Below are 72,089 nucleotides of genomic sequence, written 5' to 3'. Positions count from 1 at the left end.
AGATACTTCCTTCATTATCAATCCTCCTCGACTAGCATTCGAACTTTCATATGTCAACCACATTTCCGTTCTTTGTTGAGCTCTTGTGCACACATAAAATCTGAGAGCAAATATATCAAGCAAGATCAATGGAGATAGGAAGAATGGAGATCCAAGCCCTATTGGACATGTGATGGTATAATCTTTGTGATTTCTTTGACTTGCATTGTCTTAGGTAATCTTCATATGTTATGGTGGATCTTTGTTGTTGTTAGGCCAGGGTTTTGTAGTTGAATCTATTCAGTCTTTCAATATTGTTGTTTCCATTTTTACCATAAACAGTTACAATAGCTTTCATGTAAAGCTAATCCACCTATGGTTTGCTTCTATTAAAATGATCATTTCATTCATGCATAAGTGTTTAAAGTTCTCGCATAATAGAGTTATATACACAATCCACCACAGTGAACTTACTCTCCTTATGAGGGAAGTATTCCCTTAATAGCATCGATAGGACTTCTTCAAGCCCAAAATGAAGTCATGTTCAAATCTTAGCAAGAGGAAAGCAATTAATGTTGGGGCATCACCCTATTCCCCCTCTAGTCTCACAATCTTCCTATTATGTTTGAGATTCCCAATATTCTCCACTTAGATGACTCAATACTCATATACATATTTGTCTATTATTGTGATTGAAGTAATTGTCCCAAACTAATTTATATTTATTCCTATACTATTTAGACATAAATTATACGACACTTTATTCAATATTTAGTAACAATAATTTCAAATATTTGTCCACTCATTATCCTTAGAAGGATACATTTATTCATATGCAATTTATATGAAAAAACTTAAAAACAATTATTTCATATTCAATTTTGATAATTTCAATTATATCTCTCAACTCATTATCATTACAAACATTCGTTTACTCTTGTACATTTACATATAAAATATACCATATCTAATTCAACATTTCCTATTAACAATTTTAAGATATCTGCTTATAACAAATTTATTTATCCTTATGATTTGCTTATTCATCCTAACTAATTTGTGAAAGAGGATGATGAAGAGTAAAGTGAAGATGGGGAGAAGAGTGATCATCGCGAGTCATGATCATCACTTGGAGGAGCCCAATAGCGAGGAAGACCCAAATGCATATGCCTAATGTTCTCATCACTACCCCAAACTGTATTCAACACTCTGTATACAGATTGCGCATATATATGCTGCCTCATCGCCAATGTCATATTCTGTGGCCCAGGGTTTTCCCACCTAACAAAAACAGCATCGTTTGGATGGGGATAGCGAGGATATTCATTCTCACAAGCCACCACATAAGTTACACTCAAATGCTCCCGTTCACGATGTGCAGTTTTAGAGTTTCTCAGCAACGGATGAGTTGGACGTGTGTTGCAGCTCGGCTCCAAGCTGCGAACTGCCAATCTCAACATAACTATCATTGCTTCTCCAGTCTCTTCGAACTCCTTTAGTTGAGGAACACCTCTTCCCATTTCATTTTTATAATCAGTCACATTCACCCACCCCATTTGCCTCAACGTTCTTTCGTAGGGTGCTACTCTTTTCATACTTTCTGACGATGTCTGGATTGCCTGGAGTGAGAGAATGTAAGACCAGAAATCGTCCTTGCGAATCCCCTCATACTTGTGGACGATTTCCAGAGGTATAACATTATTCTTTATTACATTCCTCTCCATCTTTCACCTTTGTTTTGTTTGGTTTCTCATCAATCACTCAATTGTATGTAAAGTTATACTACCATCTCTCCGTGCCCTTTCGCTCAGGAGTCGTCTCATTTATTCGCTCCCACTACTAAACAAGATTCATGCCAGCTTCATGAATCTTAGTGAAAGTGAATGTTAGTAGATTTATATAGAAGAGTGTATGTTTATCATTTTCATATATGGAAAACAAAGCATTCAAACAAGTAGATGTTTCTAGTTGATTATCATATAGGTGCTATCATACCGATAAAGCTTTTGCAAAAGTATCTCACAACTTCAAAGCGTTCTCATTTATATCGTCTTTCAAATAAAAGAAAGGAATCAAATGATATTTTGTAGCAATTAACATAGGTCTCATAGATTGCCTCTAGTTTCTTATAGTAATAATGATAAACTTGCGTTGCAACGAGAGTCATAAGACTTAAAATATATATATATATATATATTCTAAATGCCTCATTTCTTATTATATATTTGTACTTCTTTCTTAAGCAAATGAACAGAAATTTGATTATTTATATTTTAAGTGTATATATAATACTTGTTTCTTGAATCTTTGTTCTCACATTCACTCAGATTCTTGGTTAATCTAGCAAACACCACATGATAAATTATCATGTCAAAGGGAATTTTGGCCATTGTAATGCATGACCTTCAACAAAGTTATATTATGAGGGGATAAAAGAATCTATGTTTCTTTCATTAGCTTCATAGTAGATTGGATGAGAGTGTAGTCACATGACATGCACTATGATCCAATCTCCATTTTGATGGTGCAAATTAATGAAAATGTAAAATACTATGCAACATAAGAATTATACTGTAAGACAAATATTCCATTAATCTCTCATACCAAAGTTAAATAAAAGACTCAGTTTATGGTGAAAGGGAGGCCAAATAGAATAGCGTCTACTATCTAAGATGTAGGCATGCAACCAAGCAACTATAAGTCTTAAAGAAAATCCATCTATGCAAGGTTATCTTACAAGATAGATTCCTATGGAACTATTATAAAGCTAACGTCCACTTTTAGTTACAAGTACAACACTAAGAAATTAATGTTCACAACTATTTATGCTAATTATTTCTACTACAATTTTACAAAAATAATTTGGACAACAAACTTCAGATATAGCTCCATAAGAATGATAAAACAAAAAACATTTGTTCTACTATATGAGTGGACCCCTAAAATAAGGATACATGATAATTGAAGGAACTACAATGATTTTGTAGACTATTTTTTGGCTCCGTTGTATAAAGAAATTATATATACTTCAATGCCTAAATTTCCCAAGTCTTGTAGAAATTATTTTAAACTAGGATTAGAAATGTACAATTGGCTAACTAATGCTTCATGGAAAAATATACTATGCTAATATTTTATGGTTCAAGAATCTAGATCCCCACAAACTTCCAATACATGTGTCAGAGAGGGTTTTTGTATTAAAATATATATAGAAGATTAGTATAGATCTACTATACATTGTTAGTCAATGAAAGAAGATCATATTTCTTTCATTAAAATTTTCATGTGGATATTTCACATTCAAGGAGAAAATATTCAATGTGGTAGATAATTTTTTTTTTTTTAAATTGAATTTGATGTTGTTTGTCATTAATAGTTTAACCCACGTGATGTAATCAAAGATATATTTTTAGCCAAAAAGAACATCGAAAGTAAATTCCAGCATCAAAGTAAACCTTTATTAGAAATATTAAAGAATAAGAATTCTTGGGATGAGGTCAAAAAGATGATGGAGGAATCTGCTACAAAAAAAGGTATTTCTTATGAATAATTATCAACAAAAATGATAGAATTGCACCAATATAAAACAATAGAGATTCCAATCAGGATCTACAATATTTTTAATAAAAGAGATGATAAACCATCTAGTAAAAAAAAATATGAGACTATCTAATATTAGCTTGTATAAATATATAGTAGGAATAGTTAAAATTAAATGTCTTTTGGCCTATGAGGAATGATGTAGTTCAACTAAAAACTACTACACCTTATGATGACATCCAAAAGGAATAAAATTTCATCAAATTGTGGAACATAAAGCATCCCATTCATTTTGATGGAAATAGTGATGAATGTGTTCATGATGGTTATGGGTAGAGAAACCCTCAAATCCAAATCCTACTTGATATATTATTCATACAAATTTTGTTTGAGTGAGACCACCAAAAAAAGATGCACTTAAGGGGTAATTATAATGGAAGAAATGAGTTATGAAGGTAGTGGTTTCAGATCTATAGGACAAGGTATTTTGGTTGTACCAAAATTAAAGCCTTAGAAAATATGGCAATTTTGGAGGCATTGGAGTTGATAAAAATGCCATGAAGAAAAGAAGGGTAAATGATATAATTTAATTTGTTCTAGATAAATATTCAATTTCACATTCTTGCACCGACAACTAGATACAATCACAACTAGCGCTACAGTAACAATCTCTTCAAAATAGGCCAACACTAGAAAAGCCTAAACAACTATAGGAACTCGTTGGCTAAAAAAAATTTAAGAAGCAAAATATTATGCCAACTCAATGTCTAATTACCTCCATTTCTACCTCAAAGGAATTATTACAACAAATCATCCCTCTAGTTCATAATGTGACTAGGACATGAATGGATAATCCTCATCATCCAATAGTTAGAAATTTCCCCAACACCGCAAGTACTCTTTGACCATTCAAGCATTCAATTCTATTAGTAATCCTAGGTTCTAATTATGAAGTTGAGTTTAAAAAGAAAGTAGAAAAGTATAAAGAATACAAAAATGAGTATTAATAGAAATTACTATAACTTTAGACCCTACAACACCTAGATGATATTTTCAACATTTGACCAAAATAAAAAAAACCACAAAGTGCATGTGTCTTGTGCCCAAAGTTGAAAATATATGTATTTGTATATATATAGGTATATGTATATATATGTATATGTGTGTGTGTGTGTCAAACCAACACCATTTGTCCTCTCTTGTGTGTGTTGGTTTCATGTTTCATGTTTGATGTAGAAAACCCTTGATAGTGATAACTACTATCAATGTCTAACGCTTTTCCTATGCAATTTGAGGGAAATATTTAGAGCAACATCTTGATCTCAAATCTATTTTTATTATCTTCATTAGACACCTTGAAGATAGTGACACCTATGTTGAATGGTTGAATTGATCGAAATACTGAGAGGGGGGGTGAATCAGTGCTACCACACTTATGAAACTTTTACTAATAAATTAACCTTATCAATTAATCTCATCAACATGAATCAAAAAATGCATAATAAACAACATGACCATAAAATGAATGTCGGATTGTTATATGTGGACAACCCAAATGGGAAAAAGCATAGAGAGGGTTAGCTCTCACTGTAATATAACTAGTTATATGGCACTGTTTACAAAAAGGGTGGCTCACTACCAAATTACAAACTGGATAATTGTCAGAATGCTCACTACAATAGAAATAAATGAACTGAGGAAAATTGCATCTCCAAATGCATGAATTCGGTTCAAAGAGAAGCTCAAATATCAACTCACAAAAACTCACAGTAGATCCAGTAAAGGATCTTCCCAAACTATCCTCAATCACCTGCAGTACATCCGATAAGGGATTATTGCAACATTGTGACTACACTCTGCTAATCCAACTGCTTGTAGCAAATCCGGTAAAGGATTGTTGCAACATTGTTTGCACTCTAACTCTTCCACACCTTCACTCATACATCATATTCCACTGCTCTCATGTCCATAACTCTGTCACTTGCACACTTCTTACTATGCCACACAACACACACATACTCTATTGTTCTACACACTACACATCCACACAATATATATGTGTGTGCGTATGTATGTATGTGCATGTGCATGTGTATGTATGTATATGTATATGTATGTGTATGTGTATGTGTATGTGTATGTGTATGTGTATGTGTATGTGTATGTGTATGTGTATGTGTATGTGTATGTGTATATATGCATACATACATATATACATACGTACATATATATATACACATACACACACACATATATATATACATGTTAACAAGTTTTGATTCCAATTGTTAGAATGAACCGGAGGAAAACTAAGAGGGGTGAATCAGTTTTTCACAAGTTAAACAATTATTACAAATTATAAACCTTCTATCGAAACACAATGAAAACAGCACAGTGAAAGATAAATCATGAAAGTACAGAACACACAACACCAATATTTTGACGTGGAAAACCCAGTTAAGGGAAAAACCATGGTGGAAAACTTTACCCATGGTCAAATAATACTTCTGCAGCTGTATGTGAAATATTACAATGTTGGGATTGCACTTGCAATCATGCCAACCACCTAGAGCTCACTGCTCATCACAAAAGGGAAGTCTCATTGACTTACATAAACATTGGACTACAATCCAGAGGAAATGAACTGTGGAAATAGCATCTCCTAATGCTTGATACAGTTCTGGTTAAGCATAGATGTCTTCCCTATAGTACCAAACTCTCTTCAAACCTTCGTTGAATGATATAACCTTGTTCACACATAAACCACTCTCTAATAATGCAGACATAACCATACCAAATTTTAATAAGATAAATAATTATAGATTAAATTAGTTATAATAATTTTTAATTATTATAAAAAGACATAAATAATTAAAATAATTTTAAACTTAACGAAAAAAGAAAAAGAAAAGAAGAAGAAAAATTAGAATTAAATAAAGTTGTTCTTTCTTTTTCAATATTTTTTCTTCTATTTTTTTAGAAATTTAAAAAAGGTAATATTCTAATAAAAGAAATAATGATATAAGATATTTTGACTAAAAGTAGATAATAATAAAAGATAGATTTTTTTAATGCATATTCTTTTTATAATAAATAATACTAAAATACATATTTTTATGTCGATGACATTCCTATACTACCTACTTACTAAAATCAACGGTTCAAAATTGAGAAGAATGCAAGACTATCTCCTCAATTTTGAACCATTTATTTCAATAAGTACATGGTTCACTTCATATAGGGAATGGCTTTGGCATACTGATTATAATATAATACACATTTTATAATGAAAAATATTTTTCTTAAAAGTATAATCCTAATTTAATTTTAAAAATTGATATAATTATAATTGTAATAATAAAATTAATCTCAAATTTAATTATTAATCATTAGTGTAATATTATATTATTTTTAATATTTATGTAATATTAATTATAATTAGTTTTAATAAAATAACTAATAATAATTATAAAAGTGAAAATAATTTTTTTTTGAATAACTTAATGAAAAATATTTAAATTTATGATTTTCAAAAAGTATTAAAAAATAAAATGATTTCAAAAAAATATATAAAATATAATTATAAGAATACATATAACAATTATGTTTATTTTTTAATAGAAATATTTGTATTTAATTTAATTATGTCGAAGGCATGCCCTATATGAAGTTTTCAGCTTACTTATTGAAATCACTGGTTCAAAATTGATTTGAAGGATGCAAGACAATTGAATTGATCTCAATCGTATGTTTACATTAATATTAATTAAAAAAATGATAAAAAACCAAAAAAAACATATTTTAATATGATTATTTAGAAAAGGAATGTATATAAAAGAAAAATCTACTATTTTCCACTTTTAATAATAATATATTTTAATGGTATCTTCTTTTATTTGAATATTTCATATTTTTTTAAAGTTTCAAAAGTGGAAAAGACAAAATTATTAAAAAATAATAATTAGCTATTTTTCCTACTTTTTTAAATGATTACTTTCTTATTAAGTGAAAAATTTATTTAATTATTTATTATTTTTAATAAAATTACAATTAATAATTCAAAATTATTAAAATTCATTTAATTTATAGTTATTTGCCTTGTTAAAACTTTAATTATTGTAGAATACTTATTTTTTAATTAGAAATCTAATTTTTATTTTTATTTTCTTTTGATAAGAATATAGTTTAATTTAATCTTCTTTTATTAGGATATTCTATCTTATTTTTTATTAAATTATCTAATCATCATCTTCTTCTTTTAAGGTTTAATTTACATTAAGTTAAAATTTAATTTTAATATTTTTGTCTTATGAAGTTAAAAAAATAATTTTAAAAGATAATATAATTAATTTAATTTATACATTTGTCTTATTAAATTTAAATTTATTGTAAAATAATTATCTTTAAATTTTTATTTTTATATCTTTCTCTACTTATTCTTTCTCTCTCTCCAACTCATGAACACACACTCTTTGTTTCTCCCTCCCTTTCTCTATCTTAATCTATCTCCTTGTTCATCTCTCTCTCTCTCTCTCTCTCTCTCTCTCTCTCTCTCTCTCTCTCTCTCTCTCTCTCTCTCTCTCTCTCTATTTCTCCCTATCTCTCCCTCCCTCATTCCCCTTGTATCCCATTATCTATCTCTTTATCATTACCTCTCTCTCTCCCTTTCTCTTCTTGTATATATCTATATCTTCCTCTACCTCCCCATATTTCTCTCCCTCTCCCTTCATATCTATTTGTCTATCTCTAGTTCTCTCTATATATCTATATATATCAATCTTTCTATCTCTCTCATCTCTCCCTCTCTCTGTGTCTCCTTATATGATCTCTATATCTCTATCACTCTATCTCACCATCTATATATCTCTTTATCCCTCCATGTTCATCTATAGACCTCTTTATCTCCTTATCTTTATATCTTTATCTCTCACTCTAGATCTCTTTATCTATCTATCTATTTTATCCTCTTCCTCTCTCACTCTATCTTCCTTTCTACCTCTACCTTTCTCCCCCCCTCTATCTATATACATGTCTCCCTCTATATATCCATTTCTCTCTCCCTATCCCTCCTTTTAGACCTCTACATTCATCTCTCTCTCTCTCTCTCTCTCTCTCTCTCTCTCTCTCTCTCTCTCTCTCACACATTATTTTTTTGAGCTTCCACATCTATCTCTTCTCTCTCTTTTTCCCTCCATATTGAGCTCTCCTTTTATCCATATTTCTCTCCTCTTTCTCCATTTTCATATTCATCTCATCTCCATCTCTATCTATATCTCTATATTTATCTCTTTACCTCTCTCTCTTTCTCTCTTGTTTCCCCCCCTCTCACCTGATTGCAAACATAACATAAGCTTGTTGGTTATGGAACTTAATTATCTTCCTAATTGAAAAGTTTTGTTTCAATTATAATTAGAACCTTGTAAGAGGATGCAAAGTGGATTTGAAACTATCACTTCTCCATTGAGACCTTTGTTGCACAAGCAAAATTATTTTCTAAACTTGGCCTACCAATTGATCCCATGTACTACACAACTTTATGCAAAAAATTGACCAAATTTAGCCCTAATTGACTTTCCACACCTCTTCGGCATACCCATTGCACACTAAAGTGCAATTGCTAGTTTAAATTAAATCAAGTCCTTATAATTGGTTTTATTATCTATATTTTCATATAAAAATGAATTATTAAAATTTATATGTCTATTTAGAAAAAAACATTATTTACAATATTAAAAATAATAAAAAAAAAAAAAATTAAAATAGATATTTCAATTTTTAAAATTGAAATAAATTTTTAAAAAAACCTAAAAAATCTATTATTCCTAAAAATTTGCTCCTATAACACCAATTTTTTTAAACCAGTCATAAGCTAGTTAAATAATTTTTATAATATCTTAAATTTAAAAATATAAATCTCAAATTTACAAAATCTAGATTTATTTTTAAAACAAAAATAATTATCACTTTTGATTAGTGCAAACTAATTGATTAAAACACTGTAATAGTATTGCTTAAAACAAATATTATTAATAATAAAAAAATAATAATTGAAAAGATATGATACCATGAATGTGATACTATTCCCTATCTTCAAGATGATCAAATGATATGGCATAATTATTCACTATCTTATACATGTGGGAGGACTAAGTTTTAAAAAATAAAAAACGAAAACGAAAATCCAAATAATAGCTTGGTCAATTATAATATACGTAGCTGGCAGAAATGGATGTTAAGGTTTATTATATAAGATTCTCATGAGAAATAGGAAAAAGATACAATGAAAGTAATATTGTTATTATTTTAATTCATTATTATGTTCCTTTTTCCGATTTTGTTGCTCGGCATCTCTATCTACTGCCTTTTCTATGTTCTCCCTGTTTACAGCTTTAAGCCAAAAGTCACATTTAATGGAGAAAAATAAACAGTGAAAGTAATATTATTATTATTTTAGTTGAACAACATGGAGTCACTCTCATCCTTGACTGGTGAGATGCTTTGTTATTAAAAAATATGATACTCAATGATCAAATTGGAATTATGTAATGGAAAAACTAAGTAAAAATAACATATTATTAGTATATTTAACTTTAAAGGAATATAGGTAATATTATTATATTGTAATTAATATTAAATTATTATTAAGATATGATTATATTATTATTTTTAATATATTTTTATTATTATATATTTATATTTTCATTAAATATTTTAATTAATATTATTTTTAATATATTATTACATTATTATTTTATATATAACTTGATTTCTGGTGGGTTCATTTGAAGCCATTCAACTTCACAGCAAGCCAAAAGCCTATTGATATATATTATATATTTAAAACAATATAGAAATATTTTTTTTGTTTTTATATATATCTATTAAGAATATTAAGGTATTATCTGTAATAAAAATAATTTAAAATATAAAAAAATATAATTAAATGATTTTTGTTTTTCATGCATTTGTAATATGCCTTTGGCGTTATTGTTATTCCAATTGTGCAACTTTCTCACACACAACCTTTAGTAATAAGATGTTTTGCTTTTAATTTTTAGTACATTTTATTTTAGAAAATTTAAAAGTTAAATATTAAATTCTAAGTATTTTAAGAATAGAGAAAAGGAAGTTGAATTTTATGACAACACTACTTTCAAAGTGTTGAATTCATATCGTATTCAAACTAGTGAGACTTGGCATGTTGTATTCTCATTGCAATAGAAAATATGAATTTTTTCGTACATGTACACCAAGTATACGAGAATATGAGTACAAGAAAAAGATTAAGAGAATATACTTTTAGGGTTAGGGTTAATTTTAGTCGATTTTGTATGTTGTCTTAAAATTGTTTGTTATAAGCCGTTGGAATGTAAAAAGACATTGTAATTGTATTGTAGCCCATCTTGGGTGAACCACATTAAATATCTATGTTATTTGTGTTTTGTGTATTCTAATCTACATATAATTGTTAATTTGTATTTGCTCTGAATCTGCCAAAACCTTAACACGTGTAGAACTTTACAACCTCCAATGAAGCTCCTATTTTTCTGCATAAAACACCTTGCACAATAGCATTTAATTATACATGCTTCAAGCTTTCAAAAATAAAAATCTTAGATCAATCATGAGAATTGATTGAGAAAATTTAAGAAACAAAGTTCTTAAACATTCCATTTTACCTACATAAATAAGTTGCATAACCAAATTTTGTCTACTGACACAACTTACAAATGCAACCCTTCCCTCCTTCACTGGAAACCTATATCAAGAATCTAGCTATGTTTAGAATGACATGTCTTCTATGCTTATTTTTAAGCCCTAAGTATATGATTTCTAGCATATAGAAAAAAATTAGTGCTAGTACTATTGTAACCACTTTCTCGTCATTGGGATCTTCAAAGAGTGAGGTGAGAGCATGGAGACTTGTATAAGCATTGAGAAGACAAATAACAATAATAAATATTAAAGAAAACTTTTTTCTTTAACCTTAACAAGTTCCTTTTCCTAATTTGAATGCAACCTCAAATCCCACATTCATTCTAAATTAATTATAAAATTATAAGGAATTAGCTTTAATTGATTTAGTCAAATTTAACAAGTAGACAAAATGCAACATAGTAAAAGTGCTGTGGAAGGCTAAGCATAAACCCAAAAGATCAAATATTGCAGCCAAAGAAATATTACAGAAAATAAGATGAACTAATAGAACAACACAGAAAAAGCTGATTTATGTGGTACAACCTTGACAAAACATCAAGGAAACATCTATGGGACAAGGGTATCGATATTCTTATTGTTCATAGAAAACAATTACAATCCTTACAGCTGCTACTATCATAATTGCTCTGGCAATTATACAAATCAATTGATCTCACAATTTACAATAACATTACAATTGCTCTAACAATCTGCAATTCAACAATTGCTCTTGCACCTGCCAGGCAACCAATATATTTAATATCATCAAGATAATCACAATCACTAAAAGCAATTATACAAATCAATAGCTCTCACAATTTACAATAACATTACAATTGCTGTAACAATCTACAATTCAACAATTGCTCTTGCACCTGCCAGGCAACCAATATATTTAATATCACCAAGATAATCACAATCACTAAACATAGATAAAACCTGTTTTATTCAGAAAATTAGGAATTTCCTTTAAAACTGTTTACTTTAAAAAAATAAGATACGATTTATTTTTATTTTTTTCTTGTTTTATCGTTTTATTGCTGAGCTGTTGTCACAATCCAACAAAAAGGAGCTCGTCGGTTTGGAGTTATTATTTCTATTTACTACTTGCACAGAGGAGAGCCATTTTGATCTATATACGAAGAATTATCTACTTTATTACTTAGGTTGCACTGTAATGGGGAAGGAAGTGATAGCAGGCGGTCTTCCATGTAGTAGAGATTTGAGAAGTGGGTTTTGTAAGGAAAATGGAGTGTATTACAGCAAACATAAGCCCAGATCGATTCCAGATGAGCCATACCTAGATGTGGTGTCTTATGTGCTTTCTCCCAAACACAGAGCTGCAGAAATAGCTCTGATTGATTCTTCAACTAATCAACAGATTTCGTACAAGGAATTGCCCGGCAAGATCAGATGTGTTGCAGCAGGCTTATACAGAATGGGTATAAGGCAGGGAGACGTGGTGTGCATAGTTTCTCCAAACTCTATTCACTTTCCTGTCATATTTTTGGGAATTCTGTCCATTGGAGCAGTCGCCACCACCACCAATCCCCTCAACACAGCGGCTGAAATCATCAAGCAGGTTAGCAGCCATAAAAAAAATTTAAAATTTAATAACTGGTGAAAGTAAAGTTTTTCCATTTTGTAGATGCTTTTAACTTTGCCCTCTTATTATTACAAAATTTGTCATTTTAGAAATGAATGATCAGTTTGTGATAAGAGATTTCTGCAATTCATAATATCAAGAAGTAATGTTTGTTTTTGGATTAAATTGTGTTAAAGATGTTTGAATCAACGTTTCAGATCATATTTAATGAAGGAGCTTTTTGAATTTAGGTTTTAGATCACATACCATAATCCATCATAGAATGTGATCCCAAATGATGATTTAAAAATCTTTAACACAATTTAATTCAGAAACAGAATTATCTAATGAATGATCAGGCTTTCCTGATAAAGATATTAAAAAAAGTAGAGTTTTTTTTGTATTAGCTTATTTGGGGATCTGGGTTAACATTTTATCATGATATTAAGAATCCAGTATTTCTTAAAACTTGTGATTTTATTTTCAAAGTAATGATGATAAATTATCAAGTATGATCCAAAAAAAAGTTAATGAAATTGAAATATATATACAGTATTTTGAAGTTCTTTATTTCATTTTTAATTTCTTTTTAATTTCTACAAATTAAATTTGGAAGAGCAGTTTCTAAATTAGATTATATAGTAATTTTTAAATCAACATTTCAAATCATGCTTCATCCATCATCAAAATGATTGAATGTTATCAGAACACTCAATCAGAAAACATTCTAATGATATTGATGATGAATCATAAAACATGATCTGAAATATTGATAAAAAACTATTACATAATCTAATCCAGAAACTGCTCTTCAAATTTCTTTATAGCCTACAAAAGAAAACTCATATCCCTGAGATTTGGATGCAATCAGACAAGGGACTCCAAAGCGAAGCTTGCATTCGCAGTACCCGAATTGGTAGAGAGAGTAAAACCTACGGGTCTTCCATTAGTGGTGATAACACAAGAATCCTACAAACATGCTGCACACCATTTTATCACCTACGGGGAACTGCTACAATCCGATCCCTGCATGGCGCCCACAGTCAAAATAAGGCAAGAAGATACAGCCGCATTGCTGTATTCTTCTGGCACAACGGGTGTGAGTAAGGGAGTGATCATCACTCACAGAAACGTCATTTCCATGGTGACTTTGCTGCTGGGTGTGATCATATCGGAATCAAACCTGAATGCCTGGGAAATGGTAAGTCTGGCGGTGCTGCCCATGTTCCATGTGTACGGCCTTACAATGCTGGTAGCAGGGATGCTCGCGGTGGGGGCCACATGCGTTGTGATGGGTCGGTTTGAGCTGGAAGAGATGTTGAGAACCTTTGAGCATTACAAAATTACATTTGTGCCGCTGGTTCCACCCATTATTCTGGCGCTCACTCATCATTCTGCCGTGGTAGGGAAATATGACTTGACTTCAGTAAGGCATGTGGGCTCTGGAGCAGCTCCTCTTGGTAAACAGGTGGCCCAGGCCTTTGCCAACAGATTCCCTCACATTCAACTGCTCCAGGTCAAATCTCCCTCTCTCTTCCATTTATCTGTGCTGTGTTTTTGGAGGTACATGCTACTTTTCTGTAGTAAATAGAGAACCCAATAATGTTAAAGTAGTGTATTTGATTATCAAACATATTTGTCTAATTTTTTAATCAAATTTATTGATTCATATTTAATGAGTGAGTGGTCTGTTTATATTAATTTTTTTTTTTTCATAGGAATGAATAGTCTATTACTACTCATTGCATTTGAGTTTTTAGTCAAACTTATTGATTCATATTTCACAAATGGACAATTCATTCATATTATTTTAATCCAATATGTATTTAATATGTAACCCAATACTTTAAACAGTGTATCAATATTGAGATGCAACTTTTTGATTTTTGAGTCAAATTCATTGACCTATATTTCATGAGTGATGGTTCACATGAACTGTTCTCATGAGAATGAATGAATCGCTCTCTTATTGGAGTGTAGTTTTTGAGTCACTTGTTGACCCATGTTTCATGAGTAGCAGTTCACATGAACCACTCTTCATTCATTACAATTAGAAAGTGGTTCATGTGAACCTCTATTCATGAAATATGGATCAATGATTAGACTCAAAAACTATGCAGTTGAATCTGGATATTAATATCATAACTTGACACATTGAAAAAATTCAAAAATAGCACCCACTTATTGACTGCACCCCTCGCCCCTGGTTTCAATGTTACACTTTTTACATGTCTTGCTGAAAATACTCAAATTATGCAGGGATATGGCATGACAGAAACAATCGGTGCAACATCAGTGACCACGGGAGAAGGATATAAAAGATATGGCTCTGCTGGTTTGTTGATTCCCAATATTGAGGCCAAAGTAATAGATGTGGACAAAGCGACTCCTTTACCTCCCAATCAAAAAGGGGAACTTTGTCTTAGAGGTCCTATCATTATGAAAGGTAAATATGTTTAGAATATTCCCATCAAATATAGGCACCCATTGAAGTGAAAATGAGTCATGAAATTTTTTTCTAATAAGATTGGAGATTAAAGGCTCTATGAAGTATAAGAAATTGACAAAGTTGAGGTGCATGTAGGCTATTTTAGTAATGAAGAAGCTACATCATCAACAATTGACAAGGAGGGATGGCTTCATACGGGGGATCTATGCTACTTTGATGAGGACGGGTTTCTTTATGTTGTTGATCGTTTGAAAGAGTTAATCAAGTATAATGCATATCAGGTACTAATATACATTACAATTTATCACAGTAATAGTAACATTTTTACAGTAATAGTAACATTAAAAATATTTTCTTATGTATTTTTCTGAATTCGATTGTATGTATTTTATTAATTTACAATTATATGCCTACAGGTTGCTCCTGCAGAACTAGAGGCGTTGTTGTTGTCTCACCCAGAGATTTTGGACGGAGCAGTTGTACCGTGAGTTATAAGTTGTTGACATAGCCTTGAGATTTCTTACCTTGCTTTATTTGAATATTTTTGTTTATTATTAATGTTTACAGATTCATTCATTAACATGGTGAATTGTGAAATAATGTACAGACTTCCAGATGAAGAGGTCGGGGAAATACCTCTTGCGTATGTGGTCAAAAAGGCTAATAGTCTTTTAGCTGAACAAGATGTTATCAATTTCGTGGCTAAACAGGTAATATTAGTGAAATAAATTAATAACAAAATCTTATGTCAAAAAGCTATTAGTTTCAATGAAAAAAAAAAATATTCCTAAGCTCTTGCTAATTTATTACATGCATTTTGCAAGTACCTTGTCTTTAATATCTTTTGCAATTCTTGCTTTTACTAATATTTTATAGTTCATGGGTTAAACAAAAAAAAATTGTATTTTTGAAATTAAGTATAATATAAATTAGAATTGAAAAATAGTTGGTTTTTTTTTTCAAGGGGAGACTTTTTAATATTTATTGTATGCATAAATATATAAAATACAAACAAAAGATTTAAATAAATAGATTTTAGTTTTAATTGATAGTTAAACACAACCTCTAGTTTGACCTAAGAGACATGCATAAAAGGGATGAAACACAATAACAAATCATTCATTCATATGTAATATCATTTTTCTCCAAGTATAAAATTGAAAAGATTAATATATCAATTTTCTATAGTAATGGATTTGTGTATTGTTTTTGAAGTTTAAATATTATAAAGTATATTTATAATTTAGATACAAATCCACAAAAAAAATATTTATCAATATTAACTAGTTTTTAAAACTTATTATCCCCTTGTCCTTGGTTGGCTCAAGTTAAATTTTGATGGTCCTTCTTATGGTAATCTGAGGCAAGCAAGTGGAGATGGAGTTATAAGGGATTATAAAGGTAATTTTATTTGTGCCTATGTTGTCAACTTAGGATTTCAAACTTCTACCTTTGTTGAGGTGGCGGTTGCTTATCATAGGATTCAAATTTCCAATGACAAAGGCCTAGCTAAAATTATCATTGAAGGGGACTCATTTAATATTACTAATATCATGCTACTTGTAAAGATAATCCTAGTTGGTGCCTCATGAATATGATTAGGGAGTCACTCCAAAAATTGATAATTTTATAGAGGCACAAGATTAATCTCGTGTACTACGAAGGCAACCCAGTGGCAGACTTGGTAGTTAATATGGCCACACAAGTGTAATACACCATGATTTGGGATGAGGAGATCTCTCTCCTAGATCATGTGAAGATTAAAATCAATAATGAGAATAAACTTCATAACCCTGGAGACCAAAATAAATTTTTCTTTCCTTTTATAGATGTCTCACACATATGATAGTGTATAAGATGATGATCAACCATAGGAGTCAAGAATCATCTACAAGAAAAACACCTATCACACAAAAGAGTTCAAGGAAAGATTGTATGCTCTATAACAACCAAAGAATTATGTATTATTGCACAAAACAATATTTGAGATACAATAATGGAGATACAATTACAATGAAAGAATGACTTGCTTTATAGAAAGCAAGAGATGTCCTAATCCTAAAATTAGAAGAACTAAAGTGCAATGAAAAGTACGAGATAAATTTGGCTCAACTACAAGCTAAAAAAACTAACTAGAAGTTCCTCTAAGTGAACTCTGACTAAAACAGCATAACACCTAGATAAAATAAAGCACCTAAGTTTATCTTAAGTAAAAAAACAATTAAAGGACCTAATTAATAATTAATTACATAATTATCCTAAAATTACTCCAATAGATAGTACCCCTAATTATGGTATTTTCTGGCTCAAGAATGGTTGGAGGAGACTATCAACAAATATATATGGGTTTCTCTCGAGAGTATCACGAATACTTTTGAAAATTGAAAAAGGCTAGATAAAGATGTTTGGAATATTAAGCTTGAAGTGGACTCTATAGAGAAAAGAAAGAAATTGGAAGATGATTTCACCAAGTTCAAAGTAAATCAAGGGAAGTTATTGAAAAATACTTATGATTTAATTATGTACTGCAAGAACTCTATTTAAAATATAACCACCACTACCCAAATGTTTAAATAAGAGTTAGAAAAAGAGAAAATCTAAATGTAAGTTGGAAATAGCTAGTCTTCAGCCTCACCATAGCTCTCCATCCTCATATTGAAAGAGGAAAAGTCACTCAAAATCTACTCCCCACTTTAATCCTCCTTCAGCAATTGTGGCTAGCTCAAGACTCTCTCCTAAGGAGTTGAGTTTCATTTAGATAAAATGGAATTCCTCAACAAGGAGTGGTAGGTCATTAAAGGCCTCAAACTATCAAATGACTCATAGTTGTTTAATTGGTACCTAATCGGTCTTCTTTGTGGTTTTTGTTGTCCCTAGTTATTTTTCTCTGGTTGAAACCTTTTTTCTTTCTTAGTGTCATTGCTTTTGAGATTTATTTCTTGTGCTTGATGGCTACTTGGTAATGGGTTTGGGCCCTTCCCTTGCTTATCTAATCAAAACAAGTTTAAGACTTAAGGATATTAAGAACACCATCAATAATATATAGATTATATCAAATGTCATAAATATGTAAGAAAAAGAAGAAAAGGCATCAAGTTAAACAATTCAATTAAATCAACTCTATCTCATTTATATTTAAAAATATCTTTGAATGATAATAAGTATAGTACATATCTGAATCAGATCACTTGGAAAAGTCACCCTCACCCTAGGAGGACTTCAATGGTATTGGCCTTCATAGCCATGGCATACTTTAGAGAACTTAAGTAAAAACGCAATGTGTGCATATTCACACAAAAATGTGTGTCTACTTGAACAAAGTAATTTATGCCTACTAGCACAAAAACCCTAGCCAAGATAATTATAGGTGTACTTTGTACCACAATTTGGACACACTTTATGTGCTCTCATCTCTTACCCGCACCACCACACTCTTTGTTTGGGTAGCCTCCTTGTTTATAATTTATTTGAATTTTCTCTTTGTTCATCTTTGATGCGAAGGAAAAAATTACAAAATATTATTTTAAAACGTTTTTATCTTCCATTCAAAAAATTTGTGCTTATTTTTTTCTTTCTTGAACAACAATAATAATAAAAAAATACTTTTTTCATCATTAAATATTGGTGCCTCCTCCTTTACATAAATATGTCTATTAAGCTACATCTTAATATTCATTATTGAAGTCTCCAATAATAGTCATAAAATATTGATTATGCCTTAATGTATACAATTTTATGGAGACATTTACCAAGTAGTTGCCATATTTTGGTGATAGCTTAAAGACTTGAATTTCTAGACAGAATGTAAAAGTTCATGAACTAAAGATTGAGATGATTTTTTTTTTAAATTACATCAAAGGACTCCACACTAAACCTTCCTACAAATTCATTTACTTTTAACTTTCACAAAACCATAGTTAAAAATTTTAGTAAAATTGCCAAAAAAAAAAAAAAAATGTATTTTTACATAACTCTCCACTAGATGCACATTTCATGAAAAAACTTGTAAATGTTCTTAGAATGATCACACAAATATTTCTGCAAAAGAATTTTTCTTCATCTATCATGAAACTCCAAAAAAAAATTCTAAAACTACCAACTCAAAATTTAGGCATAGTGAAGAATTTGTCTACTATTATTTTTGCACTTTTGGTGAAATGGAATCAATAATAAATCCCTAAAATGATTTTCCTTCATCTTATGGACCTTTAAAAATAATTATTTTCACAAAATTGTCTATGAGACCCTTCAAATTTGCAAATTGACTAAATTTTACAATTTTACAATTTTTTATCATACCAATGCTTCCTGATGCTGAGAAATGCAAAGAACCACCAAAATAAACCAAAATTAAAATTAAAAAATACATTTTTTGGGTGGTGCAGGATCGCCTATGAACCTAGATGCTCTTGCATTAGAATTATGGATAATCATAAGAAGAAATAGCTTATAAATTATTATAGATTATTCTACAAATCAAATCCCACATTTAGAGGATTTCCCATTATTGGTGTTAGCTTGTATACAGGATAAATCTTAAATGCAAATGAAAACATCAATAGTGTTTTTTGTACACTCATTGAGACTTGAAAATCATAATCATCTAATTAGAAGTTAGATTGTATGAGTAGTAAACAAATGACAATATCATTCTTAGCTAGCAATCCAAATCTTTTGGTTCCTCCAATGGTAACTACTCTTAGAAGGAGAGCATCACAACCAAATCCAATACCCCTTTAAATGGCTACAAAATGAGCTATGAGGAACTTTTTTTTTATTACGGGAAAAGCAGGTTTTGAAGGGATCCCAAAACCCTTTACAAAAGATCCTTAAAAGATAATAGCATTAAGAAACATGAAAAGACAGACTGCCAAAAAACCAACATAGTTATGGGCAAAAATCAGTAAAAAAGCCCAACAAAACCAGCCACATCCAACCATAACATAAAAAAGATAGAAGACAAATTACTTAATGTTTTTTAGGGCATTAGCCAAATTTCCGCTAATCCCTTACAAATCTTTAATATTGTCCCTAAGCTTAGGGATATCCTTGGAAGAGGCCACAACAGCTTTTTTCATGCTTGCCCTTGTTCTTTTTGCCGCACCACCAGGAGCACTTTCCACTGTCCCTGACTTAATAGCATCCTCATCAATATCTAGGTCCATGACAGGTTTGGAGGTGCTAGAACCATCAAGGAACTTCGTAATTTCCTCTAAATTCTGTCACAGAGGTAAGGATATCTGGAATCATTACCAGAAAGTTTTTCATAGCTGTTTTTCCTTCCTCCAGATTACCAATCTGAGCTTCTAGCTTCTCCACTTTTTCCTCCTAACCTTTATTCCATTGTTCCTGGTTTATTTCAGCTTTCTTCCCTTTCTCTTCCTGTTGCTTATCAGTATTTTTCAAATTCTTGATTCCTTCATAAACCCACCTATCAAAACCCATATGAGCCTTGGACTAGTTTTTGAGTTTATCCAGAATTATCCCCTCTCTAGCTTTATCTTGATCCCTACTCGAATTCTCCTTGTCCTTATCCTGCTCAGTTTCCTTGTCCTTCTCCTGCTCAATTTCCATTTCCCTTTCCTCATTAATCTTATTGTCTTGCTCCTCCATTGGTTGTTGTTAACATTTCCTATGCTCACACTGTGGGTAGGACTATTTTGATCAGAAACATCCTCAACTCCTCCTTCCTCTTCCCCCACTTCCTCTTCTTTCTAGCTCTCCTCTCCTTCAAACTCATCAGTCTCCATCTCACTTCCATCTTTTCCAATGTCCTCTGAATCAATCTTTGTATCCTTTTGATTAATCTTGTCCTCTTGAATTTTCTCCACAGTAGCTTTTTTACCCTTTTTGCTCTGTGTCAACTCATCCTTGCTAGGCCCGCCTTCCTCCATCTTCCTATTTCCTTTCCCTGGTAACACCGACAAACTCTTGTTTTCCAGGATAGCCAAAATCTTGCAATACTCATAAATGAGCAAAATAAGACCGCAATGAAGCACAAGCGAAGAAGGGTTCTTGCTATGCTTATTCAGAGACCGCGATAGAGACCTAAAGAGGTAATAGGGCAGAGAAATCCTCTTCTCATGTCTAAAATGATTTAAAAGCACGGAATGGTATGTGTGGACCCTGGTAAAATGACCCTCCACAGTAATATATTTCATAATTGCATTAAGCACACAACCCCAAATTTTCTTAATATTGGAAGCATCATAATACCCCCCGTAGCTTTTCCTATTTTCACTCTCTCCTTCTCTTTACGCAGAAAAATCTTAACTACATTATTAGACACTTTCAGGTCTCTAAAGAAGTTAAGACCGGAATGGGGCATACCTGTGACCGTCGCAATGAGATCCGCATCCAGCTTAAACCTAACACCATGAATTTTGAAGGAGCCATTTATCCAGTTTTCAGTGACTTTGGTGACCGCTAGGTTAACTCTACCTTTATCATAGTCGGCCAGCTTTTCCATGAAATTCGTCATGAATCATTTCTCCAGATTTGCCCAAACCTTAGGCATCTCCTTCCATGTAGAAATATTATCAGGTTCCTTTCTTCTTAGATCCCCCCCATTTTAGATTTCATTTTACAATTTCTCTTCTTCTGCAACTTCAGATCTTTCTTCCAAATGACACTCAAATTTTTTAAAATGCATACCCACAAAGTGTGTGGAAAATTAATATTCTTGATTAGGACTCTTCCCTTCTGACGTGTCATCATTACCTTTCTAAAAATTTGAAAATTACTCATTAAAACTTTCATGATTAATTGTGTGATCCATCTTTCCCCATAAATCTATCCTTTCTAATAAGTTCTTTAATATTAAAATCAATATTAACTTCCCCATTCAAATACGTTGAGCTTCAAAAATTACGCCAAGGTTCGCTAACCCATCTGCAACCCCATTTTTTTCTCTAAAGGCATGTTCAATGATAATAGATTTAAAGCTAGCAATAATTTCTCTAGCTTTAAAAATAATATTTTCTATAGTCCACGAAGGCTCAATTTCTCCCTTAAGGCATTTAATTATGTTAAGTGAGTCTCCCTCCAACCATAGATTATCATGATTAAGATCTTTTTCTATAATCAAAGTATTCAAAGTCGCAGAGGCTTCAACATAATGACTAGTTTGATTACCCAAAGGGCTGGAAACTGCCACAAGGCAACTTCCAGCAAAATTCCTGGCAATGCCCCCATAACCAACTTTCCCCAGGTTCCCCTTAGACGCCCTGTCAAATTTGGCCTTAATCCATCCCTAAGAAGGAAAGCACCAGACAAGACCATCCCTACCCTTATCCATATTGATTCTGTTATTGGATAGGTTCCATCTTTCATTAAAGTCTTCTTTAGCAGATAAACCATGATCAGTTCCATTTAAACATTCAAAAATCCCTCTATAGATTTTATTTACCACCACTTCAGGGTTAGCACCTTTATCCCTAAAAATCATGTTGTTGCGCTCCTTCCAAATGTTCCATATGACATTAGGGAGGGTAAGTCTCCAAAGCTCAACATTCTTAGAATTGGAAATAGGACAATACCATTGCTGCCAAAACTCTTCCAAAGTGTTCAGGAAAACCCAACTCAACTTCCACCTACTAGAAATAATATTCCAGATTTCCTAACTGAAAATACACTGGTAGAGGATATGACAAGAAGACTCCTCCTCCCTGCAACAAAGAGAACACCTGTTAGGAAAAACAAATCCACACTTATGGAGATTATCAGGAGTTAGCACCTTATTTTGGATAAAAATTCAAAAAAAGATAATAATTTTGGGCGTCAACTTCTTTATCCACACTTTAGCCCACAAAGGGATCTCATCCAAAACTTTGTTGTGGATAGACAAAGCTAAAGACAGAATATTTCCCATCCGAAGTTTCCCTCCAAATCAAACAATCCTCAACATTGTCCATAAAAATTTTAGAAGAAAGCAAAATCTCTAGAAATTTTAATCCCGGACAAAGCTGGCTGAACTCAATCCACTTCCCATTTCTCCAGTAGTCTCTAACAAAGACTCCATACCTACTTTTGAACCACTCTTTCCATTCCTTAAGGATAGGAATTTCCTCCAACGGTTTATCCATAAGCCATCTATCCTCCCAGAATCTAATAATTCTCCCATTCCCCAATTTTCACGTTCTTCCTGTTGTTGCCCAAGCTTTAGCCATTTGAACTACATTCCAAATTGCAAAGCCTTCAACAAAAAAAGAATTTTCCATAAATTTTTCCTCAGATGGTTGCATGTAAAGATATTTCTTTTTCCAGATTAAATTCCATTCTCTTTCCTCCCCTTTCATTCTCCAAATTTGTTTAGCTAACAAGGCATTATTCATAGTTATAATATTCCTTAATCCCAAACCCCCATAAGCCTTAGGAGTAAAAATATTATTCCATGCAATAAGGGGGATTCTATTTTTATCTTCCACTCCCGACCATAAGAGATTTTTTTGAATTCTTTCAATTGCCTCCGCAAACTTTCTAGGGATTTTGAACAGACTAAGGGCATACATAGGCAAATCTTGAAGGGTAGCTTTAAGCAACGTCACCTTACCCGCTTGGCTAAGGAGGGCTCCTTTCCATCTAGCCAACTTGGAATTGAATCTATCAACCAGCTTCATCCATAAATTCTCCAAAGGCTTCAAGCATAAAGGGAGACCCAAATAGGTTGAAGGAAACTCAACAATTTTGCATCCAAGGATTCTTTCTATCCTTCTTTGTCTATCCATAGGGGTATTGATAAAGAACAAAGAACTCTTATCCCAATTTATTTTTTGACCAGAAGTAGTTTCATAGGAATCCATAACACTCTTCATGTTTCTCGCTTCCCTAATGGTAGCTTCTCCCATAGTGATCGAATCATCAACAAACTATTCATGAGTACAAGTTATGTTGGACGATGAATGTTTAAGGCCTTTGAGTTTCCCTTCTTCCACATTTCTCATAATAAATCTACCCAAACTTTCAGCCAAAATAGTAAACAAGATAGGAGAGATGGGATCCCCCTGTCTTAGGCCTCTAGAACTTTTGAAGAATCTGGAAGGGGATCCATTAATAATAACTGGAGAGGTAGAAGTTTCAGTCAACTGAGAACAAAGTTGAATCACCTTTTCCCCAAACCCAAAATCTTTCATAGTTCTGAAAAGGAATTGCCAATTCACTCTATCATAGGCCTTAGACATGTCCAGCGTAAGAAAAAGCCATGTTTTTTAGCAGCAGTTAAAGAATGAATATTCTCGTGAACAAAAATAATGGAATCCAAAATTTGTCTACCAAGGACAAAACCATTTTGCTGAGCCGAAATAATGCAGGGGAGAATATCCAGCATTCTAGAAGTAAGAACCTTAGATATAATCTTGTAAACCGAGTTACAAAGGCTGATAGGTCTAAACTTATTAAGAGAGTCAGCTCTAGAGATCTTAGGAATAAGAACGATAAAGGTAGCATTGAGTTCTTTTAGAAGCCTCCTTGAACCAAAGAATTCTTTAACTCCATTACAAATATCAATCTCCACAATATGCCAAAAGTTTTGGAAAAAGAACATAGGGAATCCATCTGGACCAGGAGACTTATCTCCATGAAATTAAGAAAAACACAGCCTTTTTGATTTCCTAATTCGAAGGGATCCGAGATAGATTTTTGTTGTCATCCTCATTTAAAATGGGAGGGATTTCTTGAGAAAGAAGGTCCTGATTTATGATATCCAGAACGTCCACCCCTCCCAACAGATTACTAAAAAAATCCATAACTTCCTTTCTTATTTCATTTTCATCCGATAAAATCCCCCTATTGCAGGATACCCTGGAAATCATGTTGGCCGCCCTATGCTTAAGAGCAGTCAAGTGGAAAAACCAAGTATTTTTGTCACCTTCCTTCAAATACAAGGCTCTTGATCTTTGTCTCCAAAAGGTTTCTTCATTAGAGATAATTTCATGGTATTTAGACAACAACCCATTTTCAACATTTCTCAAATCCTCAAAAAGCCCTTCCTCTTGGATTTTGTCTTGAACTTCTTTTATAGTAGTCTTAATTTGAGCTTTACTTTTAAAGATATCTCCAAAAGTCTCTTTGTTCCAGATTTTGACTTTAGCTTTTATGATGTTAAGCTTTTTGGCAACTCTGAATAAGGTCGTTCCCTCAATCTCTGAATTCCACTATTCAGCAACATAGACTTCCAACGACGGGCGGGATAACCATGCTTTTTCAAATCTAAAAGGAAAATTTTGCTTTGCAGAAGTTGAATTGGCAGTGAAAGAAATAGGGTAATGATCAGAGCCAATCTTAATGATTGACGCCAAAGAACAATTATACTTAGAAAGCCAATTAGGAGAAATTAGGGATCTATCCAACCTTACTTGAATAAGATTAGAACCAGTTCTTCGTTTGGTCCACTTGTGTAATTAATCCCTTGGAGATCCACATCCATCAAAGCTTGATCATTAATAAAATCCATAAGATCTTATCTACCCTCCAGCTACAAAGGGAGGCCTCCCATCTTTTCATCCTCTTTTAAAGGAGTATTTAAATCTCCCATGATCATCCAACTTTTGTCAACAAAACTTAATCTGTCTTCAGCCAAGCTCCTCCAAAGTTTAGTTCTTTCAGCTTTAGAATTAGGCGCATAGACATTAGTGATAACCCATACAAAGTTATCCTTAATATGATCAAGCAAGACTGAGGTCCTATTGACCCCTGAAGCAGTTTCCTTACCTATAATAGTATTTTGGTTCCAAAAGATAGTTGTACCTCCTGAGGCACCCTCCGAACTTGTTCCAATTACCCCATTACTTTTGAATATTCTAATCCTTTCCACTCTATCTTTACACATCTTAGTTTCTTGAATAAGGACTACATCTGGTTTATGATCTCTAACAATATTACGCAACACATCTTGCTTATGGGGGGCATTCAACCCTCTAATATTCCATGAGATTATCTTCATACTTTAACTGGGGATAAGGCTGACTCAATGGAGCTATGTGTTCCATCAGCACGGTTCTTCCAACTTTCTTGTTCCCTCTGATTCTTTAGAGAAGGTCTCCCCTACTTTTTGTTGTGACTTCCAACATCTGCCCATTTCTTATTCATGCTTCTGGTTGAAATACCTACATTGGGTCCTCCATTATTTGACTTGCCTTCTTTAATAACGAAAATCCTAAGATTTCCCTCAAGAACCACCATTTCCAAACTTTTAGGAGGAGTTTTACATTGGGAATTCAGGATCATATTTCCAGTCTGCTTAGGACTTCCATGGTTAATAACAACAAAGGCTCAATATCCAAAATATTACAGTCCTGCACTTCATTAAAGTCTTCCTCATTTTCTTTATTATTAGACGAAGCAGAAGCATCATCATAGGAACTCTCATCAGCTTTACCCTGGATGATATGACCAACCTTCTGATCCTCTGATTCAAATTTTTTAGCTTTTTCTTCTTTCCCATGCTCTTCCTCCTTGTTACTTTCTTTTTGACTGTTAGAAAAGGCACAAACAGATTTTTCATTGTTACTATTCACACCCTTCTTTTCCTCATTTTCCATCTCGGTCACTTCCTTCTCAGGGACAACCTCTAAAGGTGGATCATCATTCTTCCCTTTCGTTAATCATTTTTGCTTCAAGTCGCTATCATTTTTACCAATCTTACTCTTCTTAAGCGGGCAAGATTTCGCCCAATGACCCAACTTTTTACAATGAAAACAAACAAACAAGAGAGATTCATATTCAATCGCTTGGGTCCATTTCCCCAATTTAGACAGAATCTCAATAGATTGAGGCATATCCGTCATTTGATTAACATTAACACAAATACGAGCAAAAACCAACCTTGATTTAGTTGCTGTCATCGGGTCGATCGAAAGACGTTCACCAAATGATCCTGCTATCCCTTTAAAGACCTCCTCATTCCAGAACTCCAATGGAAGGCCGGGGAGACGTGTCCACACAGGCGCCGACACAAAAAAGGACTCATAGAGTGGGAGGTTAGGAACCAATTTCTGTAAAGCCAGGGTTGAATTGCCGAACATCCACGGCCCTTCACAAAGTGCTTTATTCATATCTTCTTCATTATTAAAAGCAAAGGAAAAAAAACCCCTAGGCAAAGTTGCCACATCCACTTGACCTTTAAGAACCCATTTCCTCCTTATAAAGTTCCTTACAACATAAATATTAGCTCTAAAACCAACAAACCTTCCAACCAAGGTCATAGCTAAGCCAAACATAGTGAAATCAACCAACTTATCTGGAACAGAAATAGCAAAAACCCCTGTCACCGAATCAGAGATCTTTTTAACTTCCAAAAGACCAAATTTCACCAGAGGCTTGACTCCAAAAAGAGAAGACCATTTATTTTCTTTACCTCTATCATGTGGGTCCCCCGTTTTGGAATCTTTATCTTCCACCAATTTGACTGTCACCTTGTCCCCCTCAGTACCCTGAGAAGCCTGGGGACCAGCATGACTACTAGCTCCAACCGTAGAAAGACTGCCATCCCCATGAATTCCGCCATCCCCATATTTGAAATTTGAATTTCTCACTCGTCGCTCCACTTGCCGCTCCTCTCCACCCATTGATTTGTTTTTCCCACAATTGCAATGTTTTATATCATAGATTTTTGTTGTTTATGTTCATATTGTTGATTACATAGGCAAATATTCATTTAACTTTATAAAAGGGCAGCCACCAAATACAACAAATACATAATAATGAACTCAATACAAGGAGTTTTGTAGGGTTAATTCAACATTTTAGAAATTCTATCAAATCATATTCCACGATTGAAATTGCTACGAGGAACTTTGTTAGCTAGAATATCAGTAGTCTTTTGATTCCTTCAATACTACCATATATGTGGGACCCCATTCTAGCTAAGTGTCTCAAATATCCTCGAAAATACATAAGAGAAGACTCAAAAACCCCTACCAAACACCTTTAGGATGTAGAAAACATATGCACAATCCATCATGTAACGGAGAAAAATGTCACCCTAAGTTAATTAGAAGCTTCTTTTTCAGGTTAAATCCATTAACAAGTATCAATCTCTCCAATCCAAATACATAAGCACATGAGATGAGCTAGAAAATATTTTCTTTGATGGATTCAATGGGAAAGGACATAGGCCATCATTACAACAAATAGGAATAAATCATATGTTTCAGTACTCAATTTCATAAGACCTAGCAAAGGATTCCCATTATAGCATGACCGCCAATGGGTATGACTATTATCTTTTACCTTAAAGATCATAATTTAGATATTTCTATTATGATTCAATCCTTAGAGTGATTGTTGAATTTAGTGTTGTCAATGATGTCAAGGTGTCAAGGAGATTGCTAAATTATAGAATTATTGTTGGATGTCATGTTAAAACATTTAAGAATAATTTTGGAAAGAGTCTAAAAATGTTTTGATAGCTCTCTTGATGTCTATACATATCAATATTAAAGTTTTTCTTATATGTCTAAGGTACTTACAATGACCTCAAAGTGTTTGTGGTAAGTTTCTAGTAGTTCTTGTTCACTAACTATACATAAATATCCAATAATACTATTGATTTTTGAGATATTGCATTCTATGAAAGTGAAGTATTATGATTTGCAGTCCAAAAGATAAGTAAGTCTACACATAAGGGAAAATATTCTAGTATTTCAAAGGTTTTGGTCAAGTGGATGGGAAGTTATATTTAACAGAGTATTCACAATTCTCGTTCACTGTATGTACAAAAGATTCTATTGGATGTGTAAGAGGAAGATAATAGGCTCCAATCGGAGGAAGCATGTGAAGGTAGTTTGGGACTAGTTGAGTTCATGTTGGGTAACACATAATGTGATATTACTTTTGTTGTAACATGTTGTCTTTAGGATTAAGAAAGAGTTGGGTTGTGAGATGGAGCAATCAATTGGGAGCAAAGATCATAATCCAATTCACAAAGGTAACAACTATTAGGCAATGCAAACCCCCTCTTGCATAAATTATCAAGGGTACGTACTTTACTTTGGGCCAAGAGCCAAAAAAAGATATTAATCTTAGGTATAAGCTTCAAGCTCCATAAGGAGTCCCAAAAAGGAGGGGAGACATGATGATACAACAACAAATTGAAATTAAAAGAAACAAAAAACTTGTCATTCAAAGTGAGATTCCAAACCATGCAATCATTCATAAGGAAGATCAAAATATGCACCAAAGATAAGTATCTTTGAAGATCATCTAAGCTCGGGTCTACAACAAGAAAATTTTTACAGATCTACCATCAAGAATATAACCAACAAGATTGTAGCCAATATTTTTGATGCAAACATCTCTAAAAGGAATCGCCCATAGAAAATCCTTAAGAGGAAATGACCAAGCCACTAGTCTTACTAGAAGTTGATAAGCCAACCATTCCCTGAAATCCATCTAAAGCCTGAAGCAATCATGATAGGAAAGTCCTCAAGGAGAACAGTCTGGACCGTGCAGCAAGAATAAAAACAACATAAGAAACACAATGTGATGGAGGCAATACAAAATCTGACTTATACTATATCATGGAATGTAAATACAAATTGGTCAGCAACATGCGGGCTTTCAGATTCAGCACGCAAGCCTGATTACAAACATGCTTGAAATTACAGTATCCGGACTCAAGCAAAATGTGATCCAACTTCGAACCTTCTAACCTTCTGTTTATTCTTCTATATTCTAATAGTTGATTAACATATGCATAATTACATTGATTTATATGGCATTCATAGCTCTAGGATTTAGATTGTGAAGCCTCATAATTTGGTATGTAAGGAATGTCAAATGGGAAAGCAAGTAAGAACTTCTTTTAGGAGTATACAAGACAAATCTAATGATGTTCTTGATCTTATTCATACTGATTTGTGTGGTCCTTACTAGAATAAAAAGTTTTCAGGGTGATAGATATTTCATGCTAATCAGTGATGACTATTCTAGAATGATGTGGGTTACTTTTCTAAGGGAGAAATCTGAAGCCTTTGAAAAATTCAAGAACTTTAAAGCTTTGTTGAGACAGAGACAGGATTGAAAATCAAATGCTTAAGATCCGATCAGGGTGGTGAATTCACATCCAGTGAATTTAACAATTATTGTGAGAAACATGGGATAAGGAGATAGTTGTCTGTACCCCGGACACCTCGGCAGAATGGTGTTGTGGAAAGAAAGAACAGAACTATCCTGGATGCAGCTAGATCTATGATGATGGAAGCTAATTTGCCACATATCTATTGGAGAGAAGCTGTGAGCACGACGGTCTACACATTCAATAGAGTTCATATCAAAGGAGATGACAGTAAGACACCTTATGAGTTATGGTTTGGTCATACACCTACTGTTAAGTATTTCAGAATCTTTGGTAGTAAATGCTATATCAAAAGACATGATTCCATTGGAAAGTTTGATCCTAGATGTGATGAAGGAATATTTCTTGGTTATTCAAATGAAAGAAAAGCATATAGATGTTATAACAAAAGATTGCAGAAAATTGTGGAAAGTGAATGTCAAGGTGGATGAGCAGTACAGAGGTCAAATCAAGACTTGTGAGAGAGAACGGGAAGTGGAAATGATCATAACTGAACTGGTAACACCTGTACTGGAACAAAATGTTGAACCAGTTACTCCAGCAGTATCAGAAAATTCAATAGAAGTTGAAGATCAAAGTAGAGAAACAGAAAGTGAGAAGACTCGTAGGTATGTAAGGTTGAATCATTCAGAAAATCAGATCATTGGAGACAAGAGCAAAGGAGTGATGACAAGGAGAAGGTTGGCTGCTAAAGAGGTATGTTTAATTTCTCAAATTGAACCGATGTCAATAGATGAAGCATGTAAGGATAAATGTTTGATGAAAGATATGGAAGAGGAATTGGATCAAATAGAAAAGAACAACACATGGACTTTAGTTCCCCGACCTAAAAAAAAGAATGTTATTGGAACTAAATGGGTTTTTAGAAATAAATTGAATGAAGATGGACAAGTTGTGAGGAACAAGGCTAGATTGGTATGTAAAGGATATTCTCAGAAGGAAAGAATTGATTATGAGAAAAAATTTCTCCGGTAGCTAGGATTATGATTGGAGGTCTGTTATATTTGACTCAGACTAGACCGGATATAATGAAAGTTGTTTGTATTGTATCAAGATATCAGAGTGATCCTAGAGAGAATCATGAGAGTGTAGTGAAAAGGATTTTCAGATATTTACAAGGAACAATTGAATATGGTTTGTGGTATCCTAAAGATGATGACTTTATACTATGTGCATATACAGATGCAGATTGGGTTGGAGATATAGATGACCGAAAAAGCACATCTGGTGGAGCTTTCTTTCTTGGAAAGAAACTTATTTCATGGATCAGCAAGAAATAGTCATGTACTTCTTTATCTATTGTTGAAGTTGAGTATGTTGTTGTTGCTACTAGTTGTACACAAGTTCTATGGATGAAGCAAATGTTGAAGGATATAAGGGTAGATTGCAATGAACCGTTAGTTATTCACTGTGATAACGTTGCTACTATTGACATGTCAAAGAATCTGGTATTTCATTCTAAGACAAAAGCACATATCAATCAAGTATAACTTTTTGAAGGAAAAGGTGGAAGAGAATGAAGTCAGATTGGTTTATGTGAACACAAAAGAGAAGATTGCAGATATCTTCACTAAACCTTTGCCCAAGGAATCATTTGAGTACTTTAGAGACAGATTGGGGGTCTCTGCCTCTCCAGTTGAGAATTGAGTGATGTTGATTGGCATCAGTCTGGTATGCATTATTAGAACTATTAATCATTCTGGATTGATGAGTTGGTGCTACTACTCAGGGGGAGTAGTCAGTTGTGTGGTTCAGAGGTTTTATAATTTTTATTTGATGTTTATGTTAGATTTTTGGCATTGATGTCAAAGGGGGAGAGATATACACGTGAAAAACGGAGCTTAACAGAGATATCAGTCACAGGGGGAGTTTGGTCTATGGTTTGGTTATTTGGTTATTTGGTTCAGAACTTCATTGATATATCATTTGATTGGATGTCTTCCATTGGGGGAGACTTTTTTGGCACTTCTTGGCACTTGGATGTTTTTCACATCTAGTGTTGCCATCAATGCCAAAGGGGGAGATTGTTGGAGGAATTGATTATGTGTTGCATTGATTTTTGTCATTGATCTCAACACTAGCTTCTTTGGTTGTCTACTGGGTTCCAGTAGAGTGGTTAGACTTTGATGATGATAAATAGATTTGTCTCCGGTATATTTTTATTGGTGCAATTGGCTTGGTTCGGCTATTCAGGTTATTTAGATGCATGTCACATTCAGCTAGTTCAGGATTTAGTGATCTGGAAGCTATCATATGTTCTAGTAAGCCTTTTGGTTACCAGTAGAGCTTCATTGAAGATCTTTTGATAGATTCGATAAGTGGTGTTGGTGCGGCTTCTAGAAGGTTTTTAGGATGCTGATGTTTATCATGATCATGTTCTAGTTGATTGGTGGTATCTAAGCTGGTTTATGGTGACCTATTTTAGGTCTGGTCTTATTCTACTAGGTTATGGACCGGTTTATGTAACGTGTTAGTGGATGCTCCCGATGCGTTACCGATTGGATTTATTCTTTGGTTAATGTTTCGGTCTTGGGTCGACTTGGATTATCATTGGTTTGAGGTTTTATGTAATATATTTATTGTATTATCTTTTAGGTGGCCGACCTAATTGTTTAGGTCCCGGTTGGTATAAATATGATGTAAGATCTCTTTGTAGATCGTCGGTTGTGGTTATGGGATTATCTGTGTGCGAATAAAGTTGTAATCATATGCAGAAGGTTTGGTCGATCATAGGTAATCGAATTGGGTTTGTGTAAGAAGTTTAAGACCTCTGGCATTGAGCTTAATCGGAACTGTACTCAAGCATAGGAGAAGTTATTCTTGCAGTTCATTCTTATTTCCGGATTGTAGTATGGATTTCTTTTGTATTCAATGAGGCTCCTTTTGTGATGAGAAGTGCGCTCTAGGCTGCTGGTCTTCTTGCATGTATAGGCCCCTTATTGTATTCACATACTTATTGCAAAAGTATCATCTGACTGTGGGTAGACTTCCCACCGTGGTTGTTCCCTTTACTGAGTTTTCCACGTACAAATATTTGTGTTATGCGTTGTGGATGCATGGTAATTGGTTTATGATTTATGCTTGTGCTTAATTGATATATCTGCTATTCCGGTATTTGGTTTATGCATTCTGATAAAAGATTTTGTGTGCTTAAAGTTTCATAATCTGTTAATAACTGATTCACCGCCCCCTCCTCTCAGTTGTTCACCAATTATTCTAACAGTGCCAATGATAACATGCACCAATCGGAGGAAGCGTGTGGAGATAGTTTGGGACCAATTGAGTCTATGTCAACTAGGTAATGCATAATGTGATCTTACTCAAATTGGTGTAATGTGTTGGCTTTAGGATTAAGATGACTTGATGTAGGAGCATCCAAGGTCTAAGAGAAATCTTGCATCACCAAATATATTGTTTAGTTTTTCAATAAGGACTAATAATGGTAGGGTTACTATTTTTAGTTAATTGTTAGTTTTGCAAAAAAATTTAACACAAACCTATAGAATGGTGAAATGAAACCAATGGTGAAGGAATTATTCCAATATCATGTGGCGTTAGAGAGAAATTTTAGTGTTTTGGGGGAAATTTCTCCAATAAAACTTCAAATGCATTTTTGAGGGGCTTAGAGCCTCCAAATGGGCTTGAAAGTTGACTAGAGTTGCTTGAGCACAATTTTCTATTGTACGTCTCCTCACGAAATTTCCAATGATATATGATTATTGAAGATCTGACAATCGGTTTGAAAGTTATGACCCCTAGAGCTTTGCATACTGAAAAATTTAATAAAATATTTTCTTAAATCAAAAGTTGGTTGGTTAGGGTTTTGACACCCAAAATAGGAGATTCCACTTTCCAAATAATTTTATGACATTTATACATTTCAAATAAAAAAAAGGTGAATTAAGGTCACAGGAAGACAGTCCTAGTAGTGCAAATTATGGCTCTGGCCTACAAATTATTATTATGAGAAAGCCCATGTGGCTATAGCATGTTATTTTTTGAATGTTGTAATTTCATTTCATTGAGATAATAGAAAGCAAGTGTTTATTTTCTTGCATTTTTTGTTTATTTCTCTATTGTTGTTGTGTGTTTGGGTTTGCAAGGGGAGTACCATTCATGACCATACATTTTGTTTTAAGGAATGTACCCTTGGCTGAATTGCGAATATTGTAAATATATTCTAGGCTAACATAAATATGTTTTATGTTAAATTATACTCCTTTAATTAATCATTCCAATTTTACACTCTTAGGTAGCACTCAATTTAGTATTTCCCATTCATCTATGCATTATAGGACCTTTTATTGTATTAAATTAATATTTAATTCATGATTATGAGTCATATATGACTTTAATACATCAACACTTTCTTATTTGGGCCTTACTTTAAGTGTGCCCTTTATCTTATGTCATTTTAAGCTTTAATGGGTCCTATCTCATTTCAAATTTCAATGCACCTTTTCCCCACTTAAATATTATCATTTTTCATATAAATTATAATTATGCTATCAGGGCCCTATTATCTTGTGACACTAAGCATTTGGGCATATTTTATCAGGACATCATCAATTGGTGAACAGTGTCCCATGCTTTTTGGCCAAAATTTTAGGAGGATAATATGTCAATCTTGCCATATTCAAATCTATATTCAATGCTAAAAATGGATTATTTTAAGTCGGCCTAAAGTTGAATTTACCTTGAGAAACTTATATAAAATATCACTCCTAATTCATTTCATCATCTCATTATTATCTCATTATTTCCTTCCAAGAGCAATTATTATGATTCAAGAGCGGATTTGAGTTTAAGGAGCAACAAGATATAGAAAAGAACCTCGTATTTATGTTTTCGTGATGAATTTATGATGGATTTTATGATTATTTATCATGTTGTTGCATCAACACATGGAGGACCTATCCTAAGACCATTGTATCATCAATTGAAGGTATAATCATTTCAATTAAGCATTTCTATTCAATCATTTCATTTCACATTTCTATTTCCTATTCATCGATATTCTAGGGTTGATTCCAACTTGAGATTTGACTAAGGCAAGCCCATATACAACCCACCACCATTTGTCTCCCCTTTTGTGTAGATATAGGCTCAAAAGTAGGTTTCAAGTTCAAACATAGTGCACAGGAGCATAGTACAAACTGAGACAAAGACAACAAGACCTATTTAATCATAAAAAGGATGACTAGGGTGCCTAAAGTCCTTGTCTACCAATACTAGGGTGCCTAGCACCATAGTCCATGTGGTTTGACTTAAAAGTTGACTAGACAAAAGATTGGAGACTCTTGAGTTCAATTTGACCCATGTTCCACATCAGACACTTGTTAGAACTATGGTGCCCAACCCCATAGTTGACGAATTTTGAGTTCATATTTTTGTGATAGGTTCCTTTTCGTATACCCTTTCCAAATATAGGTTTCTTCTCTAATTGTCAGCTTTGCAGTTGTTTGTTTATGTTGTTTATTGTCAATTTTGCATTATTCTAGCCTAGTTCTTTACAATCAATTTCAATCAATCAATCAACAAAAGAGAACAGTTAAAACCACATATTCCTAGCTCTACCAATAGCTTTGTAGTTGGGCCTATTGGTTTTTCCTCAATGTAATTGATGGGATTGGGTTCGATTCTTAGTTTACATATTAGACTAGTGAGTCCCATTTCCCTAAATTACAAGATTTAATTAATATTGGAATGCATATAAAATGTGAGTTAGTTTGATTCCAATGGAATACAGGTGCAAATAAGTGGCACAATTTGTGCAAGATGCATACTCAATAAGGGAGAAGCATAGATTTTTAATTAAGGTTGGTACTTCATAATCTAAGTCGGTTGCCCAACTCTTACGATTAGGGGATCAGTTTTTCTCGTAGGATGGTGCCTACAAATGTGATTGGGGATTGGTGTCTCCTTCATAGGTTGATATTTTTGTGGGTTGGTTCATACAAAATCATTGTAAGATCATTATTTTGTGATGCTAGTTTCGAGCAGTGGAACCAAGCAGTTATTCTCACTGTATTTTTTTCCTTTTGGTTTTCCACGTAAATCTAGTGTTCTCTTGTGTTGATTTAATGTTTCATCCCCCTCCCAATATATCAGTGTTCATAATAGACTAACTCTCCCAAAATATAAAAAATGATTTTTTTATTGGAGCCACTTCAAAAGGAGCGCATCACTCATGAAGTGATGGGAAATTTTTAAACAAGCGATACCATGTTTACCATGGATGATACATATGATATGGAACTCATGGATTAAGAAGATATGTTGAGTAGTCAAATTGACTAATAAGATACACTTCTATTTGAATCTATGTAGATTGTACCTCATGGTAATTTTTACTCAACATGTTTAGGGACATATATGCAATTTTTGAAAGAAAATAAATCCTAAAGGAAACTGAATCACTCAATGAATCATTCAACAACTCTAATAAATCTTCACAACTCTAGAAATTATATTTTGGTGGCGAAAGATGTGCAAGTAGTTCCAATGTGGGTGTTTATATTATTTCTCTTGAAGGGAAAATAAAACTCATATATCTTTTACTTCAGTTTAGCTACACAAAAAATGAAGCCAGATATGAAACTTTGGTGCATGGTCGACTGTTAGCAAAAAAAATAAAAATTAAGTAGTTGCAAGTGTTTAGTGATTTATTATTGATTATCAAATAAGTTATAGGAATTTCTATGGTAAAGAATGTCAAAATAATTTTATATAATCACAAATAATGGATTTTCTTAAGGGTTTGGAATTATTAAGCATTCAAGTAATTCCAAGAAACCTAAAAACGAAAGCTAATAGAATGAATCAAATCAAATCACAATTTGATATTAAGAGATATCTTGTTTAGAATGAATATACATAGTTAAGTTAATTATCAAACCTTTTATCCTCAATAGTAGAAATAATTTATAATTTTTTGAAATTTATGCTCAAATATCTTTGTTTTTTTTGTTTTTTTTGGTAGGTAATAGGCCGAAGCCGCAGTATTTTGAATTATTATTATTATTATTATTATTATTATTATTATTATTATTATTATTATTATTATTATTATTATTATTATTATTATATTTGATTAGATTGACCCTATACCTTCCCCATTTTTATGGAAGGCTCCCTATTGGGAATTGAACTTGGGTCTCCACAGTGAGAACCAAGTGTTTTAACCAGTTAAGCTCAACCCCTTGGATGCTCAAATATCTTTGTTATTGCAACAATCTATAGAATTTATAAATCAAGTACATCCAAAGAGAGTGGAAGCCTATGAAGAAAAATTAATGCAATTTAAATCAAACAATATTTTGAAAGGACTAATTAAATTTATGATTTTGTTTGATCCAAATGATGCAAAAATGGACAAAAGAAAATTGTACCCCAACAAGAAGACTATATAGAGATAGAAGTTAGTGTTAGAAAGAAGGTAAAAGTATGAAATATCACTACTCAATTTGAGAGGGATATATATTGATCTTTTTTGTAAATAAGGTAATAGCTTGAAACCATGAAGATATCAAAGGCTATGACAAATAAATTTTTCAACACACCATTGAGTTGACACCTAATTCAAAGCTAGTTTGATAAAAGAAAAGACTAATTAATCTAAAAATTTAATCTTCTTAGGAATAAAGAGCCCAATAAGTTGATTGACTTTAAAATTATCTTCCCAATCAAACACTCAATGTGGGTGTCAAATTTGGTTCCTATTAGGAAAACAAATTGTAAAATAAGGTTGTGCTCAATTTAGAGACCCTAACAAATCATCTCTTAAACATCACTACCCACTATTGTAATGGAGTAGATACTTCAAATAGTCATAGGATCAAAAAAATTCTCTCTACTCGATTGGTTCTTAGGTTGTTGTGAAGTAGGTAAATGGGATTCACTAGTCTAATTATGTAAACTAGGAATCAAAATCTATTTGCACTAACTTTAAATTCAAGAATAATCAATAGGCCCAACTTTAGACCTATTTGTGAGATGGGGGTACAATGATTGAGTTATTATATTGACTTTGATTTGATTTCAATAAGATAGAATGATTAAATCCAAGAACTAGGTCTAATGATGAGAAACTGACAATAATCAACATAAATAATAATCTATAAAATAGATGTGTAGTGTCGTAAATTTTACACCCTTAACTGGGTGGTACAATTACATGCTTAGGTCAGCACCCACCTTAGTGTGTTTTCATTTTGCATTTCAAATTCTTTTTAAGCATTTAATTCATTAATCTAGTTAAATCTAAAGTCTTTTTTCATCCCTCTACACATCAGTCATCACAAAATTGGGCCCTTTACCCTAAGTGTGCCCCTTTTTATTTTATTTTATTCTTCCAATTAATCATTTCATCAAATACCCTAATTATGTCTCATTTCAACCTTTAAGGCCCAATTTCGCATATCTAGACATCTCAAATTCCCATATACTCTTGGAATTTTCTCTAAAATCACAATATCTTGCTTCCCTGGAAATTTGGTGACAAGTTGGTCGGACCATGTGTTCGGACCAAGTAGGTACCTACTTGGTCCCGACTTTTTCTCCCTAAATTTAGGGGGCATGTTTTGGTGGTATTTTAATATTCAAATCCAAGAGATTTGCAGAAAATATTATTTCTAGGTCGGCCTATGACTCAAAACAAAGTTAGGGTCTAGTCCCCAGGATTTTGCAACTTTTCATGCCAAATCTGCATCTCAGACCCTCAAGACCTCAAATCTAGAATTTCAGCCTCCTATCAGCACAAGGACCAAGGTGCCCAATGCCCTAGTCCTATCAATTTGCATCAATTTTCAGCAACAGGTGCACCTCTGAGTCCATTTTCCAATCCTGCTTTCTGTATCTAAGATCTAGCAATTGAAGGAGCCTCTTGTGAAGTGAAAGTGTAGGTTATATGAAGTCTACAACAGCAAATCAAGTATTCACCAAGTCTACATCAAGCATTTTCAACATCCATTAGGAGCTTTGAAGACATTGAAGAATAATAGGAGATCGCCGGCTAATGATTGGCTTGTACCTCTCCCTTAGCGTTTGGTATGGTTTCATGTTATTTTCATGTCTTTGCATAAGCTTTATTTTCATATTTACATTCATACTTTAGATCTCTAGTTCATTTTTTATTTGAAGCATTTGCATTTACATTTACAAGCATTTGGGTTTTTCTCTCCAAAGCGTAGGGTAGAACTCTAAATTTTTTATTACTCTCATTTAGGATCTTCCATACACACAAGATTCTTGCACATACATTTTTAGTACATTATCAGCTATTTGTGGAGGTGGAAATCACCAAAACAAGGGGTTTGACTAAGGCAAAACCCTATATAGCCACCTAGGCACCCTTTTTCAAGTTGCAGGTGCAAGTACAGGAATCCAACAGACACATAAATTTTGGGATCGATGAAAGACATAAATACAGTCTTAGTGTCAAAACTTGATCTCAAATTACAGAGACCAGGGCGTGGTGCCTTGGGACAAGACTAGGGCATGATGCCCTAGTCCCTAAGGTTTTGCATCTTTCTGTGCCATATCTGCATCTCAAACCCTCAAGACCTCAGATCCATAATTTCAGCCTCCTGTCAGCACAGGGACCAAGGCATCCAATGCCTTGGTCTTGCTCAATCTGTATCAGTTTTTAGCAGCAGGTGCACCTCTAAGTCCATTTTTCAATCCTTATTTTTGTATCTTAGTTTTAATTTAGACAGAATCTGCATTTTCAGTTTGTGTGTGCTTCATTCCTCATCTCCTAGCATAGTTGATTGTGGCATCATATTTTGCATATCTACTCCTCATTTACAACAAAGGAGTAGAAACCCTAAGAGATATTCCTTGACTCTCTCTTCCCTACAAGAAGTAATCAAAGGAAGATATCTCCCTAGGCTCTTTTGTATTCCACTATGTGTACATGAGAGTGGGATTAGGTCTTAGTTACTTGGTTCCATTTTTATGCTTCACAAGATGTGTAGACTCTAAGTATAGATCTCTGGAAATGAGAATCATAGAGAAACATGTGTCTACAATTTGAGCCTAAAAGTGTTAGAATATGTGGTTGTGTGTCCTAGTTCTGAAGGTGTTTGATGCAGATATCATGAAAAAATTCAATATCAAGATCTTTCTCAAAATATCCCCTTGAAAATTTGTCAGAAAAGTGTCAAACACTTTGGACTTGTCTAAAATGTCCAGGGTTAACTACTTCTTCAAAGTTTAAATCTCTTCATCTTAGTCTGCACTTCCTGATTCTATAATATTTCTCTACTAAACCTAAAACCCGCACACAAATGAGAGGGAAATGGTGTTGGGTGTATAGCATTTTACCTATGTCAAACATTAGGTTTGGAATTAACCCTATAATGATGAAATGATAGAAAAGAGAGCTTACCTTTGTAGGTTAGAGGCTAAAAACCTTAAGGAAATGTTGAATTCACAATATTATACCTCAATCTTGATGTACTTAATGATGATGCAATGCTCTTTGGATAGGACCTCAAGGGTTGATTCCACAACATAGCATTACAAGACAAGATCAATCATTAAAGCCCACCTGCATGAATATTGTTGTAACTTGTTTCTCCTTAAAGCTCAAATCTGAAGAAATTTGTTCTTTATACTTTCTCTAGGATTTGATTGGAATGTGGATTAATAGGATGAAAATAAATGAAGGAAGATTCTCTTATATAGGGTTACCAAGGTATTTCATAAATTAGGTCAGCCTCCAATCGTCATATTAAAATACCAAGATCACAAATCAACTAGTGGGAACTAATACACTGACATATTCAAATTTAGGACCAATTTTGGGGGATTATGGTTCCTAGTACCCTAGTCAACCTAGAAAGGGGTGGGATAAATTGGTAGATTTAGTGTACACAGGCTCACGATAGAAAATCAAATTACCATATCATCATATGACAATAGTTTTGTAGTACAAGGATAGCAATAGTCTTGGAAAAGAGCTAGGAGGAGACACAATAAGACAGAGGCTCAAAAAGGAGTATGAAATTGTAAGGGGTTACAATTTACCACACTATATTTATCCCCCACTTTAGTAGGAGTATGAACCTACACTCATACTCATGATAAAGTGGGAGAGAGAGAGAGAGAGAGAGAGAGAGAGAGAGAGAGAGATTAAAAAGAAATAAGATAACATTAAGTTTGAAAGAACAAGCCCCAAAGCTTAGGATCTTAACTCACACAATCACATACAAGGAAGGACACACAAAAATCAAGACAAACAAAGGTAAACAAAAAGACGCACAAAAGGGTTAGTGCTATAAACAAAGGCTCCAAGTCAACTAGTTAAAGAGACCTCGATAATCATAATGTTTCAACCACTAATACCATTTGCAAAATGTTATTTCAAGAGAACAAATAGTCCTATAGCATTCAATAAATTGATGAGACAGTAAACCATGATCTGAAAAATAGCAAGGTATGTTATGTTATGGGTTCATGGGGAGAGGGAGAGAGAGAGAGAGAGAGAGAGAGAGAGAGAGAGAGAGAGAGATGGATTCCATGGGACAACAAGGTGTATTATATTGTGTGATCCATGTTAAATAAGAGAGTTAAATAGGGCTAGAAAAGTATGTTATGCCAGTTGGCTCGCACTAAAAAAATATTACAAACAAAAACCTCTTGTTTGCTAAATAATCTGAAAGTTGGACTAAAAAATGGGTGTTGCAACATGCACTACCACAAGGAGTACCAAACAAAAACCCTCTATTTTTAAGTTCATCTAAAAACTCGACTACAAAATGGGTTTTGTAGTGTACACCAACACAAAGATTGCCAAATAAAACCCTTTGTTTGCAAGGTAATCTGAAAGCTCAACTACAAAATGGGTGTTGCAGTGTGCACCATCACAAATAACAAGGAGGCTTAATATTCCCCCCACCCCTTTAGGTTCCAACATACCTCCATCTTTACATATTAAATAAGATAGAAGTCCACATCAAGGATATACACCTTCACCACCAAGGAGATATCTTTTAAGAAAAAATACATTCATTCCCAAGCTAGAAAGAGGATACAACTCTTTAAGAAAGGAAGAGATAGTTGTAGAAGAGATATCTTGTGCAACAAGTGTAAAGGGATTCTTATCAAGGATATATCATTATCAACGGGGGAGGAAAATACCTTTTCCTAAAGATATCTACCTCCAAGAGGAGATTTTAACAAATATAACATCTTCAATTATAAGAAGGGGAAGGAGACCAAGGATACACATCTTCCCTATTGCTAGGAGAGGGGATTCTTGATGAAGGATTGTACACTTTCAACACCAAGGAGAGATCATTTGCAAAAGGCACACTTTTGATCAAGGAAGAGATCTTGATCAAGGATACACATCTCCAAGAAAGGCTAAAATTCTCATCAAGGACAAACAATTCTATGCAAGAAAGTATATCCTTATAAAGATACAACTCAACAAAGTAAAATTGAATCCTTAGAAAAGAGGGAAAAATACTGAAGACTTTTTTTTCCTCCAGCATGGAGATGAGAATAACTACGCTATTATGTTGCTAGCCAAGTATTATTACAAATAAAATTGTACCTTCGTGAATGAAAAAGAACCTCCACAAAGGTAAGCTACTAAGGTCACATAGTGAGGAGCAACATAATAGGGCCAAAGAGTGCTAAGGCACTACATTGTCTAGAAAAAAGAATGAGGTCCATTGTAATATGGATACAACCTTTATCATATAAATCTTGAACAAATTATTTAAATTCTCTATAATTAGCAAGATAGTGAAAGTAACTTTGATGAAAGAGACAAAATGTATTACCATCATTTCACTTAAATTTATTTGTGTATTATATGAAAGGAAAATTAATATTTTTATCACGTTTAAGTCTCCAATAGATTTTTTCTACTAGATTCAAATGAGTGTCCACATTGATAGGCCTTGTCTCTTGTGGGATGGGAAGGTTAGGCTTTGGCACAAGCATAGGTAAGGAAGGAGGAGGAAATCCTACACCTACTCTAGTGTCTTATGATGAAGGTTCTATAGGGACTTGTATTCCTTGTTCCATCTTTCAAAGACCTTGTCCACTATATCCTTGTTTAGAAATTATGACATCCAACTTCATAATTTGTTTGCAAATGTGAAGGAGAAGGACTTTCATCATATACCTCATTGAATTTTGTTGTGTAAGTATACTTTGAAGGACCAAAGGGATGAATAGATGAATTAGGATGGATCCTTGTAGGGGAAGGCACATCTTTATCATAATTATTCATGTCCACTTGAGGGGTAATAGAGTCCTTTTTGGAAGAAGTTTTCTCATCATATAAAGCTTCATCTCTACTCAATGTTATATTAGATGACATATCTTTAAGGAAATGTATAGCATATATTAGACCTAGAGTACAAAACATATATGTAAACTCTAAGTATAGATCTATAAATGAGAATCAGAGAGAAACTTGTGTTTATAATTTGAGCCTAAAAGTGTTGGACTACGTGGCTAGGCATCCTAGTCCTAAAGGTGTCGAATGTAGATATTGGGAACAGATTTAGGATTAGAATGTTTCTCAAAATATCTCCTTGAAACTTCATCAAAAAGGTGTCATGCACTTCACACTTGTCTGAAACGTCTAGGGTTTTCAACTTCTTCAAAGTCTGAACCTCTTCATCACAATCTACACTTTTTGAATCTATAATTCTTCTCTAATAAACCTAAAACCTACACAAAAGAGAGGAAAATAGTTTTGATTATACAAGTGTTTGCCTAGGTCAAACCTAAGGTTTGGAATTAATTTAATAATGATAAAATGGTAGAAAAGAGAGCTTACCCTTGTAGGGCAAAGGCCAAAAACCTTAATTAAATGTTGAATTCACAATATCATACCTCAAGCTTGATGTTTTTGATAATGATGTATTGGTCTTTGGATAGGACCCTCAAGGGTTGATGCAATATCTTAACATGACAAGACAAGATCAAATATTGAATCAATCTTTCAATGATCTATACATATCGTCTTTAGTAACTTAATCAACAAAATCATCCTAATATATTCTTATGATCTTTGTGTGTTCTCAAAATCAAAAGATGATCATTTTGATCACCTTGAAAATATTTTCTAGAGGTGTCAAAAATTTGAATTTTCTCTTAACCAAAACAAAGTATTTTTTAGAGCACCACAAGGTAATCTTCTCTAACATATCATTTTAAAAGAGGTAATATATATAGAGATCTAGATAGAATCAAATCCATTATGGATTTATCTTTACCAATAAATAAGAAGGTTCTCCAATATTTCTTAGGAAAGATTAAATTTGTAGTTAGATTTATTTCATATTTTTAAATAATAGTTTGATTCATAACTCTAATGCTCAAGAAATATAAGGAATTCAAATGGACCTCTTATGGAAGATAGGCTTTTGAAAATGTTAAACTAGTGATGTCAACTACATCGGTCTTAGTTAATGGTGGCTTCTCAAAAAATACTTTATAATGTATGTACATGAAGGAGATCATGATATAGAAACAATACTAACTTAGAAAGAAGAGATAGGCAAAGGAGAATATCCTTTTCTTTCAACTCTTGAATCATGAAATATTATGAAACAAAATATATATTTTTTGAAAAGCAAGCTTATGCCTTATTCAAGGTCTTAAATAATTTAGACACTTGTTATCTAGGAAATAAGATTACTATCTATGTGGCTCATCTAAGAGTATGTGAGTACATCTTGAAAGGATAAGGATAAATCACTAAGAAAAGGACCAACTAGATAACTAAGATTATTTAATATGATAAAGAAGTAAAGCCTACTAATCTTGTCAAGGGAAGAGCTCTTTTTGAAAAAAAAGCCCAAAATCAAAATTCAATAATAGAGAGAGAAAGAATTAGAAATAATTTTGATTAATCAATAGAGAGATTCTAAACTGGGTACAAAATTGGAGGTAAAAGTATGAACTATGAACCTGTCTATTCTAAAACTATTAAGCTATCTTGTTTTACTATTTTTTGAATGAATGGATTTTAAGAATCTTTAAAATTAATAAAATTTAAAATATTGTAAGAAATAAGAATACACCATTAAATAATTATCGATTGACCACTTGACAAGCTTAAAATTAAACTATATTGTGTATTTATTTTTAAATTAATATATTTATGTTTATTGAAATAAAATATAAAAAATGTTATTTATATTGTACATATACCAATAGTTATCTCTAATCTTGTATAACTATCTACTCTAGTTTATATTTTTTTTAGCACATACAAGATGTAATATATAAATTATTTATGACCCAAAAAAATGAATTGCATCAATATGTTGCTTCATACTTTGAAATAGGAAAGAAAATAATTTTTACAAGCATATTTATAATTCTTGTTTCTATTGCATTTGACCACTTATTACAATCAAGAGCATTAAACATACTAAAGATATAATTTTCACAAATACAGTTCTTCATATTATTATGTAAAAGACAATCAACATATTAAACTTCCATGTTACAAATATAAATGTCTTTAAGATTTAATTAATAAATGAACTTATCTCAATACAAATATGTGTATTTAATAAAATTAGATTTTAGTAAGATCTTAATTTGTAGATTTCTTAATAATAAGATGTTATTATCATGCAATATTATGATGTAAATTAATTAATGTGGACATCATATAACATTTTTATGATATATTTGTTTATTAGAATTTCTTATTTGAATTTATTAAAATAGAAAAAACTATAAGAATAGAAATCCATTAAATAGAATCGAGAATAACAATATTTTAAAAAATCTCTTTTTTATAATTATATTAATTTAACAAAATACATTATATAAATAGGAATTAAAAAATAAAATTTTAATTTTTTTTTTTTAATATTTTTTTTATATATTTTATATAATGAATTTGTACAGGTGGCACCATACAAAAAGGTTAGAAGAGTATTGTTCATTGATTCCATTCCCAAATCTGCTGTTGGAAAGATTCTTCGAAAAGAACTTGTGGAACGTACAACTTCAAAGTTATGATTAAATGGTGAAAATGTTGTATATTAATGTAATATTATCATTAGTATTTATATATTGCATGTATCCTGAACAGTAATATAAATAGACATCTTTAGAATTAGTAAAAAAAATGCATTATGGCATTATAATCTTTTGTAATCTTGTCATATGAATGACTTCACCATTGACATGTTTATTCTCTTGGATGAAAGATACCAACTTAAATTTTTATATTTACTCAAATATATATAGTTTTATCATATGATATATTTAATATTTTTATTTTAATATTTTTATAATAATTAATACAAAAAAGTATGCCTCACAATTGGATTCTTTAATCAATATAGATAAATGTGCATTGAAAGATAATAATGTTTATAAAAATATATTTTATTAATAGTTTTAAAAATAATTTTTTTGTTTCAAAATAAATTAATTTAATTATTAATATGTAATAATTTAATTTTTTATTATACATTTTTTTCTATTAGGATTATGTTTTTTATAACTTTCAATATTTTTAACAATCATTAGTTGTAATGTTTTGTAATTTAAACATTAATAGAATTAAATTCTACCCTTAGGATTCCATGAGATTTTGTATATGACACATTCTACAACTTGAAATTTATCATATGACAAATTTATAGGAAAATATTAATAAAATGTGTTCATTTTGGACTAGGTTGATCATCTTTGAGTACTTAAACATAGCCATGGGTAAGAGTGTTGTAAGATAAAATAATGCACCATTGTGGAGTGCTTGGATCAACCTTTTGACTCCATTTTTTTAGGATTTATAATCCTCCGTTATGAATTGCATTCTATTTTAGGTGCATGCTTTCATTGAGAGGACTGGATTTCATTATATATAACGCTTTATGAAATGTAAATGGCAATTAGAAGATTGTTGAAAAGATGTGTCTTACAACTCAAGCATAATGTCATTGTAATATTTTTTGTTAAAAGGAGCTGAGTTGTGAGCCTTGTCAGTACGTAATTTTTTATGTTAGATATGTTGGAATCAATGAACTCTGAGAGGGGGGGGTGAATCAATGTTCTACAAAATTTGAATTTGTTAATCTAATTCTCTAACCACCGGATGAACAACAAAGAAAGCAAAGTGCAGAAACATAGAATAAGTAACCATAAAACCAAGATTTTTACGTGGAAACCCATATGGGAAAAACCACAATGGGATTTGAACCGACAATATTATTCCACTATGGCCAATAGAAAAATAATATTACATGAGGGGAATGCACTTATATTCAAGCACACCACCTAGAGTTTACTACTCAAGTTACAAAACAGGGCTACAACCCCGAAGGAAGGCTCACTGCCTCAAAGAGATTAAAATCTGCTTACATTAAGTAAAGAACTAGAAAATAGCATCTGACTATGCCAAATATCAATTCTGATTAGGCACAAAATGATATGTTGCACTATTCTAGTAAACTGCTATGTTTTACTCTTCTTGCTCTACCGGATCAACACAATTATGAGTGTGCATGTGAAACTATGCTTGATCGCTCCAAAAACACAACACAAAGTATATCCAACAACTAATCCATTAACCCAAATGGTCTTATATATCCGGACACTCCAAAATTAATCTCTCACAAGTCAGCTTCACCAAATATCTGAAATGAAACGTGTTGCTGCAAGTCGGCTTAGATCTATTGTCGAATCATATACCAGACCCAAAATACATGATCACACGCTTCCTATAGGTCTCACATATTATTCCAAACACATTTCCAATCACCGGAAACAACTTAAGGAATCCAGTCACACGATACCCTATCACACATGAAGAATACTTTGTTTTACTGCTCTACCGAATATCGGACCTTCAAATAGGCGTAGGAATCAATACTAGAGGGTGGATTGACGTCATAACCTTCTTCATATACCTAGCCAATTAATCACCGATCACCGAAATCAAAACTGCTTCACCAAAAATCATAAAATTGTATACTGAGTTACACTGACAGACTTAATCCAGAATTACTATATTCAAGACATCCCGTTAGCCAAAACTTCATACCTGATCAGATCAGAAGACTAAGTTGCCATAAATTACAACTCCTAAGAATCTACAAGCATCAAGAACCATCAATATCCATCGAAGCATCACCAGAACACCAAATGCCAACAATCTCCCTCTTTGGCATTGATGGCAACACAAGTGAAAAATGAAAATATCCAAAAGTATCCAAAATCTGCAAAACACCAAAGTATGAATTTTGTACATTCAATTTGACTGACTCCCCCTGAACTACTTCATTTTTCACCGCTCTCTCTCTCCCCCTTTGACATCAATGGCAAAGGGTGGGAATCTACCAAAACAAAAGAATGAATGAATGCACTTGATTACATGAACTTGAAGATGTCTAAGTAAGTCACCTTTAAGGATTTTTTATATTCATTCCATCCTCTTAGGAAACACTCAAACACATTTATTAGGGCACTATACATAAATGCATGAATCTCAACACTCTGAAGATTGGATGGTATTGGTTTACTTAAGGCACTAATTGCATCCTGTTGTGCACCCAGCAAGGTATCCATCTAGGGAATTAACAAGCTCCTCAGTTCCCCTACTCTACTCAGCATTCTCTCTTTGTCATGACTCAAGCCCTTTATTTGTTCAGAATAATCCAAAATTTGTGCTTCAAGTGAACTCAGGAAGACGGATTGAGGTGTAAAAGAGTGACCAATACCAGCAAGTTTACCCTCAAAATCTCTTATTTGTTGATCAATGTTTGCAGTAAATTTGGGCAAAAACAGACATGATTTGAAAATTTTCCCGCCTACATCTAATGCCTTTTCTACACTCTTCATTGCAAACTTTAGGCTCACTTTATCCCTCTCTATTTCTTTCAACTTTTCCTACAATCTTATTTCATTAAGCCTTTTCTATACAGATTCATTCACAACCTTTTCTAATGATACAAAAATGGAGTTAACAACATTTAACAAGTTCTTAAGCTTTTTAGAGGGAGAAGCACCGGAATCCTGACAAAAATTGGGTAAAAGCTTTTCCAAAACCTCAGTGGCAAGAGAGCTGACTTCTTTGTCTTCAGACTGAGATTTTAACAGATCTTCACTTGACTTGATTTGAGCTTGGGTGGCAAGTTTCAAAGCTTGAAGAGGGGAAAGAGTGCTCAAATCAATCGGACCATGAGAAAAGTCATCCTCTACATCAATCTCTTTACCTTTGATGGTGGAAACTGTCGCATTCATGGTTACCAGAGGTTTCTCTATTTTTTCATCACTCTTCTCCTTCTCAACCTCTGCATTCACACTCTTTTCAAACTTCGCTATCTCCTCTGCTATCATTTTTGCAATCACTTCTATCTCAGGAGGGTCCTAAGTAGATTCACCGGACACATTTGCAACTGGATTTTCAGAAGGTGCATCTTGTGTTGCTTCTTTCTCAATGGACTACTGATCAACCTGACCACCAGAGACTTCTATATGTACTTCTGGAATGGAAGTGTCAAGATTTTGTCCTTCTAAGTGGGAGGCATCCTAAGGTAGATTTACCTCATATCTCAGCTCAAGTAAAAACTATTTACCATTTGTTTTGTTTCTCTTGCAACTTCATTGATTTTGCCAAGCATAATTCTATTAACTCTTCTCTTGCTGCTGAATTTCTCTTTTGCCAATTTTAATAATCTTTCAACTTCATCCCTAGAGATGGCTGAACAAGTGTTCACCAAAACATGCTCATGCATTTCTTCATCTTTGCATTTCTTCATCTTTCTGGTAGGCAGTATTTCTCCGGATATCAAGGATATCATACAGCTCCTTAGGCAACTCGAATGATAACTCAATTAGGGATCTACTGATATTATTCATATATAGTACAATTGCTTCGTCAATTTCTCTCCTCTCCCTATCATCCACATTCTCATAATATACAGCAAGATTCTTCAAATTTCCATCCTTAATGATTTCATTCTTTATATCTCCTAAGGATTTGGGAGGAATAATCTCAACCTTACCATATTCCAAGGCTTCAAATTTATGCTTCCTAGTTTCCTTAGACTTTCTAGTTGGCTTGCCTTGAATCTTTGTCTTTTTAGCGGGTGGAGCATCACCAAATGGCTTCCTAACTACTCGAGCATAAGTAGCAATCTTCTTGACTTTCTGAACTTATTCATCTGGCTCTGTCTCTTCCTCTGCTCCAACATACTGCCTAGAAGGCTTCTCCTTTTTCCTCTTCTCAACACCACTGGTTGATACTGCAGGCTTTGGCTTGGGTGGAGGAATGGGTTTCTTCACTCCGTAAATAGGTGCAGACTTACTACGTTTAGCTTTGGGCTACATAGGAGGGTTTACCGGTTGGGGTTGAGGTTTGATTACATCCTCCTCCCTTAGAATGTTCTGATCTCTTTCCCTCTGTACAACTTCCTTTGTCAGTCCCATCTACTCTACAACAGCCTCCAATTCCTTTCTAATCCTCTTCTTTCTCCCAACATCAGTGAACTATTTATGCAGACTTAACTCTTTTTCCTTTAAAGTACCAAATATTTCTTCTTTTGGATCAACAAGTTGGCTCAATAGATGTTGAACATATGCCTCAAGCGTGATAGTGTCAACTTCATACCCCATGGGCATGATCCAAACTATTCTAGGCTCAATTGCTTCCATCTCACAATGATCTTTATCAATGATGAAACAAATAGTTTGCTCATATTTCTCCATAATCTCCCTAGGGATTCTTTCTCTGCTCTTCATGAAGGCTTGAAATATTTTGAAATAGCCCCATAATGCGGATATTCTCATTGTGGCATCTCATATTCCCCACAATCCCTCCTTGATTTGCATTGCCACGGGTCTATCATAGGCCCATTGGACCTTTCCTTTTATACCAGGGATCTGATTCAGGAAATATAAGGCCAAACAAATAAGAAGAGACCCATACTTTAAAATTTCCTTCTTATCTAGCTTAATTTTCTTCAAATTACTCATCAGTTCATTTAGAAGGACTATACACAAATCATACCTTATGTCATCCTCAAGCATCTGATATGTTGTATATATGGTAGTTCTGGAGACGAAGTTTTGTCTACTTGATCAATAGACTTTGTAACCAACCACCATCGATGAAAACCTCACATCATGCTCCAAGATGTTGTTGATAGTCATTGCTCTGTTGTTGAACTTGGAACTGGTAGTGGCTATCACTGTGTTATTCGATACTTTTCTTAGGCCAGGTACTTCACTGGTTTCACATAGGCATGTCACAGAATGAATTGCATGTTTGATGATCTTGTGAGGCCTATCAAGCCACATGAGCTCATCATGGACTCGACTGAGGATATACTGGATCCACTCTGCTTCATCGAACAATGGAAAATGGACAAACTACGAAAAACCCTTGTCTTGAAGAACCTTATATTCTGATTTGAGGTTACCCAAGTTGTCTGCCAAATGTTTGTTATACAAGGTCAGCATATCAGCATTGCCAAGATCCTCAAGATCACAATGGATGTATTCCCTAATATCTTCATTGTGAATAATGTCATAGGGTACCAAATAAAATGCTCCTTTTGGATCATCTTCGACAAACTTGAAGGGGTGTTTCTTGAAAACAAGTCTAGCTCTATCCTTAATCTCAACAACCAACAGGGTATCAATTCTAGATATTGATGCCATTATAAATTTATGGTTTGAAATGGATAGCTTCGCGGAATAGATAAATACCTTTTAATTCAATCGGGCACAAGAAATTTCTTCTGAATTGCTGCAAGCTTGATTTTGATCGCCAAATCTCTTTTCTTCACTACACTGCTCTTTTCTTTTGATCGCATTGTGAAAAATAAATCTTTGAAATGCCCTTTTGACCTTTGAAAACCTAATTCTGTGTTGTAATAAATGCTTCAATTGGTTACTATAATTTTCATGAAATTGCTTACCAGAGCCTCAAATCTCCATCAAATCTTTTGAATAACATCTGCGCACATGATTTAAGCCTTCTGCAACCTACCGAAATCGGTTACAGATCACCTAAGAGGGGGTTCTATGAATATGCATGTAAAGTTCCCCCTAAGGCCAAAAAGCCCTAGTTGCCAGATGAGGTTCCATCACTTGATTTAGGTGTGGAGCCATTCTGCACATTGGCATCTTCTTTCTTCACCCACATTTACTTATGTTGATTTCCGATATCATCTACTTTTTGTTTTCCTTTCTCATCCGATTTGCCTCTGTTTACCGGACCATTGTTCTTGCTTCTGCAGTATTTTGCAATGTGACCAAGCTTGTTGCATGCATGGCAAACAAAATTTCTTCACATAGGTATGAAATTCATCTGATTTGGTCTCATCCTGCATTGGTTATAGATATGTCCAAACATTCCACAAGCATAACATCTCATGTTCTGAAAGTTGTTCATTATTGCTATGCACATGTTTGAATTGTGACCAAAATTGTTGCATATGAAACATTGACCGGTAAAGGTAGGACCATTGTTTACATTATTCATCATTCCATTATTCATCTTACTTCTACATTGATTATCATATGGCCAAATTTATTGCAAGTAAAACATCTACCATTGAATTTATAAGCATTAGGTTGTCTTACCGAAGAATTCTTGTTCTTGGGCTTTACATTGCTTTGTCCAGAACCAGACGATTCTCCTTTTTCATATCCAAGTCCTCTTATGTCTTTTACATGTCTCTGACTATCTAGCATCTCATCCATCCTTGCTAAGCTAGCATTGAATTATTTTTTGTATTCATTTGTAGTAGCAAATTCATCTCTTAGGGCAACAATCTGTCTTTCAAGTTCCTGACCATCATTCCTTGATTGAGTCAACTCAAGCTTCAACTGATCATTCTCATAGGTAAGCCGGAAGTATTCATCTGATCTGTCTTTCAATGTTTAAGTCAAAATTTCTTCATTCTTCTTTTGGTCTTCAATCTCCTTAGTCAACTTCATCACTATGGATTGCATCTCATTCTTCAATACGGCATTCTCTCTAGAAAGTTTGTCACATACATCAGACTTATCCTGATTCTCCATGTTTTGTTCATCTTCTTCTTTTAGTTTATCCATAAGCACTTTCCTCTTGTCTCTTGAAGTGTTCACTTGATCTTTCAAATCATTAATGAAGTCTTCAGTTGCATTCAAGTTTCTCTTCAAATAATTTATTTCATTTCTTGTTGCATCAAGATCTTCAAGAGCCGCACAAAGCTATCTCTGCAAACCGGAATCCATTGATTCAATCTCCCGAACCTTACTGAAGTGGTTAGTCTTCCTTGGAGGAACTAGGCTGTGATACCAATTGTTGGAATCAATAAACACTAAGAGGTGTTAAGATAACCGATGAACAACTGAGAGGGGGGGGTGAATCAGTTGTTAACAAATTATAAATTTTAATCCACAATACAACCTTAAACAAATCAAGTATCGGTACAGACAGATGTCGGTAGGAACAAATACCGGTAAACAATACAACATTAAAAATTAACCAGATAATCAATGCAAAGCAATCATACCACATAACACCATGATTTGTACGTGGAAAAACAGGAAAGGGAAAAACCACAGTGGGAAGCCTATCCACAGTCAAATGATACTTCTGCAGAAAGTATGTGTTACAATGAGGGGCATGCACTTGCAAGAAGGCACACTTCCTAGAGCGTACTGCTCATTACAAAAGAATCTTACTGACTACAAAGAGCCTACAACCTTCTCAAGATAAATGGACAACAATCCAATAGAGTGAACTACTGGAAATAGCATCTACTATGCTTGATTACAGTCCCGGTTAAGCTCAATGTCGAAGGACTAAATCCTCTTCTGAAACCAATCCGATCACCAATGATCGATCAACTCCTATGTCTGAATGATATTACAATATTCGCACATTACATTCCTTGACCATGATCTTTCCAATAACCATGATACTTTACAAAGAGTTTCTACCTCTTATTTATACAAACCCTAAGGCCTAAACCAATCAGGTCGGCCACCTAAAGATATTACAATAATATCATTACATAATTTCTTATTAGAATGATATGCCATGTCGGCTTAAGATCAAAACAATATTAACAAATCCATAAAACATCTATAATCATCCAAGTAACATGTAGAGTACACGCTAGCATGATACTGGTCCATAACCTAGATAGGTTCGGACCTATTCTGGGTCCACCACGCCAAAGAAATGTCTTCAAGCAATTGAAGCACAATCAACGAACATCTTCAGCATCCTGAAATCCTCTAATAAGATGCACCAACACCAATTGTGCATCCTGTCATGATTCCTCAATGAAAGCTCTGTCGGTAAAGCCTTAAACTAGTGCTGGTAAGGGTTTACTAGTGTGTATGATAACATCCAATTATCAAGCCAATACCAACTGACCAAAACATGCTTATGAAGCATATAACACATGAAATCCAATATACTTCACTGATCCAAACATGTCGGAAGTGCCAACCAGATAATCTCTTCTGTCGGTAACACTAGATCTTATACTGGTAACCTGTCTGTCGGTAACCATCCATATCAGCCAATGTAAATCTGTCTGTCGGTAACAGCTAGTGTTGACATCAATGACAAAAAATAAATGCCACACATACACATAGTGCCAACAATCTCCCCCTTTGGCATTGATGGCAACACTAGATGTGAAAAACATCTTAAGTACCAAGAAATGCCAAACAAGTCTCCCCCTATGGAAGACAACCAACAATCAATAGTTCTCCCCCAGTAAATGATATCTCTGTAAGGTTTTGAACAAATCTCTCTCCCCAATGTATACAACTTTTCTTTTATTTTCACATCAATATCTTACCCCCTTTGACATCAATGCCAGAAACCTAACAAAAATATCAAAGCAATGATATAAACCTCTAAATCTCAAATCTGACTACTCCCCCTGAGTAGTAGCACCATTCATCAGTGTCGGAATGGATAATGTTCTGGATAATGCATACCAGACTGATGACAAACTTCATCAATCAAGTCTCTATCGGAGGGGTAGAAACCCCTAACCTATCTCTCAAGTATTCAAACAATTCCTTAGATAGTTGTTTAGTGAATATGTCTGCAATCTATTCTTTAGTGTTCACATAAACCAATTCGACTTCCTTTGCTTCTACCATGTCCTTCAGAAAGTTATACTTTATTGAAATATGCTTAGTCTTAGAGTGAAATACCGGATTCTTGGACATGTCAATAGCTGCAGAGTTATCACAGTAGATAACTACCAGTTCACTATAATTTACCCTGATATCCTTCAACATTTGCGTCATCCACAAAACTTGAGTGCAATTAGTTGTTGTTGCATCATACTCAACTTCTGCAATAGATAAAGAAATGCATGACTATTTTTTTCTTATCCATGAAACTAATTTATTTCCAAGAAAGAAAGCTCCACCAGAAGTTCTTTTCCTATCATCGGTATCACCTGACCAATCTGAGTCAGTATATGCACATAAAGAAATCATCATTTCTAGAATACCATAAGCCATATTCTGTTGTTCCTTGCAAATACCGGAATATCCTCTTTACTGCACATTCATTATTTTCTTTAGGATTACTCTGATACCTTGAAACAATATTTACTGCATTCATAATATTAGGTCTAGTCTGAGTTAGATATAATAGACCACCAATCATAGATTTATACCTTGTCGAATTTACCGGTGAAGTATCCTTGATAGATAATTTCTCATTTGTATCTATAGGAGTACTTACCGGTTTTGAATTCTCCATACCAAACTTTTTCAACGATTCCCTCACATACTTATTTTGACAGATAAAAATGCCTTTGTTAGTTTGAGTAATCTACAAACCTAAGAAAAATTTCATCTCACCAATCATGGATATTTCAAATTCATTTTTCATGTTGTTAGCAAATTCCATGCACAGTTTATCTTCTCCTCCAAAAATGATATCATCAACAAATACTTCAATAATCAAAATATCATTATCAGTGAACTTATAATATAGATTACTATTAGCACTGCCTTTAGTAAAATCAAGCTTCAAAATATATTTATCCAACCTTGCATACCAAGCTCTAGGAGCCTGTTTCAAACCATATAAAGCTTTCTTCAATCTGCAAACCATGTCTTTGTCATCTATCAATGTAAATCCATCAAGTTGCTCAATGTAAACTTCTTCCTCAATATCACCATTCAAAAATGCACATTTGACATCCATTTGTTTAACCTTATAGTTATTATAAGCTGCATAGGCAAGAAATAGTCTGACAGCTTCAATTCTAGCTACAGGTGCAAATGTCTCACCATATTCAATTCCTTCCATTTGAGAATATCCTTTACAAACCAATCTAGCCTTGTTCCTTATAACTTGACCATCCTCATTCAGTTTATTTCTAAAAACCCATTTAGTTCCAATAACATTCTTATTTTTAGGCCGAGAAACTAAAGACCAAGTTTCATTCTTCTCTATTTGATCTAATTCATCTTCCATAGCTTTTAACCAATGTTTATCCTTACAAGCTTCAATAACAATTGTCGATTCAACTTGAGAAATAATACATACCTCTTCATTTGCCAATTTTATTCTTGTCATTACTCCCTTGTTCCTATATCCAATAATTTGATCTTCAGAATGGTTTAATCTTACATACCTTGGAGTCTTTTCAACTTCAGGTTCACCATTCTAATCATCAGTCACAGTTGAATTTTCTGATTGTGCAGGTGTAACTGTTTCAGCTTCCTATACCAGTTGAGGCATTGCTGGTTCAGTTATGATCATTTCCACTGTCGGTTCCCTGTCATATGATATAGAATGATTTATGTATTGTTCATCCACTTTCACATTAGCACTTTTCACAATTTTTTGCAATCTTTTGTTAAAACATCTATATGTTTTGCTCTGAATTGAATAACCAAGAAATATCCCTTCATTACATCTAGGATCAAACTTTCCAATTGAATCATCTCTTTTGATATAGTATTTACTTTCAAAAATTCTAAAATACTTAACAGTAGGTGTATGTCCAAACCATAGTTCATAAAGGGTCTTACTGGTTTCACCTTTAATATGAACTTTGTTCAGTGTGTAAACTGTTGTACTCACTGCTTCTCTCCAGTAGATGTGAGGCAATTTGGCTTCCATCATCATAGATCTAGCTGCATCCAAAATGTTTATGTTCTTTCTTTCAACTACTCCATTTTGCTGAGGAGTCCTAGGTGCAGATAGTTGTCTTCTGATTCCATTTGTCTCACAATAACTGTTAAATCATGAGAAGTGAACTCACCACCATGATCTGATCTTAGACATTTGATTTTCAATCTAGTTTCTATTTCAACCTTCGCTTTAAAGATCTTGAATTTCTCAAAAGCTTCAAACTTCTCCCTTAGAAAATTTGCCCACATCATTCTAGAATAGTCATCAATAATCAGCATAAAATACCTATCACCTTGAAAGCTTCTAGTCCTTGTTGGACCACATAAGTTAGTGTGAATCAAATCAAGTACATCATTAGATTTATCATGTATATTTTTAAAAGAACTTCTGACTTGCTTACCCAATTGGCATTCCTTACATACCAGATTATGAGGCTTCATAATCTTAGGTATATCTCTAACTGCCTTAGTTGAACTGATCTTAACAATACAATCAAAATTAACATGACACAACCTCTTATGCCATAGCCAACTCTCATCAATATGAGCAATCAAACATGTCTTATTACCAGTGTTCAAGTGAAAGATATTACTTCCTATCTGAATACTGGTTGCAATCTCCAAACTAGCTTTGTTAATGATTTTGCATTTTCTATCCTTAAACTGAAGTTGAAAACCCTTATCAACTAATTGACCAACACTCAAAAGAATATGCCTTAAACCTTCTACATAATAGACATTATTAGTGTTATGCTTTCCATCCAAAGAAATAATACCTTTACCTTTGATCATACATGCCTTGTCATCTCCAAATCTAACTTGACCACCATTGTATTCTTGCAGGGACAGAAATTTCCTTTTATCTCCTGTCATATGATGTGAGCATCCACTATCAATTACCCATTCATCCTTATCTTGAACTTTTGTTGCCATGAACTTCTCTTCATTTTTGATAGCCGGTTATGGTTCAACTTCCTTCAAAGCATAGAGCACTCATTCATTTCCATTTCTAGATCCACTAGCTGAGTCTTCTGTCGGTTCATCTCCAGAGTCAACGGTTACTCCTTCCTCATCTGCTATGTAGCAATGTTTGTCTTTCTTGAATCTATATCTATTTGGGTTAGGCTTAAAAGTTTTCTTAACTCTTTCCTCAAACCTTGCATTCCTTTCAAGACATCTAGATGCAAAATGACCAATCTTATTACATGTAAAACATTTAAAAGGTGATTTTTCTTCATACTTACTTCCAGTTGGACCTTTAGGTACTCTTCTAGCAAATAATGCTTCAAGTTGCTCAAGCTCTTCTTCTTCTTTCCTCATGTCTTCCAATTCTTTTGCATATAGGGCTCTCCAATCACTTTTATCGGTAGATGTTGATGATGATGCATGAAAAGCAGGTTCAGACTTTACAACTCCAGAAGATCCAAATTCTTCAAGCTCAAAAGAAGATAATTTTCCAATCAAAATGTCTCTGTTGACTGAAGTGTTTGTCATTGTTCTTAACTCATTAATTGTAGTTGCCTTCATCTTGTAAGTCAGTGGAAGGGCTCTCAAGACTTTGGAAACTATTTCATCTTCACTTAAAAATCCTCCACAACATTGAATTCTCATAACAATCTCATTTACTATTTCCATAAACACGGCAATTCTTTCATTCTCTTCCATTTTAAAGTTTTCATACCTTACCCAGTAACCATCAAGTTTGGCAATTTTGACAGTAGGGTCAATCCCATGAGTTGTTGATCAGTAAGTGCACACAAGAGGACTTCTCTAGCTCTGCAATCACTTTCAATATTCTTGTCCAGGTCTGCAGGAGCAGGATTGTCGGATGTCGGATCATAAGGTGTGTATCCTTTCTCAGTGATCTCCCAAATATCATTGCCAAGACATCGAAGATGAGTCGCCATTTGAATTTTCCATATCCCATAATTTGTTCCATCAATCTTAGGGATTTACCTTTTGAAAATAGGTAACGATGGATTAGAAGTGTTAGCTGCCATATGATCTACCTCAAGTGGTTAAGCTTCTGCAAAAGAGGACCAAAACTCTGATACCAATTCTTAGGATAACCGGTGAACAACTAAGAGGGGGGGTGAATCAGTTGTTAGCAAATTATAACTTTTAATCCACAATACAACCTTAAACAAATAAGGTACTGGTATAGACAAATGCTGGTAGGAACTGTAGACACCCAAAATTGTCCAGTCTAATTAAATAAATGTTTTATTTATTTAATTATCTAAGCCTAATTCTTCTATTAATTAAATAAATCTTTATTTATTTAATTAATTCATTTATCCTCTTCTAGCCTTATTTCTCATTTAAATAAATACATTTATTTATTTAAATTATCCTTTTCCTAAATTAAATAAATATCTTATTTATTTAATTAATCCCACTTCCTCTATTAATTAAATAAATCTTTATTTATTTAAATTAATTCATTAACCTTTTCTACCAATGACACATGTCATTCATCTCTTAATTCCTACACTACCTACCCCTTTCATTATTTTATTATCTCTTTTACCTACCCTCTAATCATAGCCGACCTCCTTTTACACCTCTCAATCTTATCCCTCCATTTCATATAGTGTCTTCTATATAAGGAGATGCTTCCTTCATTATCAAACCCTAATGAATCAATTTATGCACTTGACTACACTACGATCCTACTTGCAACCACATTCCATTCTTTGTTGAGCTCTTGTGCACATAAAATCTGAGAGCAAATGCATCAAACAAGATCAATGGAGATAAGAAGAATGGAGATTCAAACCCTATTGGACATGTGATGGTATAATCTTTGTGATTTCATTTGATTTGCATTGTCTTAGGTAATCTTCATATGTTATGGTGGATCTTTGTTGTTGTTAGGCTAGGGTTTTGTGGTTGAATTCATTTAGCCTTTCAATATCGTTATTATTGTTATCTATTTTCACCATATACATTTTGGCACGCCCGGTGGGACCCTGGTCCCTTTTGCATTTAACATCCTTGTTGCAGATTTTGTGTTTTGAAGTTGCAGATCTGACATTTTCGGCAGCATTTTGATATTTTTGCGTCTGCGCACTTTCGGATCGCGTTTCTGATTTTCTGGCGCGTCTGCGACATCTGGAATCACGTCTGTGTTATTAGCAGTATTTTATTTTGCAAGTTCCAAAAAAGCGTGTTTGTGTTATTGAGTCGCGTCTGAGGTGTTTTTAGCCGCGTCTGTGTCCAGGAGTCGCGTCTGCGTTCTGTAGCCGCGTCTGTGTCTCACAGAACTGCGTTTGTGTCACGAAGTCGCGTCTGTGTTGAGGGTAATCACGTCTGTGTTCACCAGTTTCAAAATTTTGGTTTTATTGATTCAATTTTGGATTTTGCATTTAGGGTTTCAGATCTGGTTTATTTTGAGCTAACATTTTCAGATCTAGCTAACGAAATTGGTGCAGCTTGTCTTGAAAGCAAAATCATTTGGTTGAAGGCCCCTATTTTCACAAAGTCTTTTGGGTTTAAAATTTACCTAACTTGTGTGCTTGTAGGAAGGGGTGATTATTTCAAACAATCCAAACTACTAATAAATCTTTGTTGCAGGTCCTTGGCAAGGGTTTTTGGATTTTTATTGTGTGCCTTGTTTTCATAGACTAGCAAACACTTCAATTGGTGCACTAAAATTGAATCACTGTCTTTTGTGTTTTGAGCAATAGGCTCTTTTTGTTTAATCTTTAGAGGGCCTGTCTTCCCGTGTGGTCATTAGGACTACTAATGAGAAGAGAACGACCCAAGTGGTAGCGAGAAAAACCCACCTCTTCCGAACCACTATAAACAACTGTATTCATGGTGAAAAATATGGATAACGTGTGCTGATTAGTTCATACCGACACTATGTCTCCCCATAAACCCGTTTGATCAAATTTATTTAATCAGTTGTAGGGCGTAACCCCTACCGGCTGGGAGCCTTCTATATTTACAAAGCTGAAAGTGCCGCATGTATGGCCACACGAGCGGATGCCCTTACTAGCACCTTTTTGTTTTAGAAGGCCAAATCCTTCTAGTTGTTCGAGCAGGACGTCGGACCTCTGGTAGAAGCCCACACACATATGGTTCTTAGTAGAGATACAAAGTTCACCACGGGGAGTTTTCATGGGGACTAATGCTTGGCTGACCCGAGAAGTGAGTGTCGAGGGTGGAGCCAGTAAGGTCAAGCATCTAAGTATCCGCTATGAATAACGTAGCCTCGGGGGTAAAACCTCATGTGGGATAAACAACTATTGTCTTGGCCAGCCATAAGAATTGTGCTTGACTTATTTTAAACATTCAAAACATTCAAGACCAAACGGCAAAACATTGTGTCTTTTGTGTCTTCAAGTGTATGCAAAACATTTTTACATCAAACAACACACTTTTCTTGGAGTCATTTTGAGTCTAGACACTTGCAAACATTGGGTCTTTATCAACACTGTGTCCTCTTATCATGAAAAACAATCAAACTGTCAGATTTGGTCATAACAAAAATGACTTCACAGATTGGAAAAGATTGCACAAATTTTGTAGAAATGCATCTGTGTTGGACATAATAGCGTCTGTGTTGTATAACCGCATCTGTGAAGGGCAGAAATGCATCTGTGTTCCTAGAATCAACATTGCAATTTGCACAAAATCTCAGAAACGTGTCTGTGTTGAACAGAGCCATGTCTGTGTCAGGAAACCACGTCTGTGAAGTATACAGGCGCGTCTGTGTTCAAAATTGAAAAAAAAACTTTTACAGTCTAGCAAACAAACACAGTCAGTTTCAGAATTCTTGAGCTTCCTAGGTCATTTCTCCAGGGTTTCATTTAGCAGTCAACCTGTCCTTGGGTCTCACAAAGTCCATCATTGCATCACATCTCACTTTACATTCACAATTGTCTAAACTTGAGTCAAAGGGTCACTTGCTTGTCCTCACTATACTTTTTCAACACACTACATACAGCAACACTTTGCTAAGTGGTCCCTCATCAAGGTTTCTTACCTTTGGGTCTCATTTGGTCTTACTTAGAGTCAAGGTCAACTTACCTCATCAAGAGAAACTATCCTCTCTTTGGAAGTCACACCTATTCTACTACATACATACTTGGTCTTACACTTTGGACATTGCAAGTACACCTCAGATTCATTTACATTCCATCCAACTCTTGGTCTTCCATACTTTTTCCATTTTCGTCTAAGTCTCACACATCTCAGTCAATACCTAGTTCATGGTTGAAACCCGTCTTCAAAAATCTAGGAGAGAAACTAAAGAGGCTCAAGAGTCCGCAAACATGAGTTCTTATGAGTATGACAATGATATCTTTTTCAATTCCAATCATACTACATTACCTGACATGGATGCCTATAGATACATTCCAAATGTTGAGAACATGGACACTACAAACAACAATGATACACACAATGACAATATGGACAACTTTTCCGTACATTCAGCAGATGTGGAAGAATCCATTATGAATCCCATTTCAATCGATTGGTTGAGGAAATAATGAGAAGGGATAGACAATACTTCTTACACATGATGGCACAAAGTGGAGCCAAGATACCTCATGATTTTGACATGTCTCAAATGATAGAACATAGACCTTTGCAACAAACTCACTCCAACATGGATCAAAGGAGGCCTAATAGTGGAGGCAATAGAGGACCACATATGGTACCTGAATCACCATCATCTTTGTTTCAAAAACCAGAGGTCCCACATACACATGGTCAACCATATGATACTCACCTTCGCAGACCATTATGGAAATCTTATGCAGAAACGTATGCTCAAACACATACCAATGCTAAGGATCAACCACCAAAGCAATTGGATATTCAAAGGCATGCTCAAAATTTGGACACAAGGAAACCCCGTGTCAAATTTGGGGGCAACACATTAGAACATGACATGCCTGTAGAATATGGTATACATGGACAATATAGATATGGTGTTCCTCAACATGAATCTATACCAAGTGGTCCATATATGCAGCATCATTATAGACCTCCTCCATATGAACATGTGTATGATCAATATCATCCATATATGCAACATGCTCCTCCACCAATTGGTGCCTCAAGCATGGGGTATGGTCCAAGAAGTCGATCTCCACCTAAGAACAATTTGGAGCAACAAATCAGGGATTTACAAAAGAAAATGGAGGACATAAATACACCGAAGCCAACATACACAATGAGAGACATATGTCCTTATCCATTTGACAAGAGCATTCCAATGCCTCCATTTTCTACACACTTTGTGACACCTAAGTTTGATAGGAAAAGGAGATCCTAAGGCACACATAAGACAGTTTTTCACAACTTGCATTGAGGTAGCTTCTGAAGAGACATATCTGATGAGATCATTCCCACAAAGTCTAGGTGATCAAGCTATGGAATGGTTCTCCCAACTTCCACCTGGAATTAAGTCATGGGGTGACCTAGCAGAGGCATTTATTCAACATTTCTCCTACAATATAGAGATAGACATATCAGTCAGTACTTTGTGCAACACCAAGCAAAAAGAGGGAGAGTCTTTTGCATCATTTTTACAAAGATGGAGGAATCTAGCCAGCAGATGCTCTTGTGAAATTCCACAAAAACAAATGGTAGAAATGTTAACAAAGAGATTGGTTACGACTTAAGGAAAGCTTGTTTGTCCACCTTCAAGGACGTCATTGAAAAAGGCTTAGCGACAGAAAAGGTCCTAATTGAACAAGGAGTCATTAAGATATTCAAGGAAAACAAAGAGGACTTTAAAGGAAAAGACAAGCCAAGATTTTGGAACAAAAACAAGAACACAGTCAATGATGGTGTTGTTGATTCCAATACAGTGAAACCCAAAATCGTTTTTTCGAGATCAAGTTCTACAAACAATCAAGTGAATACTCAAACAACTTCCAAATCACAAAGGAAGTACACTCCATTGGGAGAACCACTTGAGTCAATTTTCAAAAAGCTAGTGGCAAACAAGGTAATCACTATTCCAGATTTTCCTCCATATGAGTCAAAGGTGAAACCAAATTGGTGGAATGATGATGAATATTGTGAATTTCATAAGAGCAAGGGTCATAAGACAAGAAATTGCCATCAATTGAAGAACATCATGCGAGATCTCATTGATAGAGGTGACATTGATATTGAAGGACACTCATCTAATCAAGAACATGAGATGTTTAAGGAACCATTCCCAAAACATGACAAAGGAAAAGATAAAGCCACAGATGACCAAACCAACTATACCAGAACATCCTACAACTATGATTCAACCATCAATCACATCTCGATGGACAATTATGTCTCTACCATTATCATCAAGGACAAAACGTCTGAGAATTCTACCCGGAGACCCAGGATTGTCCTAAAAGGTGTTGGATCTTCTTCCGAACCTACCTCTGAATGTCATGTTACAACCCATCGAGGTAAAATCACTTTGCAAGGTGCTCCAGCCAAGAACACCGCTTCCTCATCAACCAAACCTGAGTATGACCTTGTAGAACAGTTAGGGAAGACACTCACGCTCATCTCCATCCTTGAGCTATTACGCATATCCCCCGCTCATAAAGCCATTCTTGACAAAATCTTAAGAGATACTGTCGTTCCTACTGATCTGAACGTGGACCAGTTTCAAGCCATGGTGGGATACCTTTCCGTTCCACATTCCCTTACTTTCACAGAAGTCGATGACGCCTCCGTAAGTCAGCCACATAATGCACCGCTACACGTTGAAGCCTTCATACACAAACATCGAATAAAACGAGTCCTGATAGATGGAGGAGCAGGTCTAAACATTTGTACATTGAGCACTATTAAACAATTGGGATATTCTGATAAAGCTATGAATTCTACAAATCAAATCACCATCAAGGCATATGATGACGAAGAGAATTCATCCAAGGGCACAGTCACCTTACCTCTCAAAGTTGGGCTAGTTACAAAGGATATAGTTTGTCAAGTCTTGGATCTAGATCTCACTTATAACATATTACTAGGACGTCCTTGGATTCATGAAATGAGAGCAGTCCCATCCACATATCACCAATGCATTAAGTTTCCTCATAATGGAGTGGAAGTAACAGTTAACGGCGATCCTAATCAGTTCATATACTGCAATAACATGAGATCAAAAACTGAGACTATCATTCCCAATAATTGTGAAGTTGTTCCTTCCTTGGCATACATTGATCCTGAGTCATTAAAACCTTCGACATCAAAACAAGGTGAGCTTAAAGGCAAGTTTCAAGACAAGGGCATGGGGGAATACACTTTAAATCAGACCATGTACTTACGACAAGTCAGGAGTTCCCCAAAAGAATATGGAAGACCACATCCTAACAAGCAAGTATCCATCATGATACTCAAATGGGACCCTACTACCTTTCAAAGATGGGGTGAACTGGAAGAGAAAGATCTATACAAAATGCTTTACAAAGACATTGAAGATGACACACAAGATCACATTAGTCTACCATGTGAGAAATATGGCAAAGGCTTCAAAATTCTACAAAAATTTGGGTATGATGGAAAAAGCCCTCTAGGGTTACGAAAGGAAGGCATCATTGAACCTTTACAACCTAAATTGACTTTCAAAAAGGAACGCTCGAAAGGACTTGGTTTCTTAACTTCCAAGGTCCACACCCAAAGGATAGAAGAAGCCTTACAAATCAAAGCTGCCAAAATTCAACAAGAGGATCGTTATTCCACAGATTCCAACGAATGGGAATGGGGTTCAGATAAGTCCTCCAGTGACTACGAGCTCACCGAGATATTCAGAGAGCCAGATGAACCAACAGAAGAAGAGGAATTTTATAACAAGTTCAGAGTTGGTCAAGTAACAACCCATGAGGATTCCACACAGTCCTTGTCTCAAATTTCTAGGTTAAAATCACATAGGATGAGAACACCTGTCCCAGAATGTGCTACTAGTGATGATAATTTGGATTCGTTCGCGATCGAGACCGATGAGGAGAGTGCCATCGATGACCTCAATAATTACCTTGACATACCCGAATATAACTGCATCTTCACTCTTAGCCTCGCTAACTTCGAAGACATTAAAGGCCTTCCCCTTGTTCACCACCAACTCATTGACTAGGATCATGGAGGACCTGTACAGTTTGACACATTCCAAAATGATGAAGCTTTTATTGACTATCTTGGCATACGAGATGATCTTCCTCCTGGGGACCATAAGGCGGGATACACTATAGAACTCAACAGCGTAGCATATTTTGGTGAGGGTGTCGGACCTTCCAGTCGCAAAAATATGAAAATAAGAACAAATCAAGGGTCTTATGGCGAAAACCACATTGTGGTGTTGTCTGACCCCAAAAAGGTAAAAAGAAAGGATGTATCTAAGAGTGAAAACCTCTCTGAGGCACCCGAAGATCAAAGGCTCGACATTCTCCCAGCATCATATGAGGAAAAGTCATCCATGTTGGTAGAGGAGACTATCAAAACAAACATTGGTACAGAAGAGGTTCCACACAACATATTCCTAGCTCAATCGTTGACGGAGTCAGAAAGGTCAAAATTTATAAGTTTCTTCAAAGAACGAAAAATCAACTTTGCTTGGTCATACGTTGATATGCCTGGATTAGATCCGGATTTGGTAGCGCATCATTTGACAGTCAAATTGGGGGCAAAACCAGTGAAACAGAAATTAAGAAAAATGCATCCACAAGTGGCATTACTGGTTAAAGCAGAACTTGAGAAATTATTGGATGTCGGATTCATACACTCAATTGATTATCCTGAATGGATCTCTAACTTGGTGCCTGTTAGTAAACTAGATCGCAGCATCAGAATATGTACAGATTTTAGAGACATCAACAAAGCTTGTCCAAAGGATGACTTCCCATTACCAAATATTGACTTGATTGTTGATCTCACAGCAGGTCATAAAATGTTATCCTTAATGGATGGATTCTCTGGTTATAATCAAATAAGGATCGCGCCCGAGGATCAACACAAAACATCATTCACTTGCCCTTGGGGAACTTTCTGCTGGAATGTCATGCCCTTCGGGCTAAAGAATGCAGGTGCTACATATCAAAGAGCCATGACTACTATCTTTCATGATCTCATGCACGTAACTGTGGAAGATTATGTCGACGACCTCTTGGGCAAATCAATTGACAGAAATACACATTTGGACATACTTTCAGTCGTCTTTGATCAGTTAAAAAAATACAAAGTAAGATTAAACCCCAAGAAATGTGTCTTTGGACTAACATTCGGGAAGCTCCTAGGGTTCATTGTATCCAAAAGAGGAATCGAAGCTGATCTAGCAAAAGTCAAGGCCATCTTGGAGATGCAACCACCAAGAAATATCAGTCAACTTCGGTCTTTACAAGGCAGACTCCAGTCCATACAAAGATTCATAGCACAACTTGCAGATAAGTGTAATCCTTTTCAGCACCTGCTACATAAAAACATCAAATTCAAATGGGATGATAACTGTCAATAGGCTTTCCAGACGCTCAAAGATTATCTTCTAAATCCGCCAGTTTTGATGCCACTAGTTCCAGATCAACCTCTGTTACCATACATCTCAGCTACTTCAACAACACTGGGGACACTCTTAGCACAACAAATTGTTGAGGGCAAAGAAAAAGCAGTATACTATATCAGTCGCACATTGGTAGGATATGAGCTAAACTACACACCAATTGAGCATGCATGTCTCGCCGTGGTCTTTGCTTCGCAGAAATTATGACATTACATGCTCACTCATAAGACCAAGTTAGTTGCAAGGATCGATCCATTGAAATATCTTCTCAATAAAGCAACACTTACTGGGTGACTGGCCAAATGGGTAATGATCCTGAGTGAATTCGACATCGAGTATGTGGATAGAAAAGCAATAAAAGGACAAGCCATCGCAGATCAATTAGCAGATGCTCCCATGATAGATGATGTTCCTCTAAGTTCAGAATTTCCAGATGAATCTATTTTGACAATGTCACATGCAAAGCCATGGCAACTGTACTTCGATGGCTCATACACACAACAAGGGGCAGGAGCTGGCATCCTCTTTATAACTCCTCAAGGGGATTCTATACCAAAATCATACTGCTTATCATTTCCTTGCACTAACAATATAGTGGAATATGAGGCATTAACAACAGGATTATGAATTGCAGTTCAATGGAAGATCTAGGAACTTCGTGTTTTTGCGGACTCTCAACTTGTCATCTGTCAAGCAACTGATGATTACCAAACAAAAGATGAAAAATTAATGCCTTATAAACAAATGGTGGATGACCTGAAACAACACTTCACAAAGATAGACCTTAAGCAGATACCAAGAGAGCAGAATCGCGCCGCAGATGCCATGGCTACAATTGCTTCACTGATTGATCTACCTCCAAATGAGACCCGCTATGAGTTCTTGGTGGATAACCTTTTGGTTCCTTCATATGAGATCATGCCTACTGAGATGATATGTGTTGTCGGTCCCGAGTCCCAGTTATATGGTTCCATCTTCACATACCTTCGTGACAATATCCTACCTCCTGATCTATCAAATAACCAACGTCGCACTTTCATTCACCAATCCTCTCGATATGTCATTTTAGCTGATATCCTATACCAGCGAGGTCTAGATGGCACTCTTCTTAGATGTTTAGAAAGCGACGAAGCTCAGATTGCATTACATGAAGTGCATGAAGGGATATGTGGTCCACATGCTAGTGGTCCTACCTTGGCCAAGAAACTCATCAGGATTGGATATTACTGGCCCAATATGGAAAAAAACTCATATTAGTTTGTCAAGAAATGTAAGCAATGTCAAATTCATGGAGATCTCATACGTGCACCAGCACAAGAACTTCAACCCATTGCGTCTCCTTGGCCCTTTTGTCAGTGGGGACTCGATCTCATAGGCAAGATTCACCCTCCTTCTTCCAATGGTCATAAATTCATTATCACTGCCACAGAGTATTTTACAAAATGGATTGAAGTTGTGCCTCTCACACAAGTCACTGGAAAATAGATTGCTACATTCATCCTCAACTATATCATTTGCCGATACGGTATTCCTGTTTCCATTATCACTGATAACGGGCATCCCTTCAAAAATCAGGATGTTTGTGAAGTCTGTGACCACTTCCATATTTCACATCGTTTCTCCACGCCATATTATCCCCAAGGTAATGGTCAAGCTGACACGTCTAATAAAACAATCCTTAAAATCCTAAAGAAGACAGTCGACGATGCTAGCCGTAATTGGCATATCCAACTTAATCCTGCACTTTGGGCCTATCGCACAAGTGTCCACACACCTACATTAGCTACACCCTATTCACTTGTCTACGGCACTGAAGCCATCTTGCCTATTGAGGTCGAGCTACCCTCTTTATGGGTCTCTTTGCAAAACATCATCAGTGATGAAGACTATAGGGTTTCTCGCTTACAAGAACTGGAACTACTGGATGAACGAAGACAAACTGCTTTTAATCATCTCAAGGCTTACAAACAATGAATGAGTTGCAGTTACAATCACAAAGTCAAGCCTCGCACATTTGAGGTAGGTGATCTAGTTCTCAGAGAAAACCCCAAAAATCAGCAAGACAGAGAGCAGAAGGGCAAGTTTGAACCAAATTGGCTTGGTCCTTACATCATTACAGCAGCATATGGATCTGGTGCATATCAGCTTTCAACTACAGAAGGTGAACCTTTGGAGGATCCTATCAATAGCATGCACCTTCGCAGGTTCTACACATAGCTCTTCAGAGTATCCTAATTCAAAAATACAAAAAATCATAAAACATAAAAAATCGTTACTTGGTGAAAACCTGGCAAACAGGCGCCTTGTGACACAAAAAAACATTGAAAAAATCAAAAAAAGGTAAAGAGAAATAATTTCGTCTAATGGTGAAAACCACTTCGGTGGTGCCCTGGGCAAGTACCATGGTGAAAAATGGGTCACCAGCGCCATGCGTAGAGACATTGCTCCTCCCTCCTTCAGGATTCACTTTCATCCTTTCACTTTGCACACCCTCACAACCTATTTGTTCATAATAAACTTACCCATTCCCATCATGGCTTGTTATTGATCTACCCAAGATTGGTTCGCCATTCATAATAAACCTCCCTTTTCACCTCCCTTTCCATCCATAATAAATCAGATCCTATCTATGGCTAAAGCAAATCCTACATCTAGTGATGGGTGTGGAACTGAGAATATCACATGTTTTGAGGAGTACAGTTTCTTCCAACTTCCTTCAGTCTATCCGCGCACAATCCACAGTAAAGCAACATTTGCATCACAGATCCACAATAAAGTTCTGTCTGCTTCACAATAAAGTATCATTTTCATGGATTTAGTCAGTTTCAGATGAGACACAACAACGACAATGGGCTTCAACAAATCAAATCTTTCAATAGACTCAAACAACATATTGTTCCGTGCTATCTATCCTTTTTGTGAAAGTAAACATTGTGACCACAATCAAATACGACTTTATACAAGTGACAAGAGACACTAAACTTGAGGACTACAGTGGATGTTGGTGTCGAGTCTTGATTTTCTTTTGATTTTATCTTTTTGGTGACATGTCTTTTAGCTTTTCTAGGATGTCTCTGACTAGAGATTCTATCTCCAGGATGTCTTTGACTAGAAAGGTGAGGATGGGGTATCGTCACCTATTTGTATTTGCTATCTGTGGATTGTCTCTTAGTAATGCTATGACTTGTCCAAGGATATGAGGACATTGTGAGTCTAGTATGAACGGGGGCATTCCTTGTTTGTGACTGTCTTATCTCCATGCAAACGGGTACAATGACTTTCTGGGTCGAACATATGCCTCGATTGTCATAACCTACTTGCCATAATAAAGCTCAATGATGATAATGCACAAGAAGCTCTTTCACTTTCATATATTCTGTCTTCCATCCCCTGTTCTTGATTGACCTCCATCTTCCTTCTTGAGTCTATGTAGCTTGCTATCACATGACTGAGTATAATGACGCACCAAAAACATTTGCATTTCATGTAGTTGCACCTGCATTACCACATATAAGCATTTCATACATACATATAGATATCACAATTGCATCACATCCTGCACACAACACATATTAGCACAATTTACATTGGCATTATCATATTCATCTGCATTACATACATTCACAATTGCATTTACATACATATAAAACATAAAAGAACAAAAATACTGCATTGCATCATATACATATTTGCATCCATAACATAAAACAAACATCACATAAGAACATCTCATCATATAGGTACACATGCATATAGCTGCCACAAAGATGAATCATCTCATATATATATCATAAGTGTTAAAATACAATGATGTCAAAACAATCATATGGCTACAAAGCACCTGCAGGTGTCTACATCATCATACAAAAATGGTACAATACTGATACATAGAGAGCCCTCTATGGCTATGATGAACTCCCTCCCTCGGAGCCACCTGGCCTCGATGGAATATGAGCCCTCGAAGGACCCGCCCCAGGATCATCCCTCCTGTCCCCTCTATCTGGTGGTGGTGGAGGACCCATAACCCCACCACTCGATGCTTATCTCCTCCGGGTCCCTCCCATAGCTGTTGCTGTACGCGACGGTCTATGGAAGCTCCTTGCCCGCTGATCCGCTGGCACTGCACCATAATAGAGATCTT

The 72,089-nt window shown here is 34.4% G+C and overlaps 1 protein-coding gene across 2 annotated transcripts; it reads left to right on the top strand.

Annotated features, from left to right (window-relative positions):
- Positions 1-12,313: 12,313 nt before the first annotated feature.
- On the top strand, positions 12,314-46,542 carry LOC131069343 (probable CoA ligase CCL5). Of its 2 annotated transcripts, XM_059213707.1 has the most exons (7): positions 12,314-12,799; positions 13,674-14,318; positions 15,062-15,248; positions 15,387-15,532; positions 15,668-15,735; positions 15,859-15,961; positions 46,219-46,542. In XM_059213707.1, the coding sequence occupies exons 1-7, from the start codon at positions 12,395-12,397 to the stop codon at positions 46,330-46,332; spliced, it is 1,668 nt and encodes a 555-aa protein (XP_059069690.1). In that variant the 5' UTR covers positions 12,314-12,394; the 3' UTR covers positions 46,333-46,542. The 2 variants fall into 2 exon arrangements, with proteins under 2 accessions (XP_059069690.1, XP_059069691.1); XM_059213708.1 differs by lacking the exon at positions 46,219-46,542 and having other exon boundaries at positions 15,668-15,746; positions 15,859-15,963.
- The last annotated feature ends 25,547 nt before the right edge of the window (positions 46,543-72,089 follow it).

Source organism: Cryptomeria japonica, chromosome 10 (assembly GCF_030272615.1).
Source record: "Cryptomeria japonica chromosome 10, Sugi_1.0, whole genome shotgun sequence".
In the NCBI taxonomy this organism is placed as follows: domain Eukaryota; kingdom Viridiplantae; phylum Streptophyta; class Pinopsida; order Cupressales; family Cupressaceae; genus Cryptomeria; species Cryptomeria japonica.
The sequence above is the reverse complement of the archived record's forward strand: the minus strand, read 5'-3'. Positions and strand labels throughout refer to the sequence as shown.

Excerpts from the sequence above, each read along its gene's own strand:
- LOC131069343 (XM_059213707.1), top strand. The coding sequence starts at position 12,395 with ATGGGGAAGGAAGTGATAGCAGGCGGTCTTCCATGTAGTAGAGATTTG. Across the intron at positions 15,249-15,386 it reads AGGTCCTATCATTATGAAAG|GCTATTTTAGTAATGAAGAA; the intron begins GTAAATATGTTT and ends AGGTGCATGTAG. Across the intron at positions 15,962-46,218 it reads TCAATTTCGTGGCTAAACAG|GTGGCACCATACAAAAAGGT; the intron begins GTAATATTAGTG and ends GAATTTGTACAG.